This window comes from Astyanax mexicanus, chromosome 20, assembly GCF_023375975.1.
Source record: "Astyanax mexicanus isolate ESR-SI-001 chromosome 20, AstMex3_surface, whole genome shotgun sequence".
Lineage (NCBI taxonomy): Eukaryota > Metazoa > Chordata > Actinopteri > Characiformes > Acestrorhamphidae > Astyanax > Astyanax mexicanus.
In genome coordinates, this window is record NC_064427.1 from 7,902,836 (window position 1) to 7,974,924 (window position 72,089).

Genomic DNA, 72,089 nt, shown 5'->3' on the forward strand with positions numbered 1-72,089 from the left:
AATTTTAGTTCCTTTCCGGATCCACATATCTGAGTTTCGTCTCCTCGCTTTCTAATAAAATGTCCACTAATTTGTCCACTGCCACGCACCGTAATTAAGTAATTATACTTTAGGCGCACGTTTTCACTGAGATGCCTGTAAACACAACAGTGAGTGGAAATGGAGGAGCTACTGAACGCGATGTCATGTGAATGAGAAAGCCAAAAAAATAAATAAATAAATAAAATAAAATAAATTCACTGGTCCTCCTTTTTTTTTTTATTGCAGTCCGGATGAAACAGTTTTATCACTGAGTAGAAGTGTAAAATATTTTTCAGAGACGCCCCCCTGAGAGACTAATCCCGTCCGGATAGGGCTTAATACTTATAAGTTATTCTTCCCATTGCTTTAAACATTGACGACTCTATTAAAAACTCTGAAATCTGATTCATTTTCACTTTTATTATCATAGATTTAATATAAATATTCATACCATCATTCTTCAGCAGTTCAAATGTTTCATTCTTTTGACTAGTTATCACATTTATAGCACTTTGGACTACACATCTATAATATTTTCCAGCTGAATTACTTTTTATTTTCACTTTATCATTATTTTCTGGGTGAATTGTCGGTGTAATGTTTACCCTGTCATGGTAAAATATCTTGAGTTTAAGAAACTAATCCCATCTGGATAGGGCTTAATACTTATAAGTTATTCTTCCCATTGTTTTAAACATTGAAGATTCTATCTAACTCTGAAATCTGATTAATTTTCCCTTTTATTAGTATAGATATAATTCCTGCTTTAACAGACCTAAACTATATTCCACAAAGAGATAACACAGGCTTTAGAAGTTGGGCATATTTGAATGAGCCTGACTTAATTACGTTAACCAAAGCCAGGCTTTTAGAGAGCATATACAGCCATATATCAGGCAGCAGTTATTAAACCGGCTGTTATTCCAGTTTGCTTGGCTATTGATTGATTTGTGGAATACCCCTCTGATCATTCTAATAAAAGCATCAGCAGATCAACACACAGGCTTTCTTGGGTTGAAGCCCGGGGGCCTCTGGAGCTGGAGGGAGCTTTCACAAATGAAATCAATGATTAAACATTGATGCTGTGTTGCTACAAAACTTCCTACAAATCCCCATTGTCTAGACTTACACATGTTGTAGACCTGAGGTTAGTCTAATTATCACACATGTTGGCTACCGAACACACATACAAATGTGTATGGCACATGTCTGTAGTTTTTTACAGCATTGCTACTGTTGTTGTAGAAACTGTATAAAGAACTATGCACAATATTAAAGGCATGCAATCGCACAGACCACCTAAAACAACTCCTCAATTATTTCTCATTTATTATTATTATTATTATTATTATTATTATTATTATTATCATCTGGTTTAGCAATTTTCATTGAATAAAATGTAATTGGGTGATTCCACTGTCAACTTTAACCCATAAGAGCCCGGATTCTTATACAGCTCTCGAAAACAAATTTGATTTTCTTTGATTTTACCAAATTGAAAACCTTTGGAATGTAATCAAGAGGAAGATGGATGATCACAAGCCATCAAACCAAACTGAACTGCTTGATGTTTTGCGCTAGGAGTTGCACAAACTTAGCCAAAAGCAGTGTGTAAGACTGGTGGGGGAGAACATGTCAACTGTGATTATAAACCAGGGTTATTACACTAAATATTGATTTCTGAACTCTTAAAACTTTATGAATATGAACTTGTTTTCTTTGCATTATTTGAGGTCTGAAAGCTCTGTATCTTTTGAACTTGTTCAAATGATTGGAACAGATCTGTAGCATTACATGACAAATTTGATAAGAAACATCATTAAAAATCCTAATTGTAATTGAAATAGGAAATTTAAATATTCTTTTAATATTCAAATTATTATTTAATGTTCAAATTTAAGAATTTGGGTTAATTCCTTTTTATTACTGATCTGAAATGATTAGCTAAGTGGACAGTCAGTTGTCCTGTAGAAGAGTCTCTAAAGCTCTTAACATTTTCAAAATGGAAACAACTTATTTTACTGCAGAATAATATATATATATATATATATATATATATATATATATATATATATACGTATATACGTATAAATGTATATATATATATATATATACGTATATACGTATATATATATATATATATATATATATATATATATGTATATATATATATATATATATATACATATATATATATATATATATATATATATATATATATATATATATATACATATATATATATATATATATATATATATATATACACTACCGTTCAAAAGTTTGGGGTCACTCAAACAATTTTGTGTTTTCCATGAAAAGTCACACTTATTCACCACCATACGTTGTGAAATGAATAGAAAATAGAGTCAAGACATTGACAAGGTTAGAAATAATGATTTGTATTTGAAATAACATTGTTTTTACATCAAACTTTGCTTTCATCAAAGAATCCTCCATTTGCAGCAATTACAGCATTGCACACCTTTGGCATTCTAGCTGTTAATTTGTTGAGGTAAGCTGGAGAAATTGCACCCCACGCTTCTAGAAGCAGCTCCCACAAGTTGGATTGGTTGGATGGGCACTTCTGGCGTACCATACGGTCAAGCTGCTCCCACAACAGCTCAATGGGGTTCAGATCTGGTGACTGCGCTGGCCACTCCATTACCAATAGAATACCAGCTGCCTGCTTCTGCTGTAAATTCTTGCACAATTTGGAGGTATGTTTAGGGTCATTGTCCTGTTGTAGGACGAAATTGGCTCCGATCAGGCGCTGTCCACTGGGTATGGCATTGCAAAATGGAGTGATAGCCTTCCTTATTCAGAATCCCTTTTACCCTGTACGAATCTCCCACCTTACCAGCACCAAAGCAACCCCAGACCATCACATTACCTCCACCATGCTTAACAGATGGCGTGAGGCATTCTTCCAGCATCTTTTCATTTGTTCTGCGTCTCACAAACGTTCTTCTTTGTGATCCAAACACCTCAAACTAATATTTTTCTTTTATTAGCCAGTCTCAGATATGGCTTTTTCTTTGCCACTCTGCCCTGAAGCCCAAAATCCCGCAGCCGCCTCTTCACTGTAGATGTTGACACTGGTGTTTTGCGGGTACTATTTAATGAAGATGCCAGTTGGGGACCTGTGAGGCGTCTGTTTCTCAAACTAGAGACTCTAATGTACTTATCTTCTTGCTTAGTTGTGCAACGCGGCCTCCCACTTCTTTTTCTACTCTGGTTAGAGCCTGTTTGTGCTGTCCTCTGAAGGGAGTAGTACACACCGTTGTAGGAAATCTTCAATTTCTTAGCAATTTCTCGCATGGAATAGCCTTCATTTCTAAGAACAAGAATAGACTGTCGAGTTTCAGATGAAAGTTCTCTTTTTCTGGCCATTTTGAGCGTTTAATTGACCCCACAAATGTGATGCTCCAGAAACTCAATCTGCTCAAAGGAAGGTCAGTTTTGTAGCTTCTGTAATGAGCTAGACTGTTTTCAGGTGTGTGAACATGATTGCACAAGGGTTTTCTAATCATCAATTAGCCTTCTGAGCCAATGAGCAAACACATTGTACCATTAGAACACTGGAGTGATAGTTGCTGGAAATGGGCCTCTATACACCTATGTAGATATTGCACCAAAACCAGACATTTGCAGCTAGAATAGTCATTTACCACATTAACAATGTACAGAGTGTATTTGTTTAAAGTTAGAACTAGTTTAAAGTTATCTTCATTGAAAAGTACAGTGCTTTTCCTTCAAAAATAAGGCCGTTTCAATGTGACCCCAAACTTTTGAACGGTAGTGTATATATATATATATTAATCATCTACTCTTCTAGCCATATTTGGGCCAAGGCCTGAAAAGGGGTTGATCTGTAACATTTAATCTTAAAAAGACATATTAATGCATAAAATATGATTGTAAACCAGAAAACCAGAAGCGCTGTATTTCTTTTTATTTTTATTTAAAAAAAAATGATTTGTATCTTGTAGTTGGTATGGTCTGGTCATTTTTTTTTTTTCTTGCTTGAAAACAAGGTACATATTAAACACATTACATGTTAATGTTTCATGTTTTGCACCTGTGACGTGACTGGGGCCTGATCTGCTTTCAAAGAGAATTCCAGTCACAAACCACACGATGTGGGTTAGCATTTAGACAGTCATCTAAAAAATGTGACTTTACTGGTCTGCTCTGCTGTGAGGTTTTCCAGGTCTCAGGTTTGATAATGGACGATAAAATGCTATGAGTAATCATTTCAGCATGGCAACGCTTGGTCCAATTTTCAGTAAGCTCTTAATAAAGATGCATTAAAGCCTTATGAGAAAAGTCCCGCGGCGTGCTTGGCAGTGATGTCTCATGCGCCCGGTGTTTCCTGGAAGGCAGCTGTTGATGGATTTGGAAATGTATTTCTATCTGCGATCGGATGCCACGGCTCATGAGCCTGAAGCTTTCATCTCAGGCGTGGTGGTAAAAAAAACAAAAAAAAAAACACTTTATCTGGATGTGTGTAGATACATGAAGATGCATCTCCTGCAGAGTCGAATGCAAAATGAAAACCATTTACGTTGTCGACGGTTTCTTGTCGATGCCGCAGGAGCACGGGGAAGTTTAATTACCCTTTCTTGAATGAGGATATGAAGCTGTTTTGTTTTCTCCCCTATTTTACTTTCTTGTTCACAAATTGCAGCAATTAAAGCCTCAAAATGTGTTACTCAGTGTGCTACTCTTTTTTTCGGTAAACGTGAAAAGTGGCACCAAGACTCCTGTTTTATTTTTATGTTGTTTTTTTTTTTAATTGAGCTGACAAATAAAAACAGATGACGCAAACCTGAGATGGTCTGCTTGGACTTGAACAGTGGTAATTTAGATTCAGTTATTAAGTCATATAGTGTAGTTGCTTTGTGTTTATATGAGTGCTGTTAACCTTCACACATTAACGCATTCAATAAATGAGGAAACTTTACTGTGTACATTTTTTTTATTAGCGCAAAAGAATAAGTTTAGCAAGTTGGGCCTGTCTATGGGTCTTCCTCACATAATTCTCTTTTCCTACAGAACCTGGTGATGTGTAAGCTGTTCTATTAGTAATAAAAACATGGTATCATTACTGTTGAGTTCAGAAGGTAGATTTTTTAAATAGGGATTAAATCGCATAACTAACTATCAGTTAACAGTTAAGTAATCAATATTTGGTGGAATAACCCTGGTTTTTAATCACAGTTTTCATGCATCTTGGCATGTCGTCCTCCACCAGTCTTACACACTGCTTGTGGATAACTTTATCGCACAAAAACAAAAAAAAAAAATGTGCAAAAACTCAAAACACCTTCCAATTAATTTCCTCCATTGTAAATGAATAGTAAAGTCATTAAGACTAGAATCACCGAGGGAATTAAAAACACATTTGATACTAATTAATACTTACGTCATCCAGACTAAGAAAGAACACATAAGGACTCATGTAACGAATTAAAAGTGTTAAACAATCATATCAGGGGTTGTATTAACTAGCAGTTTCTCTTGGTCTTTCTTTCCTGGGGCGGAGCTGATGAGAGCCAGTTTCATCATAACTTTTTTGATAGCCTTTGCGACTCCTACTTTATTTATTGATTGATTGATTTATTTTTTTACCTTCCTCTCATACAAATACACGGAATTACAATTACTTTTTCTGATTAATTCTGCTTAATAACAGAATATTGTTGTCTTTAATGTGATTTATTTTGACAATTGACGTAAGTTGCCAGATGTCAGAGATCGCAGTTTTGTTTGCTCTGATATTGGTTTCTGGAAATGAGACAAACACACTGAGAAATGGGTGAACAGCTTCCGTGAAGCATTCTTGAGCTTTCAGAGGCGACATCTTGATGCTCAGCTGTTATCTCTCTGATGCTAATCTGACACAGAACAAAATGCTTTCACTTTCTCTTGAAAAACATGTAACATTTGGTTCTTTCTGTGGTGATTTATCATTATCCCTCTAACTGAAACTGAAAAATAAAAAAAATATATATTTAATTATGAAATTTACTATGGATAAATCTGCATCTCCATAAAAGTTGTCAGTTGCACAGTGGACCAACACCAGCAGATGACATGTCTCTCCAAACCATCACTGATTGTGGAAACTTCACACTAGACCTGAAGCAGCTTGGACTGTGTGTATCTCCACTCTTTTACTGATGATCAGTGATGGTTTGGAGATACATGTTATCTGCTGGTATTGGTCCACTGTGTTATACAGTATCAAGTCCAAAGTCAGTGCAGTTGTTGTTTTCCTGGAAAATCTTACAGCACTTCATGCTTCCCTCTGCTGACAACTTTTATAGAGATGCAGATTTCATTTTCCAGCAGGACTTGGCACACTGCCCACACTGCCAAAAGTATCAATTGGTCTTATATAATATTCTAATTTTCTGAGACACAAATTTTTGGGTTTTCATTAGCTATAAGCCATAATAATCATCAACAATAAAATAAATAAACGCTTAAATAGATCACTCTGTGTGTAATACATCTATGTAATATATAAGTTTCACATTTTTTAACTGAATGCTGCATTTGTTCGCATATAGATTGAATGACATCATTTTCTCAATCCATATGATTTAATATGATGTTGGCTCACCCTTTGGAGCTAAAGGCTTTCCACAAGGTTCAGGAGTGTGTTTTTTAAGGATCATTGACCATTCTTTCAGAAACGAGTTTGTAAAGTTATACACTAATGTTGGATATAAAGGCCTGGCTCACAGTATCCACTTTCAGTTTGCGGTCTGGACTCTGTGTAGGCCAGTCAGGTTCTTCTTTCATACCTAACTCATCCATATCCTTATTCTTATTCCATATTACGTTTAGAGAATGATATTGTCCAAAATAGGAGGTTTTACCTCCTATTAACTCCTGGAAAGCAGTTTGCATCCTATTACAAAACCACAGAGTGACTCATTCTTTTATTAATGTTTGCACGAATGAAGCCGTCTACATGTCTAGGGTCTTGGTTTTATACATCTGCGTCTATGGAAGTGTTTAGAGCCCCTGAATTCAAATATTTGAATGGAAGAGTGAATACGTTTGGCAATATACTTTCTAACACACATAATAAAACAAGCTGGAAAATGCTGCATATGAATCATATTGCAAATGAATGAATTTGGCCTTACAAACTATCCACGAAATCACTATCCATGATTGAAACTGTGTTGTTTTGCACAATCATATTGAGATTGCTTTCTAAACATTGAATGGGTAAGGCATTTAAACATGCTGGAATACTACATGACCTTCCGAGAGCTTAATTTGAGTCAGTGGAGAAAGAACTGCAGCTCGTTAATAAGCATAAAACAGTGTTCGCCTCTATAAACCTAGAGATGGCTCTAATATATTCAGCTGATACATGGCGTGTATGGTCGAGATAATTCAGTGGCCTATAGTGGAGAGCCCTGCACTGCACCTCTTTGTTTTCCTTGCTCCAACGCACATGAATAGACTCACCAGGGACCAGGTAATGAAGTCTTTCATCCTTCATGAGCTGCACCAGCTGCATTAGTGTGTTAAATGCATGAAATTTCGCTTAGAAAAGATATGTTGCGTATCTTAGCTTTGACAGAACATTTGCATTTACTAAATGTGGTGAGATGCTCATTTAAACTCATACAAGGGCCATCACAAAAAACTTCCTTTTCTCTTTTCAGACTGGATTTTGCTTATGGAAGGGATTAAGAAAGAGATTAGGTGTTCCTTAAGCAAGTATTGCTTTTTCCCAATATTGATGCATTTCTCTTCGTTTCGGTTTAAATCCGGCATTTGTTGAAAATAATAAATCTCTCATTGAAATCTTTTGTGCTGTTGAAATGCAGCCAGCTCCCTTGTCGCAATATCCAGCTACACCAACTGGCTGCAACTACCTCATACATCCATTCATCACTCAGGCCCAAATCAGTCGCAAATGTATTACTTTTTGAGTGCCCGGCTCGGAGATAATGCTATTGTGAGGTTAATAACCACCACCTAACCAACTGGTATTAGAGCTTAGACTGGTCCTGAGCCCATGCACTTTCTGCCTGTGCCCAACCCGACCCGCCAAATAAACTTTCATTATGAGCCCGAGCCCGATTTAAACCCGACAACTCTACAACAAGTAAGTAGTGTTAAAACTGAGCTTTTTAAAAACATTTTAAGGCTGTTTAAATGAGTGAAATTAATTCAGAATGATGTTAATTAACATTGCAACACTGAAGAAGCATAGACCTATTTATGAACAACGTTTATTAAGAACCGATCTCCCTGTCTACTCTAATATAATTAGCAACGTCTAAAAAAAATAAAATACTTTCAGAACAATTGATTTTTTTAAACATATGGCCTACTTTTGATTTGTTACTTTACTATATTGTGATTATCATGCTGTAGCTTTACATAAAATAAAACTAGCATTTAAAACAGAGCCCAACCCAACCTGGCCTGAGGAAAGTGGTGGGAAATCTTGTCCCGACCCTGCTTGAGTTCTGGTCGGGCCTCGGGTCTCGGGTTGGGTTTGGGTAGAAAATCTAAGCTCTAACTGGTATACTTTATTTAATAAAGCACAGCTCAAGTACAGAGTAAAAGGATTGTGTATAAGCCTCATAAAGTTTATTAGGCTTATACACAATCCTTTCACTCTGTTCTTCAATGGTCCGGACCCCACAGGACCACCACACCATAGAACACTCTCTACATTAACACTAATTAGCATGGTGGTGCTATATAAGGTATTAATGAGATGTGTTTTGATGGTGGTATGAGTGGATTAGACCCAGCAGTGCTGCTGGTGTTTTTAAACACTGTATTCACAATTCGCTGTCCTTTATACTCTATTAGTAGATACTCTTACCTACAGCTGTTGTACCTTGTAGATAAAGTACATTTAGAGACAGAAGCTCATTTATTGCTGTTGCTGCATGTGTTGGTCATTATCTAGTCCTTCATTGTTGCTCACAGAATGCTGCCTACAGGATGCTATTGGCTGGGTATTCCTGAGTTGATTTATTATTTTCAGTCCAGCAGTAGATACTGAGGTGTTAAAAAAAAAAAAAAAAAAAAAATCCTCAACAACACTGCTGTGTCTGATCCACTCATTCCAGCATGGTACAGAACCATTTACATTTAAGGCATTTATCTGACACATTTACTTAGAGTGACTTACAAGGTTTTTTTCTATTACAGAAGTGGGCCGATGTAGTGTTAGGAGTATTGTCCAAGGACTCTTATTGTTGTAGTGCAGCATTCAGTCACCCAGACTCAGGGAATTGAACCCCAGTCTTCCACATGATTTGGTAGCTCACTAGCAGGTAGTGGTTATCCACTGCGCCAAGCCAACCAACATAACAGTTCATGGTAAATGTTGATACCTGCTATGTGGTGGTCCTGATCATTGAAGGACAGGGTAAAAGAAGGATAAAAAAAATAGTTTGCAGATGTAAATGTGAGTAGAAACCAGGAGGTGGTAATAATATTCTGACTAATATTCTGATAAAAAATAAAAAAGGCAATTTCTTTTTTTTCTTTAACAAGATTTTTTGTCAAAACGAGCACTGCAAGTGTAAGACTCTGTTGCTTATTTTAGGAACGAACAACCACCAACAACCTTACAGAAAGAGCATTGTGGAACAATGGTCAGGAGGTTAAGAAAGGAGGATAAGAAAAAAAAGTATGCAAAGAAACAGATACAGGACTACAATGTGTCCTACATGCTCAGTGAAGTTCATAAGATGGACAATGAGATTAGAAACCAGGAGGTGGTTATCATATTCAACATTCTATTACATTGGACTGTGTTAATTTCATAATCAGGTAAAAAGGGGGAAAAAAAGAAAATCTTATTTTTTACAGCAATAATAAGTAGGTGTTGTGGGGAGAAAAGAGTGAAACCTACAATGTTGTCGAAACTTTTTCATACAAACAGGTGAGTATGCTAAAGTCGTGTTAAAACACAAGCTGCGATGACTCACTTGATGTGACCTGCAGCCTTAGATAACCGCTGTGGCATTTTAAGAATTCCCCCCAAGGCCCCACGTAACTATGCTACTTCCTTACCCAGTTCTTCAGCCATGATTTATTTGATCAAGTCTGTATTTTTAGGCTACATGCACCCAATCCTTATTGCTCTCCCTTTATTGCTCAAACTTGAGTGTGTTGTGACCCATATCTTTCTCTAGTGTGAACAAATGACCCAAATGCACACACCCAAAACACATCCCAAAGGAGGCTGACTGCTCTCATTAAGCATGCATGGCCATAGAATGCTTTGAGCGGATCAGATCTGTATCCACATTGCACTGGAAATAATCTGATTTGTGCCAATAACCTGGTAACATAGACATACTGTAGCTTTAGCTTCATCATTACTGGACCTTCAAAACTAATTCGCTGATATGCAATGTGATATCTGCTTATAGCCACCAGTTCAATGTTGTGTAGATTGTTTAGTCTCCACTTGTTTTACATGGGGAGTCAATGCTAATCTTTACCATACTACTTGATCAGTAATTTAAATGAATTTAAATCCTGTCTGAAAGCACTTTGTCATTCATTTTAAAGAACTGTGTACAAATAATCCATCATATCCTGTGAAAAAGAACTTTTCACAGTTTTTTGCATTAAGTATGGAGGTGTTTAAAAAAATATCGGGAAATTTAAGTCTATAGTATACCTTGTCCCAACATTACCTGGGGGCAGAGTTAAGAAGACAGCCCATAATTCCATTGAAAGACAGCTAAGTGTTTTTCTCTTCCAGTAGTGGAGACCCATCTTTACCCTCTAACCCAACATTTCACTTTTTACTAGAGGAACTGCCATAACAAAAATAAAGAAACACATATTACAGGCATTCCCCAGGAAACAACACCCCCACCCCCCTCCCTTTAAAAAAGGGAACCCCAACACATAAAAAGGTTGGTTGCTGGAAGCTTCCCTGTGAGACATTTATGCTAATATTAAGCAAAAAAAAAATGCCAATGTGGTAAAGAAATGTTTCTTAATACAGGGTTCATGACCACACGATCTTTAAAACACCAGTGCAGACATATCTTTTTCAAAACTTTCTGGGTATTTTAATTTTTCCAAAACATATCCAGGCCTGGAAATTGCTTTTTTGAAATTCCATCGTTTTTTAAAGTTTTTTTTTTTTTTTATGACTGTATGAACCCTGTTAATATTTTTGGCAAAAAAAAAAATGCATTTTTTTTCTTAAACAGGTGACTTTTTGTGCTTATTTTGATTCAAAGACTTACAATAGAATGGAAATTAGCTTGTGATCACCAATCTTCTTTTAATTATATTCTAGAGGTTTTCAATTTGGGAAAATTAAACAAACTCTTATTTTTTCAGAGCTGTATTTATTAGCAATGAAGTAGCAATGATCTTCTTGGAATTTGTCTAAATAAGGCTTATGACACACTGAAATCTATAAACGTGGGCTATCAAAGTCTAAATATATGCTAGCTTGAAGCCTTTTCTAATTATGTGAGAATGTAGTTTTGCTTGTTTACTGACAACAGTGAGTCATAGAGTGTCAGAAACTGAAAGAACTCAAACAAAAGTCTATCAGTGTTTATACTAAACATATTTCCATGGTATGAGCAAACTGTGGGTAGACACCACGCACTTCTTATTATCAAATACAAGAAAAAATAAAGAACTCTATACGTTTTCTGTTTAGTTCAAGCTTTTCTTCTTCTTTAACAATGAGCATCCTCAGCATCCTATCTCAATATAACTCTTTGTTGATGCTGAATGCAACTCAAAACATCTTCACACAGTCGCAAGTGAAGAGACATGTATTTATATTTTTATCTTTCAGCACATCCCTGTGTATGAACATCACAAGCATGTGTCTGCAAGCTGCTTCTCTGCGAGATCTCCTGCAGGGCCTTAACAGTGTGATGCTACTCACGGGTGAAACGATCAGTTTGTATCACCAGCGGGAAGATGTGCAGTCTGGAAACTTGAATGCATATTTCCTGTTTGATGTCTTCTGTTGTTTTGCAGGGTGTCCAAGACACCAAGGGTGTCAGTTGCATAAATCTGTCTCTTTTGTTGAGAACATTTTCCTCCAGGCAAGTCTCGGTCATAGTGACCTAAATCCTTCTCTGTCAAGGACGGTGCTTTCCGAACTGCGCTTTTCCTCGCTCTACACTGTTTCTCTTGTGTTGTGAAAAAGTATTTGCCCCTACAGACTTTTTTTGTTTTTGCATTTTTGTCATGGTTACAATTTTCAGATTAACAAAAAAACTTTAATCATAGATAAATATAAATATGTAAAAGGAACTTTTAAATTATAATTTCATTTAACAACCGAAAAAAAAAAAAAAACAATCTAGCCCTGTGTAAGAAAGTGTTAGCTGTGAATATTCACATTTTTCAGAAAGCTGGGTTCAATTTCACCACTAATCACAACCAGGCTTGATTTTTTTCAGACATGTAGAATAAAAAAAATCACTAAAATAGATCTGACAATCTGACTAAATGAAGCAACTAAAACAAAGTCTTGATCATGTATCAGTCTGGAAAAGGTTACAAAGCAATTTCTAAGGCTTTGGGACTCCAGAGAAGACCTAATATTTACAAATAGAGAAAACATGGAACACTGGTAAACCTTCCCAGGAGTGACAGACATTACTACAAAAGGCATGGAAAACTCATCCAGGAGGTCACAAAAGAACCCAAAACAACATCTAAAGAACTGCAGATCTCATTTGCTTCAGGGCCATTCATTTTTTTTTCACACTTTGTTTGGATAGTTTTTTTCCCCTTAATAAACAAAACTATCAATTAAAAAGTCTTATTTTGTATTAATCAGTATGAATTCTGGATTCCATAAATGTACTAGATTTAGTTGTGTAAGGTTAAATAAAAGTAGTAGAGAAATCTTATATGTCTTAAATGACTATTTCTTTTTTAAATCTTATTTTTTTTTTATTTTTGTCTATAGTTTTATGTTGTATACTGTCACTACTCATGTCTTAATTAATAAGAATTTACTAAGTTTAAAATAAGAATTTCATTGTACAAGGTAATTACCTGTTTACTGTGCATATCACAGCACATCAACTATTGAATAAAGTTGAGTAAACATTAGATTAATCTTTCTGAAAGAAAGCAGATGTTCAGGGGAGGGTTAGTGACAACTGCTTTGCATTACGGTCATGGTCCAAGAGAAAGCTAAATAAAAGCTTGCAAAACAAATAAAAAGCTGTACCCAGACTCGGGGCTTTCCAGGCAGCAGTAGATCAGCAGTTCTGAAAAATGTAGCTCAGCAGGATTTTTATTTTTGCCACAGTGGAAACAAGAAGTCTCTGGTATGTCAACAATCACAGGAATCTGACCACAGTAAATGTATCTGAGGCTATGAAACACTCTCTTTGTATACATATACTGTATACTGTAAACATACAGCTTTGGAAAAAAAATAAGAGACCACTTAATGTTTTTCCCTGATTTTACCAAATTGAGGAGAAAGATGGATGACCACAAGCCATCAAACCAAGCTAAACTGCTTGAATTTTTTGCACCAAGTGGCATGAAGTTGTCCAAAAGCAGTGTGTAAGACTGGTGGAGGAGAACATGATGACAAGATGCATAAAAACTGATTAAAAACCAAGGTTATTCCACCAAATATTGATTTCTAAACTCTTAAAACTTTATAAATATGATTTTTTTTTATTTCTTTGCATTATTTGAGGTCTGAAAGCTCTTTTTTTGTTATTTAAGCTATTCCTCATTTTCTGCAAATAAATGCTCTGAATGACAATATTTTTATTTGGAATTTGGGAGAAATGTCCGTAGTTTATAGAATAAAACAACAATGTTCATTTTACTCAAACATAAACCTATAAATAGCAAAATCAGATAAGCTGATTCAGAAACAAAATTGGTCTCTTATTTCTTTTTTAAATTCTACTGTTATTATTGGATGTCATATATTTACTAGTGTAACCTGTATAAAAATAAACACTACTAAAATGTAATTGTCATTGTTTTTATAGTTCATTGGTATTTTGCGTTTACATTAGAACTTGTTCACATTTTGATAGATAGATAGATAGATAGATAGATAGATAGATAGATAGATAGATAGATAGATAGATAGATATCTTATACTGTGATGTCACCTATCAATGCCTCATTCAGGTAGCTGAACAAACATGTAAATGAAAAACATCCAAAACTGGGACTTTAGTTACTTTCGTTCTTTATCTAGGTAACATAGCTTTGCGAGTTGCATCAACCCGGCTCTGGTTTGAATCTAAAGGTGCAGATATAATTGTTCAAGCATTTCTATTTAAAGACTGCTGCTACCATAACCAGTGCAAAAAGAAAAAAAAAAAAACTTCCATTACTACAATTGAACTGTAATTTTATTTTAATTTACAGTACTTCATTATTTACAGTAATTTGCATTTACATATGAACATCTTCACATTATAGCATAGAATTGGCTTTACACAAGGACATACATAGTGGATTCGTAACCAAAATATAGACGATAGACCGATAGACCGAACGATAAAAATATATACATAGACAGATAGATTTGGAAGGGTTCCATGTTGACAAATGCATGGGTAATACTTTTGTAAAGATATATGTATTCAAATAGTGTGGAGAATGAGAATTATACACACAATTATACACTGATTTCCTAAAACTTTCTGAAAAAGAGAGTGATTACATTTTTACAGACAAAAAATAGTTTTAGCTTCTGTGCAAATAGGCTGTAAAGTAATGCATGTGCTGCTGTTTTCCTTCTTTTAAACAAACTCCTTCAAAAGAAGTTGTTGAAAGATAACAATTCTCTGATGGAGAGCAGGGAGGAAGCTGAACTCATATGCTTCATACTCGGCCAGCTCCCTTGCCATCTTCCGCTCCTGGATTTTTTGTTCAGCTTCTTTATACATTTCTTGGGTGAAGTAACTTCCTCCATTGACTGAAACCATTGCATCAATCTTAACAAAAAGATTCCTGACTTGCTTTCGGTCTTGTGAGTTGTTGTTGTTGAAGACGACGTATCTTCCCCCACAAGACTCAATCACTTTATGGAGTTTGGAACATCCAGTGCGCACATAATCTTCTATTGATTGATCTCGCAATGCATCCCCATGTGTGAACACCACAATCATGTACTTAGAAGCTTCATCTCCAAAGAGCTCCTGCAGGCCCCTCACAGCATTTTGCTCTTCAGTGGTGAAACGGCCAATTTGCAGCACCAGCAAGAAGACGTGCGGTCCAGGAGCTGAAATCTGGATACATTTTACTATTTCTTTTTTGATGCTCTCTGTTGTTTTGCTGGTGTCCAAGATACCAGGAGTGTCAATGATGTAAATGTCCCTTGCATCATTGACTTTTTCCTTTTTGCAAGTGCTGGTCACCGAATTCGCTGTGGGACGTGATTCAAATGCATTTCTGCCAAGGATGGTGTTCCCAAGAGCACTTTTCCCAACTCCAGTTTTTCCTATCATCACTATGCGAAGTAAGGGGCCTGCAAACATAACAAAATTAGATGCTGAAGTAACATACTTTAAGTTTGTAAAAAAAAAACTATAAACTGTCTATTCACTCCACTGGACAACCTTTAAAAGGATAGATTATTTAAGGTATTTTGGGGTTTCTTTAATTTAAAAGTGTGGAGGAACCTCGCAATCTTCAGGAAACATTTTAAAAGAATAGGATGTAATAATTGTAGTAAACTGTTAAAAGTTTAAGTGTTAAACTGTACGGCAGCCCCTTAAGGTGCTTTGGAGACCATTAAAAAAAGAGTTGTCTAGAAGAAACTTATCCTTGGAGCAACTTTTGTGAAGAAAATGGGATTGCTTCAGATTTAAATTGAAAATACCCAAAAAGTTCCTAAAGGAACTTACATTTCTAACAACGTAGTACAACTATTTATGCTTTATATTATTAAAAGAAAAGTTATCAGGGAAACGTTTAGGTGTTTCACTTATGGTGCTTTAAGAAAGCTTCAAGAAAAGCTCTTTATAAGACAAAAAAAAAAAAGTGTTCCTCAACAAATTTAACTTATACTGCTAATAGTCTACAATATATATTTTGATCATTCTCACCAGCTATAAAAAAGTAATTAATGAGTTTTGTATAAAAAAGGAAAAAAAGCCAAATACCTACCATCTGGAATATCAGGTTCCAAGCATTTGCAGCAGAGACGCCTCAACATCTTGACATCAAGCGAAGGCTGTTCACAGCAAAGTAGTCTGATTTGTGAAGTGAAGTGTCAACCTGTTCCACAACCCTTATTATAGAACACTTCCACGCCCCATTCACGTCTTTTCACTCCTTTCTTATAACAAGCCTGACCATTTTCATTTTCATTTACTGAGCTCTGACTCGTCCGTAGACACCAGGGTGGAAAGGCGTCACCTAAAATATGTTTTATGCAACTAAAACTTAAAGTAATTTCCGAAGGTAAGATATTCTTATTACTCTCTTTATGCTTTTTAGGAACTAAACATGACTAAAATGACTAACTACTGTTCATACAGTACATTTAACTGCTCTACTTTTCATACTTTTCAAAGGTTTAATGCAATTTGGATGCAGATTTAGGAACTGTATTACCAACTGGAGGAAAACACACTGCTGCACATATTTTGTTGACTATGGAAGACACAAAGGTTCAAGCCTCTACAAGCATCAATATGGTCACTGCTATCCTGCTGGGCAAGAGAGGCTATGAGAAGGCACTGGTTGGGAATACCATGCTTGGCCACGTATGTTTTAAACCACAAATATCCAAATGTCATCGGGTAGTGTATCAAGAGGAAGGTCAGATATGTGATGTCATAAACACTCCAGATCTCTACCATGGACCAAATCCTGACTCTAAAGAAGAAAATCTACCACAGATAAAGTTGTCTTACTCGGGGGTACGAGTTTTCCTCCTGATCCTGCAACATGATGACATCTCTTCAGAAGAAATTACCATGTTTAGAAAGCTGAAAGAAACCTATGGAAGAACAATAGTGGACAATGTGATTGTAGTTCTGGACATCAGCAAAAGCCAAACATCACAATTGGAGATAGACAAGAACATTCAAAAGATTATTGGCGAATGTGGTGAGAGAGTTTGTTATTTTTGGCAGGAAATGAAGAAGGACAAACTGAACGAACAGCTGCTGTCAATGTTAAAAAGAATGTTGCTGAAGAATGCAAATGACAGGTAAGAGATAATCTAAAAGATACTTGTTAAACCAGTTGAACCTTTTTTTTATTCTGACCATGTTAAAAGTTTAAGTAATGAATTATAACTTAAACTTTATATTCTTGCAGGGTGGGTACAACCTCTGTTGAACCTTGTGACGAAACCTCACAACATGAATCAGCTGGTAATGCTCGGCATATTTAACTTATTTTATGAAAGCTTATGAAAAGTTACAATTTGGGGGGACAAAATCAATAAAAGGTGTTTTTTTTGATGAACGATCTGAATGAAAACATTATTAAAAACACAGTGGCGTGTTAATCTTTACATAAGTACATTGTGTACAATTTTCTTTGTTGTAAGATATGTTTTAAGTTTGTTTAAGGGATTTTATTTATTTATTATTCAATTCAAATTAATTTGGCTACTTTTTAAATAAAAAAGATCAAGCTATTTAAACCAATTCAGTACATTTCTGTCCACAACATTTGACAGGGACAACCCTTTTCATGGGACTGAAGACACTTACCACATGTTTAGCAACTTATTAAAAAGTTGAAATTTGATATTGATTTAAGTTTTATACTGGCGAAAAGGGCACTAATCTTCTAGCTGGGTAACTACACTATACTAAGCTAACCATTCAGAAGGGGTTCTAACCAACCAAGGAGAGGAATCTACACAAGACACATTCCACATGCAAGAATATACTAATTCCAGCTCTTTTTTACCAGGTGGAGAAGCAGGTGCGGCTGTTCCTGAAGCGAAAATGAAAATGGCAGATGACAGGATAAATAAGATCACTGGTGACTCGAGTATGTAGCTTAATTCCTCTTTTAAAGCATTATTTATAGGATACTTACAGCAAAGGAAACATTAACAAGTCCAACTGCTTTATTCTAGAAGTGAACCCAGATGCAGCTGTGGCAGCTGGAGGAAAACAGGTAGAAGACATGAATTACAAGGACTCCAGCAGATTTAATCCCAATATTTTGACAAAAAAGCCTGAAGATGAGAAGTTCCAGCCTAAACCAACCGGTAATTCTAATCTTAAAGAAGAAATTCAGTGTGAAATGGACTTGGGTGTAGTAAAACATGATAAGTATTTCTGTGTAGTTTCAGATCTTTTAAATATGATTTTTGAGTGTAAAAGTCACAATATTCTGATAATGACCCTCTGATTTATTCTGCATAAGTTGATGATAATGATAAGAATGATTGTCTACTTTCCACCATTACTGTGCTGTACATTAACAACTGATTTGTTACAGGAGAAAATCATGCTGCTGTTCTGCCTGAAGAGCAAAAGACGCCACCTGTAACTAAAGAGAGAAAAACACATCTTAGTGTCCATGAGAGGCTTGAAAGGTCTAACAAACTTTCTGAAAAAAGGAATCAAGACAAAAAGGCACAACCTAACCTACCTGGTAATTCTCAGCTTGCTTTCACTTTTCAGGCATGGTTAAAATGCCATTTTGGATAGGGCTTCAGTCACATTACTTTTTTTTTGTCAGTGGTAAAAGAAATTGCTAAAATTAGCCATAATACTTTAGAAAAAAAAAAAACACTGCAACCTCAAAAAGAAAAGATCTGATCTGATTTACATAGCCAGCTTAGCTTAGCTTAGTTTAGCCTAGCTGGGGTACTCTGTCGAGTTCTACTGATCGATTTGTGCTGCTTTTCGACTCCTGTGATAATTCTGTTTTGCTCTTGTACATCATTTTATCTGATCTTAGTGACAAGGCAACACATTGTCATATAAGTACTTCATTAGCTTAGATACCCAGCTAACAAGCAAGTCTACATTTAACCAGTAGAGAACTCAAATAGAATTTATTTGCTCCCAAAACAGAAGGGAATTTCAGATTTAAAACTGTCTTGGTGAAAGCTACGCAAAGCTAACCATCTAGAAGGCATTCTAGCCAACCAAGGAGAGCACTATGCACACATATTCCTCTAAACAAGAGGGGGCTGGATGTTGAAATGGATAAGCTTTCTACTGGTGGAATGGGTGCTTTTTTTGTTGGCTAAGTAGCTAAGCTATACTAAATTAAGCTCATTGTCTACAAAGAATTGTAGCCTAAAGGGTGCACATAAGCTGTGTTAGTGCTAGTTAGTAGGCTAGCTAGCTACACAGTCCCTGATTCATTTTTTTTTTTTCAAAACTATATGTGAAATGCAAGAATATACTAATTACAGGCACATTGTTTTCCAGGTGAAGAAGCAGGTGTGTCTGTGCCTGAAGTAAAACTACAGGAAAACAAGATTAGCAAGACCAGCAATGAATCTAGTAAGCAGCTTAATTACCCTTTCAAAGCATTTATGAAAGGATACTTTCAGAAAAAGAAACAATAACAATTCAAATGCTTTATTCTAGAAGTAAAACCAAATGAAGCTGTGCATGGAGGAAAACAGGAAGCATACATGGAAAACAAGCACATGAGCAGATATAAGGGTAATACTTCGGCAAAAGGGGTCCAGTGTAAACCAACAGGTAATTCTCAGCTTAAAGGAAAAATCCGTTGTGAAGTGGACGGGGGGGGGGGGGGGGGGGGGGTAGGTGGGGGGGTTAGTAAAATATGACAAAGAGTACAAACCTGCCCACCTGCGTTCACCCCCAACATTCAGAGCTTTTAGCCGATGCTTGCAACATGCTTACAATGCTATTGATAAGGGCATAGTGTTACCCATGCAAAGAAATCAGTATTTTTACACCATTAGCAAGCACAAAGTAACTTTTATGGAGATGCAGATTTCATTTTCCAGCAGGACTTGGCACACTGCACACACTGCCAAAAGTACCAATTGGTCTTACATATTATTTATTTTCCGAGACAGTGACTTTTGGGCATTCATTGGCTGTAAGCTCATTTCCAACTGAATTACTAAAATAAAGTAACTTTTCAATTATATTCTTTTTTAATTTTTCAAGATGCACTAGTGTATCCAGAGGATGCATGTATGTGGTAATAATATATCCCCTCATAGGTAACATATATGGAAACATCTTTCTTCATATAGGGTCATATTTGTCTGTAGACATGTTGCATGTCTATATGGATGTAGCCAAACAAGCTACACCTTCCATTCCATTTAAAACAGTGCACACAGGTAGTCCCTGATTTGGTTCTCTGATTTGGTGATGGTTATATGTATATCATAACGTCATATTAAATTGAAGAATATGCTAATTTCAACCACTTTTTTTTCAGATGAAATTGCAGGTGCAGCTGCGCCTGACGTGGAGATGACAAGCAACAGTTTATATGAGAGCATAGATAATCCTAGTAAGCAGCTTGATTTGTCTTTCAAAGTATTATCCATAGGATACTTTAAACAAAGGACACAATAACAATTCTGATTGTTTTATTCTAGAAAACAGCAGTCAAGAGACCACAGGCGTTAGTCATTACACTGCGAAGACACCCCCGGCTGTACCAATTGGTAATTCTCAGCTTTAAATCCTAGCTTTGAATTTTCTTCTGTAGTAGCCCCTGCTGAAAAAAATATACTTAATTGTGCTTAAAATATATTGATAAATGTATAAGTATGCTGTAAATATACTAACAGATTTATATATTTAATTAATAATATTCAGTTTTTTTATATGTACCTTTTATAAAGTACAATATAGTGTATTTAAAAAAATAGACTACTATGAAGTACACTTTTAGTTTAATGTAATTCAATATACTTCTAAAATACTTATTTTTAAATATACTTTTGTACCTTTTTAGCAAAGTGTTAAAAAATTGTTACAGTAGTTCACTTAAAATACAATGTATCATGCACCTTTTTAGAAAGTAAATTAAATTACTTTTTTTTTATTTAATACATGCTAAACACTGTAGTACGGTATATTAAAATATTTTTTTTACCCAACAAAGTATACAAGAAGTGTGCTACTTACAAAAGACAGGAACAAGAAGCATATTTGCATTCTAATGTAAATACAGTATATTAAAAATCAATTCTTAGTACATTTCTAATATATCTGGTGTATAATAAATAGTGATACAGTTGAAATACTCATTAAATGTATTATAATTTTACTGTAAGCATATTTAAAATATGTTATGGGGTTACATATATGAAGTACTATGTTTAAATGTTACTTAAGTATATTTAAAATAGTTCCATTTTAGTACAGTTTAGTGCACTTAGCACAATTTAAGTAAGACTTTTGTACTATTTTTATATGATTAAAGTATAAGAAGTACAAAAAAAAGTTGTTCCATTTTTCCACTCTTTAAATATGCTGATTAATAATGTGACTACAAGTACACTTTAGTGCACTATAGCATAATGATGCTTAGTATATTTTAATCTACTTTTTTTCACTAGAGAGCAGCTTCTTTCCAAATATTACACATGTTCTTACATACTTGCAACTGTGAACTCATGTTGTATCTTTGTTTTTTTAGCCAACCCACCAACTATCAAAGTCCAGCCTCAATTTATGACAAACGTTCTGACCATTGTGCTGTTGGGACAGACAGGTAGTGGGAAAAGTGCAACTGGGAACACCATCCTAGCCAGGAGCCACTTTGAATCGCGTGCCAGTTCCGCACCCGTAACCCAGCGGTGTGAGGTAGGGGAGGGAGCAGTGTGCGGGATAAAGGTCAGGGTCATCGACACCCCAGATTTCTTTGACGAGGAGCTGAAGGATCCAGAGATTCATTTGCAGAAATGCAAAGATCTCTCTCAGGTTCAGCCTGTTGTGTATCTGCTGGTTATGCACATGGGTCGTTTCACAGAGGGCGAGAGGGAGGCCGTATCCAACATGCAGAAAACATTCGGCGAGAGAGTGGTCGCACAGACGGTCGTTCTGTTTACAGGCAAGGAGAAGCTGAGGGAGATGAATTTATACGATTACATCAAAAATGCCGACCCTGAGCTTCTTCAGATGGTTCAAACATTCGGCTTAAGGATTCATGCCTTTAACAACAACGAAAAAAAACATCAACAAGTAAAAGAGCTGGTGAAGATTTGGATGAAAATGCCAATCGGAGACAGAGTCAAAGAGCAATACAACAGACACAAGGCTGAACCTAAAGAGTGCAGAGTTCTGTAAACTAATGGAGGATGTATGTATTGTGTATTGTTAATGGCATTGTTGTAATAGTACTTTTGTATTAATATACTTCCTAAATGAGTTTTTAAATAAATACTTGGAGAGTTATTTAAATGTCACCCCTGTGTTTACTAAGGTGTTCATATATTCAATCAATCAATCAATCAATCAATCAATCAATCAATCAATAAAATACTTTCTATGAATGGAATGTCTATTAGACTCGATAAACATACTTATAACATTATAATATGTTCATAAAGCATTATAATACATGCACATATTTATATATGGTTATACTTGTTAACTTATAGCCAGGTTTATTATGCATTATAAATTGTGATTATAATGCATCATAAGCTGTGCTTGTAGTATGTTACACATCTGGATTAAAATAGCATATATCTGTCAGGATGGACATACTGTATATCACTTAACTTGAAGGTTACTTGGAATTTATAGTTTAATAAATGGTTAAATGTGATAAAAAAAAAAAGCTGCTTTAATAGAGCATGCTATACAGTTCTGGGTATTGACTTACAGTATAATATCTTATACACACAGCTGATGATGCATTATAATCACAATTGTAATGGCAATTGTAAAATATATTAAATCCAATATTATATTTAATAAAACCCCACAGTTCACAGTTTTTTAGAAAACGAACACCAAATGCACAAACCAAATTGATAAACCTTAAATAAAATACTCCTCAGTAGGAAAATAAACTATTGACAAATGAAATAAAAAAAACATATTATTTAGTTTAAATATAATATGCCAGGCCTAAACCACACTACACTATTATTGCTGTCTCCCTCTCAAAATATATAGAGAAATTTCAGCATTAAAACTAATAATAATAATAATCATTATCTTAATTATGACTAATCACAGAACTTAATAAAAGAAAAAAAAAAAAGCTTATTTAAATGGAAATCATTTATATGACGGTTTGGAACTTGTTTATTTGTTTGCAAAAATTTGGTTGTTTCAATAATAAATAAAAATTGATTAATAATAATAATAATAAGAAGAAGAAGAAGAAGAAGAAAACATAACAGACATCTTAATGGCTGTGTTATTTTTTTTTACTGCATTGCCAAATTACTGGATTGGGACTCAACATTAAATGACTGGATTTGGGAGCAAAGAAATGTGATCGGGATATCCCTAATAGTGTATACTGATCAGTGATTCAATCTGTACATGCTTCATCAATAGCCAATAATACCCAGAGCATAAAAAAAGTTTTTTTGTTTTTTTTTTATCTACTTCTCCTTTGTAGTTTTCAAACTACTATCATTCCTACATAGCTTAAATCAGCTTTTTATTAGGCAGCTTCTTATTTAGATGTTACGTTCCACCATTCCTCCATCCATTGATGCTGCAGCTACACACTGGCCTTATTGCATTATTTCTTAAATTCAATATTATATTTTATAAAACCCCCACAGTTCACAGCTTTTTAGAAAACAAACACTACATGCACAAACCAAAGTGCTAAACTTTAAAATAAAATACTCCTTAGTAGAAAAAATAAACTATTGACAAATGAAATAAAAAACAGAGCTCTGACCTTTCACAGTACCAAATATTTCAGCTTATTTTAGCCTATTAAGACCCCTTAAATATAGAATGTAGACTCTCCACACACACTTAAAAATAAATAACGGTGCTGGCCTGTATGATGCTTGTGTGCGGTGTGGCTACTTGGTTAGCCCCTTCTAAAACTTGGGAGATGTTTAGCCTACAGTTCAGTGTCTGTAGGAGAACAGGCAAAAGAACCAGGCAGAAATCTTCATTAGAGGACCCACACTACTTTAACTTACCTGGTCACATCTATCTGACCTTGGCTACGGCGTCTTCTTCCCGCCAGAACCACGCAGAGTGAATCAGTCCTGAGCGTTAGCTAGCTCCGTCACACTCAGCTAGCTTAATTAGCCAGTTAGCTTGCAGTTAGCTTGCTAAGCTAACTACAGTGCTTTAGTATATAAACACTGTGCATAAACACAGTAATAACTCACGTAACCCTGCTTAACCAAGACAATATATCTTGGTCTTACTCCTATTACTGAAATAAAGGGTTGTTACACTCAAAATACAACTTTTTACTTCAGTTTTAGGTACTTCTCCCACTGGTTTCCTCTCCCTTAACTCTCTCCGCTCTCCCGTCTCTCGCGCTCTTTTTCATCTCCCTCCTGCCCACTAACTCCGCTGCTCCCTCAAGTCCCTCCCCCACCAATCAGAACAGAGAACTCTTGAAAGACACGGTTTTCAGCCAATAGTTAACTCCCCACTGCTCCCCCAAAACATTAGGAACAAGTTGCAGGCTAACTGACTTGGGCTGCGTCCAGAAACTTTTGCTACTCCTCCTCTCCTACTCCTCCTTTCCTACTCCTCCTCTCCTACCCCGGAAGAAGGTGGAGGAATCGAGGAGAGGAGAGGAGGAGGAGGAATGGAGGGAAGGAGCTGTAATTGGGGAAATGGGACAGCTGATCCCTTTTAGATAGGATGTTGACTACCGATGAACTGAGCCAATCACAACGCTCACTTTTAGCACATGCCGGATCCTGCCCAGCCAATCACAGCTTCTGAATAAAGCTCCACATACAAAAATAAAAACGAGAGATCAATAAACACAATTCCAAATTCTAGAGATCAAGCTTCAAAGTGCAGCCTGATTAGCCATTGATGAAGGTTGCATATGTAAATATTAAATTATTTTAATAGTAAAATATGATTTCATTGAATGTAATAAAACAAATAACAAATCTTAATAAATAATAAATATAATAATACATATTATATTTTGCATACATGTTGAAGTGAAAAAATATTAGATGAAACAGCATCAATGGAACATTACTGTCACACAGCTAAATATTCAGATATTCCAATAAAATCCTGCTTACTCCCAGGCATTTTGGCCGCATCTCTGGCCAGTGAGATATATATATATATATATAGGTATATGTATATATATAGGTATATATATATATATATATATATATATAGGTATATATATATATATATATATATATATATATATATATATATATATATCATGTTACAAATATGGGAACATTAATAAAGTTTTACTGAGCATACAGCTTATCTAAACAAAAACATATATTAGTGCTTTACTGGCTGTATAATTAGATAAGGAACGTATATTATGTTTATGACGTATATTAGGGCGTTGCCTGCTCCTCGCACTGCTTTTCGCGTGCTCTGTGGGCGTGGATGCAGTGATGTCATTGGAAAATCCTTAAAAGTCTTCCGGAGTAGGATACACTGATGTAACCTCCGTTGGAAGCCTACTACAGGAGAATTTTAAGCGGCTTCTTTCGTCTCCTACGGTATTCGGACAGGCGGCAAGATGGCGTCACGAAATCAGTTTCCGGGTCACGGAGGAGAGGAGGAGGATCGGTAGGAAAAAGGAGACACTTTTGGGGTTTCTGGACGCAGCCTTGCTCACTGATCCTTAAAGTGACAGTGTCTCATTTACCTGATTTACACAGTAAAAACATTAAAGAGTAATATTTATGGCCAGGGCTACAATACCATTCATAAAAAGTGTTAAGCAATCAATTAACCCTTATTTTTAATGCATTCAAGCTTTTACAAATTAAAGGGATTGACACAAAAAACAATATAACACTTTATAACAGTTTATTTAAGCAAAAGTAAAAGTAAATTTCAAAATACTTAAAAACAAACAAGCAAATCAAAAACAATTCAAATTTAAACTAGAAAAGGAACATTAAAAATAAAAAGTTGTCAAGTTAAAACTTAAATCAGTCAAACTACAAAATTAGAAATAATTTCTTGATTATTCTGATAACAATCAAAAGTTAAAATTTTGACCCGATCACTCATCTTAATCTGATAGTGTATAGCCATATCCCCGATCTGATCATGTGATCAGAAATCGTGTCAGATCACATAACTTTTTTAAAGGATCAGAAACGGGTGGAAAAAATCTGAATCACTGATGCATCGAAAATGTAATGCTATGTTATTACTGTGATATATGCAGCAACAGCTCCGGAAAAAATAAGAGACCACCAAATGTTTCTTTCATTTTACCAAATTAAAAACTTCTGGAATATAATAAATGGATGATGACAATGATCAGAAACCATCAAAACAAGCTGAACTGCTTGAATGTTTGCACCAGGTGTGGCATAAGGTTATCCAAAAGCAGTGTGTAAGACTGGTGGAGGAGAATATGCCAAGATGAAAATTTATTAAAAAACAGGGTTATTCCACCAACTATTGATTTCTGAACTCTTAAACCTTTATGAATATGAAACTGTTTTCTTCGCATTATTTGAGGTCTGAAAATGAAAAAATATATACTCTCTAAATGACAATATTTTTATTAAAAAATATATAATTTTTTTGTTTAAATATAATCTACCAGAGAAATGTCAGCATTAAAAATAATAATAATCATGATCTTAATTATGACTAATCACAGAATTTAAGAAAAGAAAAGATGCTTATTTAAATGGAAATCATTTTTATGATGGTTTGGAACTTGTTTATTTTTTTTGCAAAAATGTGGTTGTTTCAATAATAAATAAAAAATGATTAATAAAAACATAACAGACATCTTAATGGATGTGTTCTTTTTTACTGCATTGCCAAATTACTGGATTGGGACTCAAACTCAAATGACTGGATTTGGGAGCAAAAAAATGTGATCGGGATATCCGGGATATAATAGTTTATACTGATCAGTGATTCAATCTGTACATGCTTCACCAATAGCCAATAATACCCAGAGCATAAAAAGTCATCACAAAAAGTGTTTTTGTTTTTATCTACTTGTCGTTTGTAGTTTTAATGCCAAACTACTATCATACATACATAGCTTAAATCAGCTTTTTATTAGGCAGCTTCTTATTTAGTTTTTACGTTCCACCCTTCTTCCATTTATTGATGCAGCAGCTACACTCTGGCCCTATTACTTGTTCTAGAACTCATTAGCAATTAAGGTGGAACTGAAGTTTGAATAAGATCTTCTAACATCTTCCTATTACATATTGTACAGTATAATAGCCTAAAGCATGTTCTGTTCTGCGCTGTGCTAGTAAGTTTTATCTCACTCACAACCTCACCTAGCCAAGTACTTTTTTCTTGTTTATTTTTTATTCTTTTGCTTCCGGTCAGCCATTAACAGGTGAGTGTATCAGCCTGTAGTCTGCATGTTTACCGTGTTAAAACAAGCTACATGGGACGAACTGTAGCTAATATTGCCCTGGCTTACAGGAACACTCAGGGTTCCTCAGTGTAGTGTTGTCGGGCAGTATTCACTAGCGCTAACCATGGCTAGCGCTAGCAGTTAACTGCTAATGCTTATGCTGCTGCATCTGCCTTAGTGAAAATCTGGAAATCTAAGCTTACTGTAAATAAACTGAAGCGTTTTACTCACCCAAATAAACAGTTTTCAGGAGAGAAATCTGTGTAGGGTTACAGTTTTGATAACTTAGCTTAGCTTTACTTAACTTAGTTTAGAATGAAAGCATGGTAACACCCTTGTTCCTTACTATGTGTCGCAAAATGCGCTTTATAATCTGGTGCGCCTTTTGTATGAAAATAGACCAGAAAATAGAGGTTCATTGATAGTGTGCCATATAATACAGTGCACCTCATAGTGTGAAAAATACAGTAACTTACAATGGAGTATAGACTTAAGTAGATATTGTATGTTTCCTCATTCGCTATGTAAAATTAACCCCGTCAACCAAGCATTTAGAGCTGCATGTACAAACCCTTTAAAAATGTTTTGAGTGTGTTATTTGTGTGTGAATATTAAGACTGGAATAATGATTGTGGGTGTGGACTAAACTATGCTGCTGTAGCTCTTTCCTGTAAAGGGAGTGGAGCCACTGTTGACATATTTGCTTTGCTTGTTGTGTTTGCTTCAGCTTGATGTACCACTGGTATTCTTGGTTTTATGCACAGTTGATTTGAAAGAATTTACCTTTCATTTCATTCAAATTCTCCTGAAATTCAGGAAATAACTCTATAATAATTAATGTACCATCCAAATTGATCTTTTATTGTGTGTGTGTGTGTTTTCTTTGTTTCTGTTGCTTTTCTCCATTTGTTTAATACAGAGTGTCAGCATTGATTCTTTAATGGTCTGAAAGTTGAATTCATTATAAACATACATACATATCCATGCCTCTCCTTTAAGAATTAGAGCATTACTCAAGTAGGGCTATTCACTGGATACCAACTCCACCACTTCACAACTTTACAACTGATGCTCTCAAACACATAAAGTAATGTGTTTAAGTTAAATAAAGTATATTAGATATTCAGGAGAACAGTCTGGTTACCACGGCTTCATTGTACAGTTACAGTCCAACACAGAAAAGCAGTGATCTGATTTGTGGGTCATGAGCTACTTTTTAGAGATAAAAGAAAAGAATAGCACATAATAACACAGAGTGCAACCTGTCCCTGGGTCAATAGGGGAGATGCCTGAATTACATTTGTTTAACCAATCCTGAACCTGCAATCATGACATCACAGCATTTGTCCCCAGGCTTTTTTTGCCTTAATTTTCAGCCTCAATGCATTTTGCATAATATTAATGGGTGCGTAATTTTCCCCATGACTCAAAGTATACATCCCTGTTTTTAAGTCATATTCTACAGGATCTCTCCCACAGAAATAATTTATTATTAAATTCTAAATAAATAGAAAATAACAATGTAATTGAAAATCCTTGTAGATAAGGCTATTGTCCCATCTCATCCACATATTTTGACACTGAGGCTACAATATTAAATGTTAAGGGGATATGTAGGAATACGTTTATATAGCTTTTTATAAAGATTGGAAATTGTCAATTTTCAAAGTAGCCTAATAAAAATAAAGAAAATAAGTCTTGCCTTAAAAAATTGTAATACACCAGTTTACTGTAAAACTACTCATCTGAGTAACTAATTCCTCACTATGTCTACTGCAGCGTATGAAGCTTTTAGTTTCTTGTTCACATTTCCCTTCCGCCTTTAAAAACATCGCCATTCTACCTTAATAGTTTCCCTGCGTTAAAACACGTCCCTTTTTAGCGTGTAGTAGATGATAAAGTGTTTTAAGAGTTTTACACATTTCTGCTTAGGGTGTGTATCTGAAATCACATACAGTCCATATAAAACAGAACGTGGATTCCCATTTGAATGTTCTGTTTCACCTTAAAAGTTTAACTCTGTTTAACTTTAAGAGTTATTTCTGCAAGGAAAAGTATATTTAAAGTGCATATTTAAGAAAGCTAAGTAGATAGCGCTACTTACACGTAATGCTGTAGCTTAAGCAGCTTGCACACTTTAACTTAGACACAGGCCACCTGACCAATAATGAGGCAGCAGGCAGGTAAACAAGAGGAATAATTATTAACATGGAATGGGATGATCCACTTTAGGGGTGCTTGGAATCGTTTCACATTATTCTTCCAGGCATACATACTGAATTGTTTTTGTAGTATTTAACATGTATGTAAGAAGTATATTCAAAAGTTTTGACCCCAAACTATTGATTTTACCCCTTTAGGGGAGGTTGAAGTCTTAATTGGGGGGGTCTGACCCCTATTGACTTGGTACTTAAGAACCAGAAATGCAACTATTGAGTGCAACCATTTACGTAACCTAAACTGGCCATATTTGTAAATAAAACTGTAAATGTCTCACCTAAGGACATTTTTTAAAAATCATAAGATTTTATGACATTTTGAAAAATGTCCTCATGATTTCTTAAGCTGATTACATCTTTACATCCACTAAAGTAATGTGAGGGCTTAATAGCTTTGCACAAACATCTCATCAGTACATTACTCATTATTGTTCTATTTGATTGTATGTTATAATGATTTAGCAGCTGATGTTTTTTTTGTGATTTTTATATTTTGCACTGGAGAACAGATACAGTATATACGTTCACAGTAACCATGCTCGAAGTTCAATATATGAGCCACTTATCAACATTAGCTCTTACCAAAAAAACATGGGGTAGAGCTACGATTTCCTCTTCCTGTGTGGTCCAAAACAAATGGAAATTTACCTGGAAAAAAAAAAAAAAAAAAAAAAAACTTGCCATAAAATAATTAATTTAATTAAATTGGAATAAATGCACAAATTTTACCTCACCTGTATGTCAAATACTAAGCTCGTTGATTAATCACTATTAAAATAATGTCTAAATCAAAAGTACTATATGATGTCCCCAAAATAATATGTGTCAGAAACCCTTTAATATGTGTGGAAATTATGTTAAAACACTCTGTCCTTCACTTTAACCCATGAAGTTCCTATGTGATATATACTGAACATCCTGAGAGTATCACAAGACATTATGTGAATGTATGGTCATCAGACCTTATTTACAGAATGTAGGTGTGATACTGCTTGAGATAAACCTAGTGCATTTTAAAAGTATATGTGTTGCTTCTACTGGTCTGTTTAAACAGCTAAGATCATTTTCAGTACTAATTAGATCATTACTTACATCATTAGACTTAGATCATTGTTTAATCACTAAAATAATCCCTATATAATAAGACAAAAACAGTATGATGTCCCCGGGTTAGAACTGGATGATGTTCATGGGACTATATAGTATACTAATACTGTAGGAACAGAGCTAACAGATCATTTTCAGTATTAATGCTATTATTAAGCATACTGTACTACTGTATTTTATACTAAGATCATTGTTTAATCACTAAAATAATCCCTGATTCAACCATAGTGTATGATGCCCCCAGGCCAGGACTGGAAGATGTATAATATGATATAATATGACTATAAAATATGAGTAACTAAGCTAATAGACTTAGAAATTTGCTACTGATGTAGCTAATTGAACTGTCCCTTGGTTAACACAACCAAGCATGACGCATTTTTGTGAACAATATTCATAATAATTCTGAATAACCCAAGTCAAAATATGCTAGGCTAGCTAGGCAACTGGTAACGTTAAGTATGCTAAAAAGTGCTAATTAATTAGCCAGGCTAACTAATGCTAGCCAGTTAATGCTAACTACATTCTTAATTATATGAAAAATATTGTGAATTAATTGCCAAGTTTTAACAGTGTGAGACTATATTAAACATTTACTGACCCTCAGCATTATTCTATATACAGCCTATGTCGCTATAGCACTAGGCTAGTTAAGCAGCTAGCAGTAAGTACGCAACACTTTTAACCCAAACTATATAAAATTCCAGCTGACAGTTTCAATGTAAGAAGCTAATATTTAAAATTAGCTATTAGCTAAATAAAAAAAGAAGGAAAAATGGTGCTGGGGATAAATGCTTTGATGTCATAATTGCAGGCTCGGGATTGGTTAAACAAATTTTATTTAAGCACCTCCCCTATTGACTCTGGGACAGATTTCACTCTGTGAAAGGATCAGGATGTGGGAGTTTCGTGGTGGTGTTGTGTAAAGTGTAATAAACACAGCTAATTTTACATTACGATCACAATTCATAATACATAATAAACATGGATATAATGGGTTATACATTTTTAGAAATATTTATAGCCATGTTCATAATGCCTTAAAAATGCATTGCAATGTGTTATGAGTATGTTTATATAGCCTAATAGAGATGAGATTCATAGAAAGTGAATGTTTCCACTTTAATTTTGTCTGTAGTCTTACTTTGTAAAGTGTCACTACTCATGTGGTAATTAGTAAGAATTACATGTACAATGTAATTGTCTGTTTACTGTGCACATCACAATATAACTATTGAATAAAGTTAAATATAGTAAATGTTGGATGGAAGATTATGAAAGAAAGCAGATGTTCAGGGGAGGGTTAGTGAAAACTACTTTGCTTTATGGTCACGGTCCAAGAAAGAGAAAGCTATAAAAAGCTTGGGAAAACAAGGAAAGCTGAAACAGGACTCGGAAGTTCTCATTCATGCGTTGTATTTAAGTAAGCAGCCATGTTTAATTTACCATAAATGTTTGGGTGATTTCCAGGCAGCAGTAGATCAGCAGTTCTCATAAAATGTGGCTCAGCAGGATTTTTATTTTTGCCACAGTGGAAACAAGTAGTCTCTGCTATGTCAACAATGTCTCTGAGGCTGTGAAACTTACTATACACTCTTTGTATACATATACTGTATACTGTAAACATACAGCTCTGGAAAAAAAATAAGAGACCACTTAATCATGTTGTTTTTCCTTGAGACCACTTAATAATGTTGTTTATTCTTGATTTTACTAAACTGAAAACCTCTGGAATACAATCAAGAGAAAAAAAATGATCACAGCCATCAAACCAAGCTAAACTGCTTGATTTTTTTTGCACCAGAAGTGGCATAAAGTTATTTAAAAGCAGTGTGCAAAACTGGTGCAGGAGAACATACCAAGAAAACACTAATTTGATTTCTTAGTCTCATTATTAATGATATTTGGGGAAAACTGCAACTTTACAGAAATAACGTTGAATAGAGGTTAATGTAAAATAATTATTTAAGCATTTCTATTTGATAAGTACTGCTAGCATTAACAGTACAAAAATCTACCACTACTACAGCTAAGTTGTCATTTTTTTAATTTGCAGTACTTCAGTATTTACAGTAATTTGCATTTACATATGAACGTGTTTACATTATAGTATATAATTTCCTTTACCCAAGGACATACATTGTGGATTCATAACCAAAATATGCATGATAGGCCTAGGTAGATAAATAGATAATTTAAAAAAGCTCTAGCTCATTCAAAAGTAGTTGTTGAAAGATAACAATTCTCTGATGGAGAGCAGGGGTGAAGCTAAACTCATATGTCTGACACTCTGCCAGCTCCCTTGCCATCCTCTGCTGCTGGATTTTTTGTTCTGCTTCTTCATACATTTCCTGGCTGAAGTAACTTCCTCCATTGACTGAAACCATTTCATCAATCTTAACAAAAAGATTCCTGACTTGCTTTCGGTCTTGTGAGTTGTTGTTGTTGATGACGACGTATCTTCCCCCACAAGACTGGACCACTTTTTGGAGTTTTGCATGTCTAGTGCACACATACTCTTCTATGGATTGATCTTGCAATTGATCCCCATGTGTGAACACCACAATCATGTATTTAGAAGCTTCATCTCCAAAGAGCTCCTGCAGGGCCCTCACAGCATTTTGCTCTTCACGGGTGAAACAGCCAATCTGCATCACCAGTAGGAAGGCGTGAGGTCCAGGGGCTGAAACCTGGATACATTTTACTATTTGCTTTTTGATGCTCTCTGTTGTTTTGCTGGTGTCCAAGATACCAGGAGTGTCAATGATGTAAATGTCCCTTGCATCATCGACTTTTTCCTTTTTGCAAGTGCTGGTCACCGAATTCGCTGTGGGACGTGATTCAAATGCATTTCTGCCAAGGATGGTGTTCCCAAGAGCACTTTTCCCAACTCCAGTTTTCCCTATCATCACTATGCGAAGTACAGGGCCTACAAACAGAACAAAATTAGATGCTGAAGTAACATACTTTAAGTTTGTAAAAAACTTAAACTGTCTTTCACTCCACTGGACAACCTTTAAAAGGATAGATTATTTAAGGTATTTTGGGGTTTCTTTAATTTAAAAGTGTGGAGGAACCTCGCAATCTTCAGGAAACATTTTAAAAGAATAGGATGTAATAATTGTAGTAAACTGTTAAAAGTTTAAGTGTTAAACTGTACGGCAGCCCCTTAAGGTGCTTTTGGAGACCATTAAAAAAAAAAAGAGTTGTCTAGAAGAAACTTATCCTTGGAGCAACTTTTGTGAAGAAAATGGGATTGCTTCAGATTTAAATTGAAAATACCCAAAAAGTTATTCAAGGAACTTACATTTTTAACAATGTAGTACTACTATTTATGCTTTATATTATTAAAAGAAAAGTTATCAGGGAAACGTTTAGGTCTTTCACTTATGGTGCTTTAAGAAAGCTTCAAGAAAAGCTCTTTATAAGACAAAAAAAAAAGTGTTCCTCAACAAATTTAACGTATACTGCTAACAGTCTACAATATATATTTTGATCCTTCTCACCAGCTATAAAAAAGTAATTAATGAGTTTTGTATAAAAAAGGAAAAAAAGCCAAATACCTACCTTCTGGAATATCAGGTTCTCGTTTCAAGCGTTTGCAGCAGAGACCCCTCAACATCTTGACATCAAGCGAAGGCTGTTCACAGCAAAGTAGTCTGATTTGTGAAGTGAAGTGTCAACCTGTTCCACAACCCTTATTATAGAACACTTCCACGCCCCGTTCACACCTTACAGACACAGCTTACAGTTCAGTGTCTGTAGGAGAACAGGACCAGAGAACCAGGCAGAAATCTTCATTAGAGGACCCACACTACTTTAACTTACCTGGTCACATCTATCTGACCTTGGCTACGGCGTCTTCTTCCCGCCAGAACCACGCAGAGTGAATCAGTCCTGAGCGTTAGCTAGCTCCGTCACACTCAGCTAGCTTAATTAGCCAGTTAGCTTGCAGTTAGCTTGCTAAGCTAACTACAGTGCTTTAGTATATAAACACTGTGCATAAACACAGTAATAACTCACGTAACCCTGCTTAACCAAGACAATATATCTTGGTCTTACTGCTATTGCTGAAATAAAGGGTTGTTACCCTCAAAATACAATTTTTTACTTCACTTTTACGTACTTTTCCCACTGGTTTCCTCTCCCTTAACTCTCTCCGCTCTCCCGTCTCTCGCGCTCTTTTTCATCTCCCTCCTGCCCACTAACTCCGCTGCTCCCTCAAGTCCCTCCCCCACCAATCAGAACAGAGAACTCTTGAAAGACACGGTTTTCAGCCAATAGTTAACTCCCCACTGCTGCCCCAAAACATTAGGAACCAGAGCCATAGGCTGCGTCCAGAAACTTTTGTTACTCCTCCTCTCCTACTCCTCCTTTCCTACTCCTCCTCTCCTACCCCGGAAGAAGGTGGAGGAATCGAGGAGAGGAGAGGAGGAGGAGGAATGGAGGGAAGGAGCTGTAATTGGGGAAATGGGACAGCTGATCCCTTTTAGATAGGATGTTGACTACCGATGAACTGAGCCAATCACAACGCTCACTTTTAGCACATGCCGGATACTGCCCAGCCAATCACAGCTTCTGAATAAAGCTCCACATACAAAAATAAAAACGATAGATCAATAAACACAATTCCAAATTCTAGAGATCAAGCTTCAAAGTGCAGCCTGATTAGCCATTGATGAAGGTTGCATATGTAAATATTAAATTATTTTAATAGTAAAATATGATTTAATTGAATGTAATAAAACAAATAACAAATCTTAATAAATAATAAATATAATAATACATATATTTTGCATACATGTTGAAGTGAAAAAATATTAGATGAAACAGCATCAATGGAACATTACTGTCACACAGCTAAATATTCAGATATTCCAATAAAATCCTGCTTACTCCCAGGCATTTTGGCCGCATCTCTGGCCAGTGAGATATATATATATCATGTTACAAATATGGGAACATTAATAAAGTTTTACTGAGCATACAGCTTATCTAAACAAAAACATATATTAGTGCTTTACTGGCTATATAATTAGATAAGGAACCTAGTTAATTAATATGTTTATGACGTATATTTGGGCGTTGCCTGCTCCTCGCACTGCTTTTCGCGTGCTCTGTGGGCGTGGATGCAGTGATGTCATTGGAAAATCCTTAAAAGTCTTCCGGAGTAGGATACACTGATGTATCCTCCAATGGAAGCCTACTACAGGTGGATTTTAAGCGGCTTCTTTCGTCTCCTACGGTATTCGGACAGGCGGCAAGATGGCGTCACGAAATCAGTTTCCGGGTCACGGAGGAGAGGAGGAGGATCGGTAGGAAAAAGGAGACACTTTTGGGGTTTCTGGACGCAGCCATAGAGAGAGAGAGTCGCGACAACGGAAGTTCAAAATCCTTGATGGTCACGTGATTCATGGAGATTTCAGATAGTTCCAGGAAGTTCTTGGTGGGCAATTTGAGCCCATAAACACAGAGACAGAATTTCGATTTTGGGGCACTAATAATAATATATAAATAATACTCAATTAATTATCTATGTATAATGAAATTATATATATATATATATATATATATATATATATATATATATATATATATTTTTTTTTTTTTTTTTTTTTTCATTATACATAGATAATTCATTGAGGATTATTGTGACCATATATTGACTTATTTAAGGCTTATGTTATTCTGTGTGAATCCAATATTGTAATCCATAAGAGAGTTTTTATAGGCTAAATTTGTATGTTAATTAATATTAATTTCATGACACTGTGCAAATGCAGTCGCTACAAGTAAATTTTTAGGTTCAAAAGAAGATGGAGAAGTTTTGGCTTGCATATATTTAGAGTTTACTGCAAAAATAATTTAATCAAAGGATACAAAGATCTGCAAATATTCTTAAGTCACCACCTGAATATTTCATGCAGAATTATTTGCATTAAGAAAGAGGAACCACATTATTTGCAACAGCTTTATTATTTTTACAACAAACATGAGATGATATATAACTTTAAAGGCTGATATCAGAATATAGAGAGGCTACATACAGAAAAACAAAGTACAGAACACATGTAAATCAACTAAAGGAAAATAGTACATTGCACATGTAAATAAAACAAAGAATCAGCACAGATTACATAAAATGGGGTTTACTTGTGTAGTTCGGAAGAATGAACCCTGGGGAATACAAAAGCAGGAAGAGAATAAGAAAATTGAGACATGATTGCATTTAATACATGAATACAATTAAACATTTTGGAAACATTATCTACATTTTATTATTATTATTATTTAATATAAAATGAAGACAAGAAAGATGATTGTATTAAAGTTGTTATATTTTGTATTCATTATTTACTTATTTTATATTTATATAAAACAAACAATAACACACACTTATATTTATTGGGTTTGTTTTTGGCACACTATTACTAGTGCATCTCAGAAAACCTGAATATAATGATTTTTTTTCTATCATAGTTTAATAAAAAAAAAATCTGTCAAATTTTATAATCACTACATATAAAGAGACATATCCCAAAACTGTTTTTGTTTTACTTTTCTAAAAGCTCATGAAAAAAACAGAAATAATAAATCCCTAAAATATTTAATTTAAAACTTAAAATATAAATTGTTAGATGTGTCACTGTAAGCATAATTAATACAAAAGATGACTGTTAATTAAACAATATTAAACATTTCTTTTGAGATGCACTACTATTAAACATAACTAATTATGCTATCTTAAATTACACATGCATTGGAAAGTGTTTTTCCCTACTGTTGACAATATAGCCTATATCAGGGGTCACCAATCCAGTCCAGAAAGGGCCGCTGTGGTTGCGGGTTTTCATTCCAACCAGGCACGGGCACACCCTCTATGGGTGGCCACCTGTTTGGGGACTGAGACTGAGGCTGATTGAACAGGTGGAATCAGGTGTGCCACAGCTTTGTTGTAATGAAAGCCTGCACCCACACCGGCCCAATGTGGACAAGATTGGTGACCCCTGGCCTATATCCTTAATCAAACATATATAATAAAATAAATATTGGTCATATCACCTTAAATCATATCTCTGTTAAATTAGTAGTTACTAAGACAAACAGTAAGATAGCTAGTTAGCGTTAGCTACCTGAGCAATAGGTAGCTATCATTTAGCTAAATTCTGCAGTACTACTTAGTACTTAGTTTCCACAGTAGTCTGTATTTATTAAGCATTTATCTCTTGTTAGTGTTTAAAGTTCTTTCTGAAATGAATAGAGTTAAGCTTTATTTACCTAGCTAGTTAGGTTAGCATGGTCTACCTGGATATATAAGATATTTATTTAGTTAGCTTAGCATGGTCTATTTGGACATACAAGATATTTACAATATTTAGTTAGCTTAGCATGGTCTACCTGGATATATAAGATATTAAGATATTTAATTAGTTAAGCATGGTATATCTGGATGTATAGGATATTGATATATTAGATATTAAGATATGTACTTAGTTAGGTTAGCATGGTCTATCTGAATATATAATATATTGATATATTAGATATGTACTTAGTTAGGTCAGCATTGTCTATCTGGATATATAAGAAATTAAGATATTTAGGAATTTACAACTAATAGACTCTCAGTCATTAATGTTAAATGCCAGTAACTGTATTCGCGTTGTCCTGGCATAGATTTACTCCCCTAAATCTGCTTTTTAAGAGGGGGTTAATTCACTAAAATGCTTCAGTGCACATGTTAGTTTGATTCTGATGTCCTGATAAAACACAATCAGATTATTTAAGCGTACTAACCTGTAAAAGTGGACCACACATGGTGTATCCTGCTCCAGCTTCACTGTGCTGATAGTATTTGCTGCTAACTTCCGGGAACTATTGACAGGCTCCACGGTCCGCCATTGCTGTAAAAAACTGGTCCATTGGAGTGAACTGAGTTGACGCAACTCTCTCTCTCTATGGCTCTGGGAACAAGTTGCAGTCTAACTGACTTGCTCACTGATCCTTAAAGTGACAGTGTCTCATTTACCTGATTTACACAGTAAAAACATTAAAGAGTAATATTTATGCCCAGGGCTACAATAACATTCATAGAATGTGTTAGGCAATCAATTAACCCTTATTTTTAATGCATTCAAGCATTTACAAATTAAAGGGATTGACAAAGAAAACAATATAACACTTTACAACAGTTTATTTAAGCAAAAGTAAAAGTAAATTTCAAAATACTTAAAAACAAACAAGCAAATCAAAAACAATTAAAATTTAAACTAGAAAAGGAACATTAAAAATTAAAAGTTGTCAAGTTAAAACTTAAATCAGTCAAACTACAAAATTAGAAATAATTTCTTGATTATTCTGATAACAATCAAAAGTTAAAATTTTGACCCGATCACTCATCTTAATCTGATAGTGTATAGCCATATCCCCGATCCGATCATGTGATCAGAAATCGGGTCAGATCACATACCTTTTTTAAAGGATCAGAAACAGGTGGAAAAAATCCAAGCTGAACTGCTTGCATTTTTGCACCAGGAGTAACATAAAGTTATCCAAAATCAGTGTGTAAGACTGGTGGAGGAGAAGATGATGCCAAGACACATGAAAACTGTGATTAAAAAACAGAGTTATTCCACCTGATTTCTGAACTCTTAAAACTTTATGAATATGAACTTGTTTTCTTTGCATTATTTGAGGTCTTAAAGCTCTACATCTTTTTTGTTATTTCAGCCATTTCTCTTTTTTTTTTCAAATAAATGCTCTAAATGACAATATTTTTATTTGGAATTTATGAGAAATGTTGTCTGTAGTTTATAGAATAAAGAACAATAATAATTTTACCCAAACATATACCTATAAATAGCAAAATCTGAGAAACTGATTCAGAAACTGAAGTGGTCTCTTAATTTTTTCAAGAGCTGTATATTAGTTTCTATGTCCTTCATTAAAGTTCTCATTTAAACTGAGAAATTTGTTAAAATATAAACATTTTAAAAGCAACAAAACTACTTTGAGGTATTGTAATACAGTACAAAAAGTCTAGTTTTAATATAATCTGCCAGGCCTAAACCACAATACACTATTAGTGCTGTCTCCTTCCCAAAACATACAGGAAAAATTTAGCATTAAAAAAATAATAATAATCATGATATTAATTATTATTAATCACATAATCCAAGAAAAGAAAATATGCTTATTGAAATGGAAATCATTTATATGACGATTTGGAACTTGTTTATTTTTTTGCTAAAAAAATTACAATTACATAATACATTATAAATTCATAATAATAAAATAAAATAAAAAAAACATAACAAACAGCTTGGATGTATTATTATTTTTTTTTTTACTGCATTGTCAAATTATTGGATTGGGACCCAAAATCAAATGACTCGGATTTGATTTTGGGAGTAAAAAAATATGATCGGGATATCCGATCTGTAGTAGTGTATATCAGAGATTCAATCTGTACATTTTCATCAATAGCCAATAATATTCAGAGCCTAAAAAGAAATCACGAAAAGTAGTTTTGTTTTTATCTACTTCTCGTTTTTAGTTTTCATTCAGTTATCGGCCTGTAGCCTGCTGCAAACCCTGGCTAGCACTGCTGAAGCAGCATTAGCATTAGCAGCTAACCGTTCTAAGCACTAGCTCTTTCTCCGTTTAAAGGTAAAAATTATCGGCCTGTAGCCTACTGCTTACCCCAGCTATCACTGCAGGAGCAGCATTAGCATTAGCCGGTAACTGGACTAAGCACTAGCGCTTTTGCCGTTAACAGGTGAGTATATCGGTCTGTAGTTTGCATGTTTACCATGTTAAAACAAGCTACGTGGGACGAACCACTAGCTAATATCACCCTGGCTTACAGGAACACTCAGGGTTCCTCAGTGTAGTGCTGTCGGGCACCATTTACTAGCACTAACCAAGGCTAGCGCTAGCAGTTAACTGCTAATGCTGCTGCATCTGCCTTAGTAAAAATCTGGAAATCTAAGCTTACTGTAAATACACTGAAGCATTTTGCTCTCCCAAATAAACAGTTTTCAGGAGAGAAATCTGTGTAGATTAACATCCAGCCTTCGTTTGACTTTAAAATATATATTTTTTTAAGTTATGAATTGCAGATTTGTTTACTAAAATTAGCTTTACTTAACTAAGTTGCCCTCCACCATCACCACCCAATGGTGAGACCTGCTTAATTAGAAGAAAAACGTGGTAATACCCTTGGTCCTTACTAGTGTCCCGAAATGCACTTTATTATCTGATGTGCCTTATGCATGAAAATAGAAAAGAAAATAGAGGTTCACCGATAGTGAGCCTTATAATCCAGTGTGCCTTATAGTGCAAAAAATACGGTAGCTACGGTAGTTATTGTATGTTTCCTTATTCACTATGTGAAATTAACCCTGTCAACCAGCATTCAGACCTGTATGTAGATGTTTTAAGTGTGTTTAATATTCACACTGTTATTAAAACCCTGGAATGATAATTGTGGGTGTGGACTAAACTATGCTGCTGTAGTTCTTTCCTGGAAAGGGAGTGGAGCCACTGTTGACATATTTGCTTTGCTTGTTGTTTTTGCTTTGGCTTGATGTGCCATTGGTATTTTGGTTTGATTTCTTGAGTTGATTTGAAAGAACTGACCTTTAATTTCATTCCAATTCTCCCGGAAATCAGGAAATAAAGCTATATTAATTAATGTACAATAAAAAAAGTTCTTCGTTTATTTGCTATTTTGCATTTGTTTAATACAGAGTAATACAGAGTATCAGCATTGATTATTTAATGGTCTTAAAGTTGAAAAATCTATTGTAAACATACAAACATATTCATGCCTCTTATTCAATAACTCTCAATAACTCTGGGCTGTAAATGGGTTTGTACATGTGCTTTTATTGGGGCCCACATATTCATATATGGACCCCATCATTCCAGACCACCTTAAACTCACATGGTTCCATTTAACCCCATGTGCAGTGTACAACCCAGATCCAGCCCATATTTAACCCCTCCTGGTCCCATCACTGATATCCATATGTGGGCCAGTATAGAATCATATACAAATATTTTAGTTTTCCAATTATATTAATTGTGATTAATATAATGGATGCATGTGTGTATGCCTAGTTTTAATTCATTGTTATGGAAATAAAATAAAATGCCTATTTTTTTTAAATATATGTAAGGGATTTGGTTATTTTACAGTAACAGCCCACACGTTTATCTAATATATGACATGCTCTTATGTCAAGAAAGTTTTTTTTTTTCCATTTATGTTACACATCAGGTGATATATTATTATGATATGCATACAATCTGTTGTCAAAAGTTTGGACATAATGTATTTTTCCTACATTGTAAATTAACATCCGGACTATGAAGGAACACATAAAGACGTAACTCTTGGTCTTTCTTTCTTGGGGTGACCCTGATGAGAGCCAGTTTCATCATACAATTTCAGACCTAAAAGTGTTTGTGACTGCACTTGAGGATACTTTTAAAGTTCTTTTTTTTTTCTTTTTTTTAAAGTTCTTTTTTGAAGCATTTTGATCTTTACTTAGTTCTTAGTAGTTCTTACTATAAAATGGATTAGAACATTACTCAAATAGAGCTATTCACTGTATACCTGTAACTCTACCTCTTCACAACTTTACAACTGATGCTCTCAAACACTTTATTAAGAGAAAAGGAATTCAAGTTTAATTAACTCTTGACAAGTTCAGCACAGCTGTTAACTTAAAGCCTGAATTCCAGGTGACTCTACCTCAGAAAACAGCCTGACTGAGAAAAATCCAGACAATTACAAATCTGTCATCTAAGCAAGAGGTGCTACTTTGATAAACATAAAATATAAAATTATAAACATATTCTGGATTGTTTAACACTTTTTCCTTTGCTAAATAATTCCATATGTTTTTCTTCATAGTTTGAAGGACTTTAGTATTGATCTACAATGCAATTTTTTTTTTTTTTTTAAATAATGAAAGTACTTAATTTGTTTGGTGTTTGGTGTGGATATAACATATGACCTTGCTCACATTCCACCCAAATGAATCTACACATCAGCTTCAGTGCTTCGACTACTTAACATCTAGCTCAGTTTCTGACTTGCTACACCAGATTTATTCAACTAAATGAGAGAGTTAACAACATGTTAAATGTAGGTAAGTTAAACAAAGTCTATTAGGTGTTTGGGACAATAGGCTGCTGACCACTGCTTTACAGCACAGTTACAGTCCAACAGAAAAGCAGTAATCTGATTTGTGGGTCATGAGCTACTTTTTAGAGATAAAAGTAAAGAATACATATCTTGTTCATACAGGCATAACTTATTGTAAATGGACTGAGGATTTACAGGCAACTGTAGATGAACAGCTCGGATAAAAACAGGCTTGACAGGATTTTTGTTACAAAGAAGAAAAAAACTAAGTCTCAACTATGCAGACAGTCAATCTGGCGATCTGTTGTCAGTTGTTGCAGATCTTATGATCATGGGGATGGCAGACACTGCTTTCACAATATTTTTTACTTGTTTACACAGTATTAGAATCTGTACTAAAAATACCTGTAGCCAAATATATTCACTTGATTACAATATTAAATTTAAAATTGTTTAGAGTAGAGAGTTTTTTTTTTTTTTCATTTCCAAATCTCAGGTTACTTCCACTACTCCTTACCAGCTTCTTCTTCTTCTTCTTCTTCTTCTTCTTCTTCTTCTTCTTCTTCTTCTTCTTCTTCTTCTTCTTCTTCTTCTTCTTCTTCTTCTTCTTCTTAGTATTATTACACTAGTTAAATTACTTTTTTCAGTTTTTAGATAATCTGTTTTCTTAACCCTTGTGTGGTGTTCAGGTCTGTGGGACCCGTTTTCATTTTTCATCAAATGATACTAAAAAAGATTTTTTCTAACTCAAACTCATTGGCATTGGCTCATTTTTTGTGAAAAATATATATCAAATACTTTTCGATAAACACACACTGTACACCCCCCCCCCCCCCCCCCTACACATTTATATTACATACAGTATGTTTGGCCAAGGGCTAATAAACATTGCTTCATTTGTAAATTTGAAACTAAACAAACTTTCTACTCATATCTTGAGTTTAATTCATTTTCTTTTACATTTTATTAAAAAACTTATAAAAAAAGAGTAGCACTTTTTGAAAGAAATGTAACATAAGAAAGGTAAAGGGCAAATATTAACCATGTAAGCTGTTTATATTGCTCGCAATTTAGGTGAAGCGAGCATGTGTAAAGCATTTTAATGTAAAATTGCTTAATTTTGCTGAATTAAATACAAGTAACAAAGTAAACGAGTAACAAAAATATGAACACCACACAAGGGTTCAATGCAATGACAGTTTACTAAAAAAAGAATCACACTGGATTTTGTACCATTTCCAGTTATTTACATGACCTAAAGAGCTAAAATGGCAAAAATAAAGGGAAAATATGCGGGTGTTCTAAAACTTTTGAGCAGTAGTCTATATACAGCTCTGTAAAAAATTAAGAGACCACTTCAGTTACTAAATCAGTTTCTCTGATCTTGCTATTTATAGGTATATGTTTGAGTAAAATGAACTTTATTGTTTTATTCTATAAACTACAGACAACAATTCTCACAAATTCCAAATAAAAATATTGTCTGTATAAGCACTGGCCTTCTTAGAACATCAGGAAATATACCCTTTAGTTACACTCTGTCTTATCTAGCTTATCATCACTGTAACACAAAAACACAGTATCTCCAAAATGGGCACTTAAGTCCAAAGCCATTTTAGAGCATTTAAATTGTTCATTTTTTTGTACATGTAAAAATATAAAAAAATGGAAACAAAATGATCAAATTAACAAAATAACACTACTATTAAAAAATAGCCACCAATAACTATTAGAACAAAAGAGTTATATTTTATTGACATACAACGCAGCATATAAACATTTAAACATGTTTCTATTTTAGCACATATTGGCCTTTCCACAATTACCAATACACACAGACTAAAAACAATTGTACACTCAAAGAGAATTTAAGGCATATATAGTACCAGTCAAAAAACATGGACACACTTTGTCTCATTCAATGTGTCATTCATCTTTCTTTTTTAAGTTTTTTTTTCTTACATTGCAGAATTGTTTTGCAAACAATACGTAGTCTCATTTAGCTTTAAGCACAGATCTGCAATGAAGAAAATAAATTCAATAAAGAAATAAAAAGAACATTTGTGACGCCACAGACAGGAGTGAGATGCTTGCAGTAAAAGTTAGGAGTAGCTTTCATAATTAGAGCTAAACCAACAAACCTGATCTGAATACAAGCAAGAGGTCAAGCCAGAAACAAGACTGGCCAAAACATTAGGCCAGAAGGGATAAACAACAAATGAGAAATAAGGGTCAAAATCAGACCAAAAAGATACAAAAAACTAAAAGGGCAAGAAAAAATCAGGGACAAAAGCCAAAAAATAAGTTGAACACAGAAATAGACAAACAGACTGGTATATATACATGAAAAAAACACAAGAAATTAATCAGAACGCTGGTGAGGCTGATCTAACAATCAGGTGTTGATTGACTGGCTGAGACACATGACTAAGAATGGCATTCTGGGAGTTGGAGTTTGTAAAGGTCAGACAAGTCTGTAGAGGCATTGGAAGGTGTGACAACATTGAATAAAATAGTGTGTCCGAACTTTTGACTGGTAAATGATGCTCTACATAGAAATGATTACAAAACATGTGTATTATTGTAAAAGATCAAGTTCTAAATATATCCATGTATAGAAGGTGATTACAACAATAGAAGAAAAAAACAAGAACGGGAATAAATTTTTAAATGAATAGGAATATATACTGTACTACATTCCACATCCAGGCATCACATACAGAAGAGCAGGATTAAACCAAGCTTGAAGAATTGTCTTTGTCTTTTGCTGCTGTTAAAGCAGAGAGAAGAAGTCTGCCGTGAGGAAGCTGGAGCTGCAGCTCCAGAACAATTTTGGAGAAGGTTGGGGAAACAGGAAGGTCTAAATCTGTTAGTACAGAAGCTTTTAAATAATGGACATTCCCAGAACATACAGCTCTGGAAAAAATTAGGAGACCACTTCAGTTTCTGAATCAGTTTCTCTGATTTTGCTATTTATAGGGATATGAACAAAATGAACATTGATGAAAAAAAGGAACGTTTATATGTTTTCATGCATTTTGGCATGTTCTCCTCCACCAGTCTTACACACTGCTTTTGGATAACTTTATGCCTTTACTCCTGGTGCAAAAAATCAAGCAGTTCAGCTTGGTTTGATGGCTTGTGATCATCCATCTTCCTCTTGATTATATTCCAGAGGGTTTCATTTTGGTAAAAGCAAAGAAACTCATCATTTGTAGTGGTCTCTTATTTGTTTTCCAGAGCTGTACAGTCATTGCATTACTGTGCCAATTTGTTTATTATCATAGAGATGACAGTAAGGAACTTGGTTTTATACACCTGTGACCATGCAAGTGATTGGAACTAGCTGAGTTCTATAATTTGGATAGGTGAGTGAATACTTTTTGCCCATATAGTGTATGTCATCGCTGTCCAGTAAAAAAACAAGTATCTTCATTTTTGTTGATTGACATTTAACAGACAAGTTGTCTCTTACATTGTGCCAAATTTGTTGATGAATGGTCCAATAGAAATACTTAAAAATTATCTCAAATAAATTATTTTTACATTGACTTCCAGTGAAAGTTTAGATATTTTTTTCAATATCCTGTAAAGTTGTTGTTTTACAGATACTTGTTTTTCATTGGATAGTGACGATATAAAGTTACAACAATTGTTTAAACAATAATTTCAGGTTCTATGCAAATAGGAAGCTGTAAATAAATGAATATGTTGCTTCTTTGCTTTATTGACAGCCTTTACTGAGTTGGATCTAGGTCATCCTGATTTTGATCAAGCTCTTCCTGAGGTTTACTGAGCTCATTCTGAGTTTGATAAGGCACATCCTGAGGTAGCTCTAGTTCGTTTAAAAGTAATTGTTGAAAGGCAATAATTCTCTGACACTTCCTTGTCATTCTTTGTTCTGCTTCTTCATACGTTTCCTGGCTGAAGTAACTTCCTCCATTCGCTGAGACCATTTCATCAATCTTAACAATGAGGTTCCTGACTTGATTTCGGTCTTTCTTGTTGTTGTTGATGACGACGTATCTTCCCCCACAAGACTCAATCACTTTATGAAGTTTAGAATGTCCAGTGCGTACATACTCTTCTATGGACGTCTCTCGCAATGCATCCCCATGTGTGAACACCACAATCATGTACTTAGAAGCTTCATCTCCAAAGATCTCCTGCAGACCCCTCACAGCATTGTGCTCTTCAGGGGTGAAACGGCCAATCCGCAGCACCAGCAGGAAGACGTGAGGTCCAGGGGCTGAAACCTGGATACATTTCACTAATTCTTTTTTGATGCTCTCTATTGTTTTGCTGGTGTCCAAGAAACCAGGAGTGTCAATGATGTAAATGTCCCTTGTGCCATGGACTTTTTCTATTTGACAAGTGCTGGTAACCGAATTCGCTGTGTTTGATGATTCAAATGCATTTCTTCCAAGGATGGTGTTCCCAAGAGCACTTTTCCCAACTCCAGTTTTCCCTACTATCACTATGCGAAGTAATGGGCCTGCAAACAGAACAAAATTTGACACTAAAATTACTTTTTTTCAGTTTTTAGATAATTTGTTTTCTTAAATGCAATGACAGTTTACTAAAAAAAAGAATCACACTGGATTTTGCAAACAGAACAAAAATTCGACACTTTGGAAACAAAACTAGTTATTGACAACATCAATGTTATTGAAAAGAAAGATAAAGGTTACTTTTGTACAAATAATACATGATTAAAGGTCTCCTTTTGCTAAAATCCACTTTTACTTGTTCTTTTCTTGTTCTTTGTGAAATACTATATGTTTCTCTGAGTTTTATATGCATGCTGTTAAAAAAAAAAAATTAGAAAAATGAGTTGTACAAAGAGACGTTAGGGTGTCTACATCAACCAGTGAGTTTATGGCCTCGCCCACCTTGGCTCAGGACTGCCCACAGACAGAGCTGAAGCCGATCTGCAGTAGAGCTTACACTGTCTTGTTAGCTAAGGAGGAGTTTACAGCTTCTGTTTATTCTGTTTACAGCTTTTATTTACAGAGATTTAGCATTAGCTATCTTGTTAAAATCGGATCTCCGGTTGCGTCTGTGTTTTACAAAGACCCTAAATATACACTAGGGAAACACGGTTTGACAAGGTAGCACAACTCTACAGAACACTGGTCAAAGCATTTTATGATCTAGGGCTTCAGCGTGGTGAAACTGCTCAAGCACCAAATCACCTAGTCTAAGGTAAGGGTTTAGTAGCGTTAGTTTAGCTAAAAGGAACGTTATCCACACAAAGGAAATGTCCTTTGAGTTTTAGAGCTGTAAATTGACTGTGGTTGCAGGGCGATTGGGTGCGGTTGCAGGAAGGTTGTGTTCTCTGCTGCGGTGCTGTTAACCAATCTGAGGTGATATATTTGCATGTATAAATATTCATGAGCAAGAGCCCAAATATTGTCTTTCTTTAGAGACCTCTAATTCAGTGATCTAAAAGCAGGGCTAAATAGAAACACCTGAGCACGTTTTTCACAACATGGCATTCATTCGTACTATAAACCATAACTAGACATTTTAAAATGAATTTAAAAATGGTGGAATGAGACCTTTAAGGACTGAGACTAATATAGGCAACATTTATTGAGCTACACAAACAGAAATAGTGTGTAACATATCATGCCAAATGTCTTGGCGTGGAGTTGCAGATTTTTCAATACTGTTCTATAATAATCCATTCTGTGTAGCCTAAATATTTAAGTATGGTAAAATAGCATTTAAATATATTGATGCAGTTAGCCATGACATAGCATCTGTGTCTTTAAGGCACAATGCCAGTTCTTTTTCAATCTTCATTACACTTTACAGTACATTACATTACATTAATGAGCCCCTGCAATCAGTGACCCTACATTTTCTAAAACCACATTTTGAAGCAGTTTGATGCTCGTCCACATACTCTCGCTTTCTCCAGAGCTTGATACATAGCTTGAAGACAATGCTATGTCTAATTGCATTGCCAGACTTAGCTCTGGTTGAAATGTGTCTACCACAAGACCTGCAGGAACTTTAAGAATATTTAAACTTTATGTGATGGATTATCATGACATTTGGCATGTTGCAGTGTTACACATGCATTACACACTACTTCAAGTTGTCACTGGTAACCTTTTCCTTTCTAATGAATAGCATTATGATTAAACACTTCTGGAAGTAAATCTTTTTTTTTTTTATAATGAATTTATAAAAGAAATTAAAAGACCAGGACTCACCTTTTGGAATGGTAGTTTGCTGGAGCCGCTTAAACATTGTTAAGTTAAATTAATGCTGTGCGTAAGAAAGTTGTCCGTAGTTTAAAGGCAGCTGAACTGGCGGCTTCTTGTATAACCTGTTGCTCACAAATACCAACCACACTATTTTCATTTTAATTTACTGAGCTCTGTTTCCTCTTTAACTACACAGTTTTACAGCTGAGCAGAGTGGAGCAGGCCATTGTTATTTATTTGTAATATTGTGATGTTAGTGTTAGTATAACAACACTAGCATTGTTACATAAATAAATAAATACTTGTACTGATAAATACATCTTTTTTTTTTTACTAAACTTAGTATTATTAATATTTGCACAATAACTCAAACTTGTCACACAGATTCTGATTGGGATTAGATCTGAACTTCTAAAAGGTCTGGGCCATTCTAAAACATCCTTAATCTAAAACCATTCCATTGTTGGTCTGGCTGTATGTTTAGGGTCATTGTCTTGCTGGAAGGTAAAGTCCCACCCCATTCTCAAATCTTTCGCAGTCTCTGTAATTAGCACTTACTTGACCAGAACACCTTCTTCCACATGTTTGCTGTGTCTAGGATTATCAAGTTCAACTTAGATTAAATATAATTATAATTATGTGTAATGAGTTTTGATGTTTTGGGTTTTTCTAGATTTTCTTTTGAAAGAGGTACAAGAGTGTTTGAAGCTCACTGTGTGTTACTATTGAACTCTTTATTATGGAATGGTACACTATGTCAGTATGAATACAGTATGTCCCAATCCCATCTTATCCCCTATGCCCCCACCCTAGTTTTACTTCTCAGTACATACAGCAGGTGGCTGGCCAGCTGAATGTCCTATTCCACCTTAAATGGTGCAGCAGAAGTTACTAAAGTTGCTGAATTTAAATTTAAGGTGGAATGTACAATTTCAAACAAAAAGATTTAGAATAGCTAATTTTAGCTCCCTACCTGAAGAACCAGGGGTAGAGAATACTAAATAATTATAGCATTACACAAAACATGCCTTTGATAAGATATGAAGACATACAAATGCAATAATTACAACCAATCGTAAGCAGCAGTAAGGTTGCTGAACTTTAATGTTCTTCCGTATCACAACAGACTGGTCCCCTACAGGTCAGTGCTAAAGCTGCTAATAAAGCAGTGTTCTTTTTAATTTATTAATTTGATTGACTTATCAGGTTCTTGAACACACTAACATTGTATCTCCACAGTGGGAAACTTTTCTACCTTTTGATAAAAATAATGTAAAAAAGTTCAATCCAAAGCCATTTCAGAGCATTTATATTGTTCAATTTTACTGACGTTTATACAACTACCAGATTTCCGAGTGTTAAACATACGTTAACAATGTTAAAAATTTTATATGGTAAAAAAGCACAGCTATTAAAAATAACCACTCCTCACCAATAACTTTTAGAACTATACACAGTTGTACACCCAAAGAGATTTTAAGGTACACCAGGTAGGCTAAGTTCATTAGCCAACACTGTGATCAAAATATTCAAGTGTATAGTTTTATTACCTATATCCTCATTGTTTTGTAACACTCTGAAAGAAATATCTATTGACTTGTTATCTTGTAAAGATGCACTATTCTATATTAATAGCACTAGCATTGCCCTTAATGACAGTCTGTGTTTTTACTCTGATTTAATGTCATATGAACTTTCCATAGCATCATATAAGATCAAATGCTCAAGTCATAGCATTAGATTTGTGTGGTTGAAGCATTGAGCAGAAACAACTAGCTAAAGTAATGGATTTGGAAATTGATAGGGACAGAACATATTTTTTGACCTACTGGACACAAAACATCTGCTGCCACATAGTTAGTTAGTTGGATGCTGTCAGTACTTGGATCCCCAATGTATGTTGATAGTTTTAAGGGACCTACTACATCTTTTAGATAACTTTATATCAGGGTTTTAAACATATGTATTGCTCAACCCTCCACACAACAACCTTTTGGCGTATTTGTAATGTTACTTTAAGAACAAATTTGAGAAGCTTCCAATGCAAGTCAATGGTAAGTCAAGGGCCTATCTGAGCTCTGTCTCTCTTATACAGAAACACTTATTTACTGCAGATTTAAGAGTTGTAACTGGAATTTCTAAAGCTATAAACAATAGTTTCAGGTTCTATGCAAATATGAAGCTGTACATAAATTAACATGTACAGGGGTTGGACAATGAAACTGAAACACCTGGTTTTAGGTCACAATAATATACTGTCCTGACGGACAGTTCTGGTGGAAACAGAAGAGTTGAGGTGCACATTGAATTCTGCCGTGGTTTTATGTGTTTTGGATACAATCTGGGTTAGCACCCGAACATCCCTTTCAGACAGCTTCCTCAGCCAGCTTACCCTGCTAATTGAACCTTCACACTCTGCTCTTACTGGTGCAATGTGCAATTAATGAAGATTGCCCAACAGGCTGGTCCAAGTTAGCCATGAAACCTCCCACACTAAACTGAAAGGTGTTTCAGTTTCACTGTCCAACCCCTGTAGCTTCCTTCCTTCATTGACAGTCTTTACTGAGTTGGATCTAGGTCATTCTGGTTTTGATCAAGCTAGTCTTTACTGAGTTGGATCTAGGTCATTCTGGTTTTGATCAAGCTCATCCTGAGTTTGATCTTGCTTCTGCTGCTGGATTTTTTGTTCTGCTTCTTCATACATTTCTTGGGTGAAGTAACTTCCTCCATTGGCTGAAACCATTTTATCAATATTAACAATGAGATTCCTGACTTGCTCTCTGTCTTTCATGTTCTTGTTGTTGAAGACAACGTATCTTCCCCCACAAGACTCGATCACTTTACGTTGTTTGGAATGTCCAGTGTGTATATACTCTTCTATTGATTGATCTCGCAATCTATCCCCATGTGTGAACACCATGATCATGTATTTAGAAGCTTCATCTCCAAAGATCTCCTGCAGGGCCCTCACAGCATTGTGCTCGTCAGGGGTGAAACGGCCAATTTGCAGCACCAGCAGGAAGACGTGAGGTCCAGGGGCTGAAACCTGAATGCATTTTACTATTTCTTTTTTGATAATCTCTGTTGGTTTGATAGTATGCAAGATTCCAGGAGTGTCAGTGATGTAAATCTCTCTTGTGTCATAGACTTTTTCCCTTTGGCAAGTGATGGTCACTGAATTCGCTGTAGGACGTGATTCAAATGCATTTCTTCCAAGGATGGTGTTCCCAAGAGCACTTTTCCCAACTCCACTTTTCCCTATCATCACTATGCGAAGTGATGGGCCTGCAAACATAACAAAGTTAGACATGTAGCATCCAGAAGGACATCTCAGATTGCAATGCTATTCAGAAGGAAAATAAAGGTTGCTACTACTCTACAAATAATACATAATTAAGAATTTAGACCGATATGGGCAACATTGTTTAAGGTACACAAACAGATTTCCAATACAGTCCTACAATAATTCATCCAGTGTAGACAATTTTAAAAAATCTGTATCTTTAGGGCATTATTAAAGATACACTACACTGCATTACATTACATCAATGAGGCCCTGCAATCAGTGACCCTACTTTTTGATGCTTGTCCACATACTACCATCATCTCAAGCGCTTGATACATAGCACGAAAAATCTAATACTATGCTATGACCATCCACTTTATCTGATTTGTGTGATGCATTATCACAGAACACCATTAGGAACCTCTACAACTTGATGACATCTGGCATGTTGCAGCGTTACACATGCGTTACACACTCCTTCATTTCTTGTCTCCTGTTTACCCTTTCCTTTCTTCCACATAGCATTGTGATATAACAAATAATTCTGGGAGTATTTCTTTGATAACGAATATATAAAAGAAATTAAAAGACCAGGACTCACCTTTTGGAATGGAAGTTTGCTGGTGCCGCTTAAACATTTTTAAGTCAAATTAATGCTGTGCGTAAGAAAGTTGTCCGTAGGTTAAAGGCAGCCGAAAGGCAGCCGAACTGGCGGCTTCTTGTATAACCTGTTGCTCACAAATACCAACCACACTATTTTCATTTTAATTTACTGAGCTCTGTTTCCTCTTTAACTACACAGTTCTACAGCTGAGCAGAGTGGAGCAGACCATTGTTATTTATTTGTAATATTGTGATCTTAACGTTAGTAGAACAACACTAGCATTGTTACTGTAAATAAATACTAAACTTTGTATTATCAATCTTTGCTCAATAGCTCAAACTTGTCACACAGATTCTGATTGATATTAGGTCTGAACTTCTAAAAGGTCTGGGCCATTCTAAAACATGTTAAACAATGCTTTAATCTAAACCATTCCATTGATGCGCTGGATGTATGTTTAGGTTCATTGTCTTGCTGGAAGGTAAAGTCCCACCCCATTCTCAAGTCTTTTGCAGCTTCTTACAAGTTTCCTCAAGGATTGCCCTGTAATTAACACTCATTTGACCTGAACACCTTCTTCCACATGTTTGTGGTTTCCCCCTTCTTAACTTGCTTTCAAAAATGGCTTTCTTCTTGCCACTGTTCCACAAAGGCATGATTTGTGCAGTACATGCCTAATAGCTGTTCTGTGGACAGATTCTTCCACCTGAGCTTTGGATCTTTGCAGCTCCTTCAGAGTGACCATGGACCTCTTGCCTGCTTCTCTAAGCAGTGGTCTCCTTGTCTGAGCTGTCATTTTACGTGGACGACCACGTATGCCTGGGTAGGTTTACAGTTGTGCCAGCTTTCACAGGAGTGGAACTTAAACCTGACACACAATAAAGCAAACCAGGTAGGAGGTAATAAACTATTTCCCATTATAAGCAACACCACCTGAATCTTTAGTAGGACATTGCGGTAAATTCAGTTGGTGGCTAGCCAGCTAAATGTCATATTCCACCTTAAATGGTGCAGCGGAAGTTACTAAGATAGCTGCATTGAAGGTGGAATGTGAAAATCTGAACAATAAGCTTTTAAATAGCTAACTTTAGCTCTCTTCTTGAAGAACTAGGGATGGACAACAATAAATAAATCATATTAAAATTGCATTTTTGAAAAGATATGAAGACACATGTTACAAATGCCATGAAAGTAACTAAATATAAACAGCAGTATGGTTGCTGGACTTCACCATTCTTCTGTATCACCACAGATTGATAGAGTCACCTACAGAGCACCACTAGTAAATTCCTTTATTTTGATGACATTTCGGGTTCCTGATGGTTTGTCCCATTTTTAGGGGGAAGATTACAATCACTAGTTCTTGTAACTCAAAAGGAAAGGGGTTGAAACAGTGTAATTGTACAAATGTAATTGTACAAATGAGAACTGGGATTGGGCCTATGACTTTTTAGATTTCTGTACAATCGCATATCATCTACTACCGTCTACTGGAACGACCACAGGTCATTGTTGCTCAGTGAACTGCTGTGGATGGCATTTGATCCAGGACCTGATCTGAACTGACCAATAAGCCTGGGGTTTGTGACTCGTTCCTGGCTTGACTGAGCCCCTGCCAGGCTCTGTCTCATGGCTTCCTGAAAGCTGGAGGCAGGAGCGCTGCCATTTGAGTGAACACCGGAGAGCAGGGGTCAGGGAGATGGCCTCACACTCGGGGAGTGATGACAGAACAAATGGGTGAGAAATGTCAGTGAGCACTATGCCTCACCACTGAGACTACAGCCACTGTCACCGAGCTGAGCCCTGTGCTAAATATACACGATTTGGAAGATCTGAGATTATTTCATTTAGATTTGATTTAGAAGTCTGATAACATTTCCTGTGCAACAGAGGTAACTGTTGCTCTTCCACTCCTGGGGCTTTCCTGATGAGAGCCAGTTTCATCAATATAACATTTTTAATGGTCTTCATGACTGCATCTGAGAATACGTCCTTTCAAGGACCTTCATTTCTTATTCTAAAAGTTTTTTTTACTTAGTTGAGTAGTTCTTCCCATAATATGGATTAGAACTTTACTCAAATAGAGCTATTCACTGTATACCACCAACTCTACCTCTTCACAACTTTACAACTGATGCTCTCAAACACATTAGGTTTAAGTAATTATGGTAACTCTTGACCAATTCAGCACAGCTGTTAACTCAAACCCATTCTAGGTCATAAAGCTGACTGAGAACATGTGCAAAGCTATTATGTAAGCAAGAGGTTCCTTCTTTTTAAAGAATCTGAAATATAAACCATATTCTGGTTTGTTCAACATTTGATTTTATTTTTTAAGAATAACAATATTTTACAGGCTCACAAATCAGTCCCAGGAATGGGTGGACCAAGGACCAAGTTCCCAGCAGCATTATTTATTTATTTAATTATTTTATATGTTAGGACATTACTTGTTAAGGATTATCTGATTTTCCAATCATTTTTTCCAGCTTTTTTTAATAGAGTCATCCATGGTACCTTTTTCTTTTTTAATTTTATGTGATGTATGTTGTAAAATTAAAAAAAGGGTTCCAAACCTTGTCATACAGTGTACGCCCAATGTTAGTGATGGTGTTACTAATTTTAATGTTAGTGTTTTAGGGTTAGGGACGATTGTGCATTGAATTGAATAGGTTCATTGTTTAGTTTAGCTACCCCTCAGAAGACTGAGAAGACCCCTCAGAAGACTCGCCGCACATTTTATATATATTTTTTTGCATTTGGCGAGTATTGTAATGAGGATTCGATGCGAAAAGAGCCCCAGCGGGTCAGCCGGCGCGGCCTGTCCGTTCTCAGAGCGCGCCAGTGTTTTGGTCTCCATGTACGAGTTGCCAGCTGCTGCCTAAAGTACCTGACCTTTCCCCCGCTCCCCCCTCCCCCCCCTCGCCTACGCTCCCCCGCCTTGCTCCAATCTCCCCTCCAGGGGCCGCAGCCATCCTGACATTTCCACTGTTCGTGCGTGAGGAGGCACGCTCGCCGTCTTATACCAACACCGCGCCTTTGTGATATTTAGGCTAGAAATGAGAACGCGGCGATCTCTGACAGATGGATATGAAAGCGGGGAGCATTGATTGTTGTCTTAACGCACACAGTCGTGACTCTTCTAATTACGCTCCATATGTGGTGCCCTTTGTTGGTGGCTGTTATTAGTGTAGGCAAGGCTTATCTCCGGAAATCAAAGACAAATTTAATTGTATGCACGGGTGCTTTTATATTTTAAAAGCAGTATTATGCTTATGGTTTGGGATGGGACAAAATATTAAAGTAAAATAAATAAATAAATAATTTAGTGCTTTTTCACTTGGAGAAAGCAAGGCCAATTGTGCTCTCTCGGGACTCCGGCAACTGATGACAAGCTGCATGACAAGGATTCGAACCAGCGATCTCCTGAACATAGTAGCAGCACCTTAGTGTGTTTGACCACCCGGAGCCTTGAGATTGATTTTTTTATTGTCTGGACAGATGAAAATAGGATTTCTAATATTTTCAAACATTTGGAGGTGGTTTAAAATGCAATTACAGTCAGATTTGTACAGTTGAATCTCAGTCTAAAAAAATTTTGGACATTTGCATCATTTTTGAATATGGATTTTTGACTACTTTCAGTCTGACAAACAACAATCTCGTCAAATCAGAGTAACAGACATCCCAGGGCCTGTGAACAGCGTCAAAGGTTAGTCACTGATGCCGACCTTGTTACCATGGCAACCCATGCAGATACATTTGTGACGTTGTAATGTTTCCATAATGTCAGTATTCGTCTGGCTGAGAAAATGATGTGAGAAATAATGTTATAATGTAAACCAGTATTATTGTAACACATTTTCACAGCATTGCTGAAACATTATTTCTGTAATATTGCATGCTAACCTTCCAAAAAAAAAAAAAAAATCCAGAACAACTTTGCTCAACATGCTTAGAACATTCTCTGTTAGGATGTGACAACACGGACAAACACAATCCTTAACCCACCAAAGTTTTTCCAAAAGGGCATGGACAACTCATCCAGGAGGTCACAAAAGAACCCAGAACCACAACTACAGTACTAAAGAACTGCAGGTTTCACTTGCCTTAGTTAAGGTCAGTGTTAATGATTCAACAATAAGAATAATAATAAAGAGTCTGGGTGAAAATGGTCTCCATGGGAGAGTTCCAAGGCAAAAAACACCAAAAACGCTGCTGACCAAAAAGAACACAATGATCCGTCTAACATTTAGTAAAAAAAACATCTTGATGATCCCCTATCCAGGACTTTGGGTAAATATTCTTTGGACCAATGTGACACAAGTGGAGCTTTTTGGAAGGTGTGTGTCCTGTTACATCTAGTGTAAACTAACACATAATTTCAGAAATAGAAATAGAACATCATACTGAACGTAAAACATGGTGGTGGTAGTGTGATGGTTGGGGCTGGGGCTGCTTTGTTGCTTCAGGGTCTGGACAACTTGCTGTAATAGAAGGAACCAGGAATTCTGCTTTTTACCAGACAATCTTGAAGGACAATGTCTGGCCATCTGTTTGTAACCTCAAGCTGAGGTGTACTCAGCTCAGGGCTCTGCAGCAGGACAATGACTGAAAGCACATAAACAAGCCCACCTGAATGGCTTTAAAAAAATAAATAAATAAAGGTTTTGGGATCGCCTAGTCAAAATCTGATTGATTGAGATGCTGTGGATGATCTTAAACAGGATGTTTATGCTCGAAAATCCTCTGATGTGCCTAAATTAAAACAATTCGGTACCACTTTAAAATAAGACTACCTTTATAAAGGGTTTATAAATGGTTTACAACTAGTTTATTAATGGTTATCATTAATAATCAGTTATAACACTTACATAGAAAGGACGACAATATAGATATAGGCTGGGGGTCACTATTTAGCAAACAACAGGTCATTGTTGCCCTTTCTACATATGTGTTATAACTGATTATTAATTATTTTTAAGGCATTCACAACGTAATAAGTAACCATTAATAAACTAATTGTAAACCATTAATAAGCCCTTTATAAAGGTAGTCTTGTTTTAAAGTATTACCAATAATTCTGTAAAGAAGAGCTCTGTAACAATCGGTAAAGCTTTATTGAAGTTGTTGCCGCCAAGGGAGCCACAACCAAGTAATATTAGGTTTGGGGGGCAAACATTTCCATTTTCACACAGGGCTAGATTGGTTTGGATAGCTTTTTTTTTTCCTTTAATAAATAAAATTATCATTTAAAAATGGCTTTTTATGTTTATTCAGGTTATCTTTGTCTGATATTAAAGTTTGTTTGGTAATCTGAAAAATGTAAGTATTACAAAAAAAAAGCAAAAACAAATAAAATCTGTAGAGGGGAAATACAAATACTTTTTCGCACCACTGTACACTACAAATTATTTTTTTTTAAAGCAACATGCAACACTTGCTGCAGGAACCACCATGATCCACTTGATGGCAGTATAGCCAGGCCTTATCAGGAAGGGCTCCAGTCCTCCTCCTTCAGTCTGCTGGGAAGACTTACAGTGTTTATGCTCTCGCAATGATGAACTCCCAACTTTTTGTCATGTGACTCTCCTGAGATCCGAGAAACAATTTTCTTACAGGAGAGAAAATGATGTTGTTTATTATTTTTTATTATAATACAGATGGAAATGAATCAAAGCAGAGCTTAAAATCACTTTATAACACAAACTAATACATCATACCATTTACATCATACCATCTACATCAGTGAACTCAAATGGGCTTATGAGACAGTATACAGGAGCTTACTGTAGTCTCACACTTTGTTAATACACTCCCGAGTGATTGATGGTTCCCTGTTCTTGAACCCATGAAGGGTGAAATGCCCCTCATCAATAGCTCCATATTGTGATTACCGCGATCAATAAATCTATTGATGGAGCCAAGGACGAATATCTACACAGTAAAACAAAGGGTCTCCAGACTTCAGAGTGCAGTTAAAGCTATGCTCTACAGCGCTGGGGGTAATTATAGCAAGAATTGCCCCGCCTCTTGGGGGTATAATTAGAGTGCACACCAATATTTAACCCCTTCTCAGCTCATTCGTGTGCAATTATTCATTTCCCTACTGTCTCAATGAGATTATATTGATTTTAGTTGACGTATGAAGCTGCTATTACATGCTACCATTGATAGTTACATGCCAACCAATAGCATTCCTATGCTGAAACTTTGAGCTTTTGCTTAGTGGTTAATGTCTTAACACTACTATTGTGTTCCATTTAATTTAATTTTTTATTTATTCTTTCTAACATTGCAGTGTTCAGATTATTAAACAAACTCTAAAATCAGACAAATATAACCTGAATAAATAAAAAGGGACTTTTTAAATGAAGATTTTATTTATTAAGGTACAAAAACTATCCAAACCAATCTAGCCATTTGTAAAAAAAAAATAAAAATAAAAATATATATATAATAATAATAATAATAATAAATTGTGATTAATCACACTTTTTGGAAAGCTAAGTTCAATTTCACTACTAATCACAAACAGGCCTGATTACTGCCAGACCTGTAGAATCAATAAATCACTCAAATAGAACCTGTCTGACAACATGAAGCAGATAAAAGATCTTACAAAAAAAATAAACACATTCTGCACTGATCAAAATAGAAAAGAAAAACAAAGTCATTGATCATCTATCAGTCTTGAAAAGATTACAAAATCATTTCTAAATCTTTGGGACTCGAAACACAGTAAGAGCTACTATTCACAAAATAATAAAACAGAAAACACTGGTGAACCTTCCCAGGAGTGGCTGGCCAACAATAATTACTCCAAAAGGGCATGGACAACGCATCCAGGAGGTGACAAAAAACATTTAAAGAACTGCCGGTCTCACTTGTCTCACTTTAAACAACTCTGCAAAGAAGAGTGGAATAAAATTTCTCCACATGATGAGATGTGAAAGACTCAACGTCAGTTATCGGTAAAGCTTGATTGTAATTACAACCTATAAGTAGACAGAGCAACAGTGACAGTGACTTGTTTTAAATAATAAATAAAAGGTAACACTTTAAAATAAGACTGCCTTTATAAAGGGTTTATGAATGGGTTATAAAGGAGTTTATTAATGGTTATTAATAAGGTTGCAAATACTTTAAAGCACATTAATAAGCAGTTAATTAAAATATAACATAAATAGAAATGGAAACAGTGAGCTGAAAATGAGCAAAGTAGTGATTTCACACACGTTTATATCGTCAAACCTCAGATCTTTCTAGATACTGATTTACTTTGTGTCTTCCATTGATCAGCATTAAACTGGCATATTAATATATTTCTAAGTATGTTTAACTATTTACCATAAATTAAATGACTAAGTTGCCACTGTAGCTTTTTTAATTAATGTGTTGTAACTGCTTATCAATGTTTTTTTTTTATATTTTATTATAGTTAAATGAATAAAGTTATTTATATAAATATAAATGCTGGAAAAAAAAGACAAAGTAAGATAAGCATCTAGTAAGATCTGAGGTTTAATAGTATAAATTAATGTGGAATCACTATTTGGTACATGCCAGGCCACTGTTGCCCTTTCTATTTATGTGTTTATGTGTTCTAAGTGCTTATTAATGGTTTATAACCTAACTATTAACTAATAATAAACTCCCTTTTTTGAACTATTTATAAACCCTTCATAATTGAGCCTTATTTTAAAGTATTTTAAACCGGTTTCTGGTTTTGTCCCATGTGTTTAATTCCTGTTTGCAGTTTTTCTTCTTCATTTATTCATGTTTTAAGGATTCTCAAATAATTTTTTTTCTCCCCTCTAAACATTTTTTTGCAGGTTTTCATTCATTTTTCCCACTGAATAAATTAAATAGCCTAAACGTGTTTTGTTTTGCTTTTCAAAGACTAACAGATAAACAAGTAAACAAGCCAACAAAGCCAACAATACAGTGCATAAATCATTCTGCTTAACACCACAAGTGCTTTCTTGATATTTTGGTTGCCAAATATTCAGTGCATCCCTATAATTCTCCTGGCTTCTGTGTGTCTGCTTGCAGTATACCTTCTTCAGCTGTTAAGCCAGATTTTAATAAAGACCACTCATATTTGCATCCTTCTCCATGCCTTATTTGTTATGCATAGTGAGGGCAGTAGTGAAATAGTCTCAAACTAAAATCTTTTTTTGAGATTTCACTATTCATCTTTTTTAAATTTCTCCATTAAAACTGCAGCTCAGACCAAGAGAAGACTTAAAAACTAACCCTTGTGAAAAAAAAAAATAGGGTATATGTTTGATTAGACAAATTTGAGATTCATTAATCAACTACTTACCAAATTATATAAATAGCTTAATAATATTTCTAGAGAAGTGATCAAACCATCTTCTTGAAGATCCACCCAAATCCCAAATCTAACACATCTCAGTTAGATCTCTCTCTGGCGTATGTCCTTAGACCCTCAGTTCTGTTGCTGCAAGCCATTGCAGTGTTTCGTTGTCCAGGTCTATTAGACCGTGAGTGCCATTTGGTGGCCGGAATTTGGGGCAGGTAGTCATCACGTGTTCCAGAGTTTGTGATGGGTCCCCACATTCGCAGTGGGCACTGTCTGTAAGACCCCACCTCTGCATCACTGCACCAAAGCGCCCTACTCCTGTTCTCAGGCGGTTTAGGGTTGTCCACTCCCTACGGGTGAGATGCTGGCCAGGTACATCCGTCGGATCTTTGATAAACTGATGAAGTGTAGATGGTCCTGCTGCCTTCCACTGGTCCTTCCATCTTGCCTTCACCCAGGAGGCCGTGGAGATGTCAACTGGTGTTGTGCAGAGCAGTTCCTTGGCATGTGTGGCAAAGGGGCGTCGGGACTTGAGGCGCATGCGCTGTGAAGACTTTGTGACGGTCTTGTGGAGGAGGTGGGATTCACTCATCTGTGCCTTCCGAGCGAGAACCAACATGGCTGCTTCTCTTCTGAGCTCTGCTGGGGCAATACCAGCGAGGACAGGCAGTTGATAGGTTGGAGTGGCTCGTAGGCATCCAGAGATGGTCCGCAGGGCAGTGTTAAGGGCTGCATCAAGCTTCTTTACATGGGGGCTACGGCACCAGACTGGGGCACAGTACTCAGCGGTGGGGAAAACCAGGGCCTCAGTGGAGATGCGCAATTATCAGTTAGATAATGAATGACTCCTGAAGGCAGTAATTAGATGGATCAGGTGGGGACAGTTCAGGTCAGAGGGAGGTCGATTTCTGGAAGCAGGTTTGGCCAGCACTCCCCTACACTACACTGAGCAGAACAATATAATACTGGCAAGGTTTATTTGGCCATTTTAAGAAGTACAGTATTTTTTCTGGATTCACTATAAGGTGCACTTAAAATCCTTTCATTTTCCCAAAAATCACCAATGCGCCTGACAATCGGTGCACCTTATGTGTAAATTCTACCAGTCAGGTATTAAGAAACATTAAAACCACTCCATTGAAGTACAGCTTTATACAGGAGTTTCAGTATAGTTCTCCAGCTAGCACGGCTAGCACTGCTGGAGCAGCATTAGCATTACCTGCCTACAGCGCTAGCTCTTTTGCTGTTCAGAGGTGAGTATTATCGGCCTCTAGCCTGCTTCTAACCCAGGCTAGCATTGATGGTGCAGCATTAGCATTAACCGCTAACCACGCTAGCTATTTCACTTCTCAGAGGTATTTTCGGCCTGTAACCTGCTGCTAACCCCAGCTTGCACTGCTGGAGTAGCATTACCTTTACATGCTTACCACGCTCGCTCTTTTTCTGTTCAGAGGTGAGTATTATCAGCCTCTAGCCTGCTTCTAACCCAGGCTAGCACTGCTAGAGCAGCATTACCATTGCCTGCTAACCATGCTAGCTCTTTCATCATTCAGGGGTGAGTATATCGGGCTGTAGCCTGGATGTTTACCGTGTTTAAACAAGCTACACAGGACTATCCGCTAGCTAATGGTGCTCTGGCTAAAACTAGTTCCTCAGTTTGGCCCTGTTGGGCGATAGCGGTTAGCCGCTAATGCTAATGCTTTAGCCTTAATGCTGGAGAAATTGGGGAATCTAAGCTTACTACAAATAAACGGAAGTGCATTAGTCACCCAAATAAACAGTTTTCAGGGGAGAAATTTCTCTTTATTACAATCTTGTTTCCTTAGCTTAGCCTTACTTAACGGAGTTAGCTGCATAGGATGGGTTATCACAGGACACCATAAGGAACCTCTACAGCTTGATGCTGACATGTCTGGCGCGCTTCTTGTATAGCTGCGCAAATTTCTTGTATTGCTCAACAAATATGACCAAAATATTGTGAGTCAAATTCTGAATTATTGCATTGCTATCCATCACCTGCCTTAGGGTGCAAATCTTTTTGCAACTATTTCTTTGAAAATAAGTGCATTTGCCACATGCAGGACTTCTTAAAGCTCTGTAACTGCTAAACACTCCTCTGCTCAGCCACTGCTTGTCTTAATCCCTTGTTAGACCTTGATCATAATAAGCAGGGACGGCATCCCCACTCATAACAACGCCTTCCGTAATAACCCAGCCCACCTTTCAATACTGTAGTGATTAACATAAGCAGTAGTGTGTTAAATGAAGTTATGAGCACACAGTGCTGTTGATAAAGGAATAGTTTGGGACGTTTATTTCTTCACTGTCAATGTTCCCAGTCATCAAAAATACATTAGGAACAGTGCACGAAGCCACAAGGCCAATGACAGTAGTGGAAGGTAATCTAAACACACTGTATAGTACCAGTCAAAAGCTTGGACACACATTCGCATTAATATTTGTTGTATATTTGTTTTATTTACTACACTGTAGGTTAATATTAATCAATAAAACTGTGAAGGAACACAGATGTAATTAGGTGGTGTTTGGCCTTGACAAATGCCTGACATAAAAACCCATCCCAGGTGGTTTGGGATGAGTTTGAGCGAAAGACAAAGGAATTAATAAGTGCTCAACACATGTAGAAATTCCTTTAAGACAAATGGAGAACCATTCCAGGTTCTACCTCATGAAGCCGAATGAGAGAATCAACCAATCAAGAGAGGACAAAGAGTTTAAAGCATGAAACATATATTGGCTGGCTTTAAGTCCTCTTTGCTTACTTCAAGATTGTATAAACTACTTATTCATACTAGGCTACATACGTCTGCTATGTTCTGACGTGGGTGATGTGACGTGTGCAGGTGCTGATGAATAACATACAAACCAATAGGGTGTCAGGATGGTATATGTTTATACTTCTATACATCCAATCCCAATCAGTTTTACTCTATCTGGATGGAGAAATTTATATAGATAGGAGTTTTATTGAATGATGAGAAGACGGAATAAAAACAAGCTGAAATTAAATAGGAGTATCAAGGCTTTTTTTTAAATGTAAAGAGTAGAAAGTTCAGATAATTGCGTGAGACGTAAATGTTGTCTGTAAAAAAAAAGTATTTACTCCAGTAAAGTATAGAAAACCAACATTTCTATTTAAGTAAGGTAACTAAGTATTTGTACTCAGGGATCAGGCAAGAGGGGATTGGTCATTTTTGACAGTTTTTTTTTTTCTATAAAAATAATAGATAAAACAGGATTGGCTTTTAAAATGTCTATAAATGAGATCTTGTTATTGGGGTGAACTTGAACCGGTATGCGTTTCTCTCTGCCATTTTAAATATATGAATACTGTAGCTTGAAGGACAATTTGAATGCATTTGTTAATTGGAGAAAGAAGGGAATTGTAGCTGATTTAAATACTGTAATGCTTCTAATGGCTTCAGGAATAAGTGATATTAAACTTGTATCTAACTTGTGCAATAGAACTTGTGCAATAGAGAAATATCTTTTTGAGTATTAAGTATTTTGTTTGTTTATAGTGTTTATGAAACTATTTATTAAATAATTTTTTTTTTTTTTTTAAAGGGAGTCCTGTTAAATTTGTTAGCGTATCTATTTTAAAGGTCTGTTGTTTACATTTTTTTTGCAATTTTTCTGATAATAAAGTCTGATTTCTTCATACATTGTCTATATATTTTGTGGGACACAGTGAACCCAATACTAATCAAGGCCTTAATTTAAAGCCTTAGTGTTTTATATTATATGTACTCCTAACAGTACAGTAACTCACAAATATATTAATATATTAAAGCCCAGTCATGCGTTATAAAAATAAATAAATAAATAAATAAATATAAAAATACTGTGAAATAACGTAAAACCATCAGAATCTTAAAAAAAAAATAATAATACTGTGATATGCATTTTTGGCCGTACTGGCCAGCACTAGATGGGTGCTAAAAGATGTGCTAAAAAAAATGAAAATTCTGTAAAAAAAAGAAAAAAAAAAAAAAAAGCATAAATAAGAATTGGTATGGTGTGACAGGTCTGGTTCATTGGTAGCAGTATGGAAATTGGGAGACAGGGTTGGTTTATGGTGGGGAATAGAGATGGGGAGACAGGACTGCTGAGCTCAGAGTTGTATTTCCTGGCTCCATGCAGGGTGAGCTGATTTACTATGACCAGCTTGCTAAAAGTTTCTGGTGAAACATTGGCCAATGCACTTTATTTTCACCCTCCTCTCTTTCTTGTCTTTCTTTTCCTTTTTGGAAGTTGGATATTATTTAAAGCAGATGTGACTCCTCACTTGCAATTCATGAAGTTGGGGCTCTGAGTGGTCCAGCATGCTAAGGTACTGTTAGTATGATCTGATGATCCCCGGTTTGAACCACGGATCATGCATCAGGCCTTTAGAGGCCAGAGTTCGACAGAGCGCATCTGGCCATGCTCTTTAACCTCCTGAGAATAGGACTTTTGCTTATTGTGCATTTTTAATTTCTCTTAGCTACAGTATTTAGAAATTGCAGGACCTAGCGTGTATAAAAAATAAAAGCTTTTTCTTTGTACAAAAAGTATTTTTTTTTTTTTTGCTAAAAAATAACATCGCTATTATATGGCAAAAATAGTTTATTTGGTAACACTTTCTATGAATGTTATCTCTATTAGACTATTTAACCACAATCATAACATATTAAAATGCATTCATAAGGCATTATAAACATAGCTATAAATATTTATAAAAATGCATAACCCATTATAGCCATGTTTATTAAGCATCATAACTCGTGATCATAATACATTATAAGCTGTGCTTATAATATATATATATATATATATATATATATATATATATATATATATATATATATATATATATATATATATATATATATATATGTTAAAATAATATATAGCTATCGTTAATAATATAGTCCCAAAATGAAAGTCTGGCACTTTACTTTACTCGCACAAAGACCTGTTATAATACCTTATAATTGACAATAACTAATATTATATTTAAGACAAGAATACTTTGTAGTGAAAAATATATGGTTAAAAATATATTCATAGCATTATTTAGGGTGTGTTCATAAGTTGGAAGCTTTTTTAGTCACGATACAAGTCTGCAAACCGGGACTGGGTTTCTTGGTATTGACGTATAACATGTTATAAACACAGCTATTAATGCATTATAATCACAGTTCATGATGCATAATAAATATGGCTATGATTAATTATACATTTTTATAAATATGTATACCCATGTTTATAATGCCTTATGAATGCATTAGAATGTGTTATGAGTATGTTTATAGAGTCTTATAGAGATGACATTCTCTTAGCATAGAAAGTGTTAGCGTTTATTTTAATATTTAAAAAAAAATCTACATATATAATATCCTTGTCATTTGGAATCAGAAAGACCCAATTAGTTTAGAAACTAAATTATTGTTTTCTACAGTGAGTAATATTCTAGTTTTAAACATAAAATTAGATGAGAAATGTTACCTGGTCCATGTTTCTGTTCAGATTAGCTGTAGAAACCTTTGACTGAGATTCTTACTAAGATCTTATTTTCAATCAATTGAGGTTAGGTAGATGATGCTCTCTTCCTACATCATTCTTACTTTGATGTTGGCTATTACAGGTGTCTGTTAACTGATGCATCAAAGCTGGGTCGCTGCGCTTTCCTCCGAATGCACTGGCTAACTACCGATTCTGCTAGTGATCAGTAGCAGTTTAAAAAGAGAGACAGTGGCTAGTGATGGTGTGCTAGATTTAACCGTTTTAGTGATGGGGCAGTTCAAAAGAAGAGGGATTGGGTCCTTGTAGGCATGTCAGTTCACTTGGCGGCCAATATTTGCAACCAGATCAGTTATTTAAAGTCGTGCAGGACTAGTCCTCCATCTGTCCTAATGCGGAGATACTGGAAACACTGGAAACCAAAGGCCGGATTACTGTTTTCAGAAGCATATTTTAAATCACTGATATAATATGATGAAATCCTCATGAACAGTTTGTAGCTTTCGACTGAATAAAGCCAAAAAAAATTGATTCTTGATTTTTCAGCTTGTTACGGCTGCTGCGATTGCACAGATTTCCCACAGCTAACCCTCCTCTGCAAGCTTCTTGTTGAAGGGTGGAACTATATCCTTGAATGGACACCATGATTAGCTTTACGCAACTCCCATTCATATTGAAGTCATATGAAAGTCTCTTAATTGGCCTTTCAGTGAATCCCTTGTTGGACAGCACAGAGGTCAGACATTTCCTGTAGTTTGCGCACATTTCAGGAGGGACTTATTACAGGAAATCTACAAATTCTAAAAAAGTTTTTAGGGATGTTGCTTGGCAACTCAAAGTTTGAGTCCTCTTTACTGATCTTCTATGGGATTAAGGTCTGGAGACTGACTAGGCCATTCCAGGATCTTAATCTGCATCTTCTTAAGACACTCATTTGTTGCTTTTGTTGTTTGCTTTGGGTCATTGTCATGCCGGAAGATCTATCCATAGTGTTCTTGCTGAGGGAGTCAGACATTTTTTGCTGGTTGGTAGGAGATCAAATACTTATTTCACTTTATCGTATACAAATTAATAATTAGCCTTTATTTAAGCAATAATACATTTGAGGTTTGTGTTATAATGTGTAATATTGGCACTGCTGCAGTGCAGTGCCAATATGACACGTTACAGCACGAACCTCAAGCGTATTATTGTGATTATACCACAGTTCCATTATCGCTGCTTATTAAAAGATTTTGAGTTAAAGAGGACGAAAATACGAACTGTTTGGTCACAAAAAACTCTGCAAGTTAAAATAGTTTCATTGCTGCTCTGTTTGTAGCTGCACTGTAAGTTCTGCATTATCAGCCATTTCAGTAAAAACTGTAAATAAACCTAAGAGCTTAACTCACCTAAATAAACAGTTTTTTGGAGAGAAATTTGTGTGGATTAAAGTTCAGCTTTTTTTATTAAGAATTAAAGTTGTGTGTACTTCGGCACCCCCCAGCGGCAAGAATTGCACCTTACATTCAGCTTAAAATACCCCATATTAACTGAAAAAAGAAAAATACAAATGAAATATGAAATATTAAATGAAAAAATAAACTTAAGCTTTTATTTTAATAATAACAACTTTTAACCTGATATTGGTGGCTAATAATAATGTGTGTAATAATGCATATTTTCCACATTGCTGGGCTTATTTATTTATTTGTGGGACCGCGTCTTTGCCTGCGCCGCCTATTGGAGACATGGCATGGCTGTGCCTCTATCGAATGACATCGCATTCATTTGTATTTGGTTTGTAAGCGCTGCATCGTTGCAAGATTACCTGTATGTGGAGGAGTAATACATGGAGAGCTTCGGTTAAAGTGCATTACCGGCTGATAATGGCACTAATAAAATGCCTCTCAGCCAATCACATTGCAGGGTTGGATTTTCGATGATATTCTCTCAAAACTCTCTGTTAAAATAAGCCTGCCATGAACATTTTAGTCTGTTTCTGTCTTGTTCGGAAAATTTGGACTTTCAAGATGTGTTATTTCTGACAAATCAAGAAAGCAAAATCACCAATAAATATTTATTTAGGACATTTTATTTATACAGTGCAAATAAAACTGCAATTATATGAAGGCTGATGAGTTATTTATTTGAATTTTAAAAAAGTGCCTGTCTCATTCCTGTGTCACCACCTTCTAGTAGTAAGGACTGTTTATCCTGCAGCCGGCTGTCTTAGGTTAACTCCTCGAGTGCCACTGCCAGTCCAGAGTGAGTTTAATCAGTGAACTCCCGAGCAACGCGAACAAGAGGTCGATAAAAATGCACGAGAAAGTGTGGGCAAGTGTGGGCTGAGAGAGTGAGACCAGAGCCAATCGCGTGAGTCTTACAGCTAACGTGTGAGAGTTGGCAGCTTTGGATTTTTAGTCACATGGACATGATGAGGGCTAACTGGTGCATTACTTGGTGCATACATTACATTTTACTGATGTAAAACATCAAATTGGGGATTAGGCTTCATTACAGCATGAAATGTGCTAAAATGTTTGTAAGACAGTTGAATAAATTAATTATTTAACTGGAATTCACACAAAACTGATATTTAAACATGTTAATTAATTGTATTGTGCTCTAAAGTTGCACAATAGAAGCTGGCTGGGCACATGGGCACATGGGATCGTGCCGTTATTATCAGCAGCTTTGAGACTACATGGATAGACGGGGAGTACAAGTAAGATACAAATACAAGACAAGGTTGTTCATGTGGAAGAAGGAACTCTCGACATGGTGTAATTGGTCAGCCATGGAATTGAACCTGAGTCTGTTGAAAGGAAAGCACTGATACCATCTGCTAGAACAAGTAGAACAATGTGCAAAAAGCTGTGGCCAGGAAAAAAAGAAATTAAGCTACACTCAGGGTTGCAGTTGCTCTGATCCAAAAAGCGCTCATCATGTAGCTACAGCAACTCTAACTCTGCCATATATTAACATTGCATTTTGCCACATGCATAAATAAATATTGAAATTGGACATTGAAACAATCTTCATGATTTGGGCTCTGCATGCCTCCACACTGTATTTTAAAAGGAAACAAATGCAATACAGTTGAAGTGTAGACTTCCATGTTGAATTTAAAGGAGAACTCTGGTGTAAAATGGACTTTTGGTGTAGTAAACATAATAAAAAGTACTTACCTTTGATGAATAGCATACCTCCGTTCTCCCACAGTGTTCCGAGATCCAGAAATTTTAATAAGTTGTCCCAACACCAATGAGACTTGGTGACACAGGGCATAATTCCCCCCGATAAATCGCTTTTTCCACTGTTATCCAGTAGCTCAAAGTAGCTCCACACCTCCTTACTAGAATCCGGAGAGCCCTGACATTTAAAATGAGACATTAATAACTTTTAAAGGGCACAAGAAGCTTATTAAAAACACTGTTTACATCATATAGGGATAAAAGCTTACCCTTAGTATAGAAAAGTCGGTACCACTTTAAAATAAGAGTATCTTTATAAAGGGTTTATAAATAGTTTACAATTAGTTTATTAATGGTTAATAATTAGGTTGTAAATGCCTTAAAAATCATTAATAATCAGGCTGTGGGTTCCTTTCTATGCATGTGTTACAACTGATTATTATTTTTAAGCCATTTACAACTTAGTTAATAACCATTAATAAACTAATTGTAAACCATTTATAAACCCTTTATAAAGCTAGTCTTATGTTAAAGTGGTGTCGAAAAGTCTTTAGCTCCCACTTTAGAAACTGGGTGCATTCAGAGGAGCTTCCTCTTCCTCCTTGTTCCAGAAATAGATATTTGTTAGATGTTTGTGAGGCTTCATGAAGAAAGTAAGTGATTCCTTTTGAGAAGTGAAATGTCAATAAATAATTAACCTCTTCGAAGTGGGAGCATTGCTATGTTCAGATTTAGGTTAAATTGTTAGATTCGGGGTTCCAAGTGGTCCATCAGTCTAAAGCACTGCTACTATGATTGGGTGATCATTGGTTTGAATCCCGGTCATGCAGCTTGCCATCAGCTGCCAGAGCCATGAGAGAGCACAATTGACCTTGCTCTCTCTGGGTGGGTAGATTGCGATCTTTCCCCTCATCACTCCCTGGGTGATGTCGATCAGCACAAGGCGTCTGTGAGCTGATGTATCAGAACCAAGTCGCTGCGTTTCGTCCGAGCATTAGTGCTGTGATGCTCCTCGGCAATGCTGCAAATATCATCAGCAGCAGTTTGAAAAGAGGCGTGAGTCGCAACTGAATGGGTGGGACAATTGGTCCAGCTAAAATTGGGAGAGAATTATAAATGATAGATTATGTTTAGATTGTGTATTTTTGTGGATGTTTAGTCTAACTAGCGCAGAAACCTTGAAGAGCTGTGGGCGGACAGTAATAACTAATACTGTTTTAGTTTAGATGCATGCATAAGTGATTTCTAGTTAAACTGATCTAAACTGACTGTCAGAAGCTGAGAAAAACAAATGCTTTTTTCTGTATATTTGTTTACAGAACCACACACACAAACACCCACACACATGCATATTAAGTTATGCTGTGAACTGTCATTCCAATAAAGCCTACTGAAGAGACTCATCACTACATAAAGTGAGGGATAGGCTGGAATCATCACTACATAAAGTGAGGGATAGGCTGGAATCATCACTACATAAAGTGAGGGATAGGCTGGACTGTATTTTTTTTGTCATACTTATATTTATTGGATTATCAAAAAACTTAAATATCAGATGAAGATAACCTGAGTAAGTACAAAGGAGCAATTTTTAAATGATAATTTAATTTATTGAGGAAAAAAAAAAACAATCCAAACCAACCTGGCCCTATGTGAAAAAAGCAACTGTGATTAACCGTGTTTTTTATTTGTGGAAAGCTAAATTCAATTTAAATAATCACAACGAAGCCTAATTACTACCAGACCTGTAGAATCAAGAAATACCTTAAATAGAACCTGTCTGACAACAGGAAGCAAAAACAGGACAAAAACAGTGTGTGTCTCATTACATCTGCCGTAAAACTAACATATAAGTTTAGAAAAAAGAACTGAATGTAAAACATGGTGGTGGTAGTGTGATGGTCTGGGGCTGCTTTGCTGCTTTAGGGTCTGGACAACTTGTTGTAATAAATGGAACCAGGAATTCTGC

At 35.6% G+C, this 72,089-nt stretch overlaps 4 protein-coding genes across 6 annotated transcripts; 1 reads left to right on the top strand and 3 right to left on the bottom strand.

The window, feature by feature from the left end:
- Positions 1-14,399: 14,399 nt before the first annotated feature.
- On the bottom strand, positions 14,400-35,101 carry LOC103031911 (GTPase IMAP family member 9). 3 transcript variants are annotated; one of them, XM_049469029.1, is made up of 2 exons: positions 34,395-35,098; positions 14,400-15,538 (listed from the first exon to the last, which is right to left on the bottom strand). In XM_049469029.1, exons 1-2 carry the CDS (start codon positions 34,447-34,449, stop codon positions 14,811-14,813), a joined length of 783 nt encoding a protein of 260 aa, XP_049324986.1. In that variant the 5' UTR covers positions 34,450-35,098; the 3' UTR covers positions 14,400-14,810. The 3 variants fall into 3 exon arrangements, with proteins under 3 accessions (XP_049324986.1, XP_007244769.3, XP_049324985.1); XM_007244707.4 differs by lacking the exon at positions 34,395-35,098 and adding an exon at positions 16,180-16,385; XM_049469028.1 differs by lacking the exon at positions 14,400-15,538 and adding an exon at positions 32,695-33,756 and having other exon boundaries at positions 34,395-35,101.
- Positions 16,671-22,462, top strand: LOC103033609 (uncharacterized). Its single transcript, XM_022681036.2, has 10 exons — positions 16,671-17,230; positions 17,341-17,396; positions 17,947-18,027; positions 18,116-18,250; positions 18,484-18,639; positions 19,428-19,502; positions 19,590-19,706; positions 20,425-20,499; positions 20,588-20,656; positions 21,637-22,462. Exons 1-10 carry the CDS (start codon positions 16,671-16,673, stop codon positions 22,284-22,286), a joined length of 1,974 nt encoding a protein of 657 aa, XP_022536757.2. The 3' UTR covers positions 22,287-22,462.
- An 11,565-nt stretch (positions 35,102-46,666) lies between the features above and the next one.
- On the bottom strand, positions 46,667-49,782 carry LOC125784896 (GTPase IMAP family member 9-like). The gene is made up of 2 exons (XM_049469061.1): positions 49,758-49,782; positions 46,667-47,476 (listed from the first exon to the last, which is right to left on the bottom strand). The coding sequence occupies exons 1-2, from the start codon at positions 49,780-49,782 to the stop codon at positions 46,719-46,721; spliced, it is 783 nt and encodes a 260-aa protein (XP_049325018.1). The 3' UTR covers positions 46,667-46,718.
- Positions 49,783-51,776: 1,994 nt separating this feature from the next.
- Positions 51,777-52,509, bottom strand: LOC103033288 (GTPase IMAP family member 4-like). The gene has a single exon (XM_022681039.2). It carries the CDS (start codon positions 52,507-52,509, stop codon positions 51,805-51,807), a length of 705 nt encoding a protein of 234 aa, XP_022536760.2. The 3' UTR covers positions 51,777-51,804.
- Between the last annotated feature and the right edge of the window lie 19,580 nt (positions 52,510-72,089).

Bases quoted from the DNA above. Each gene is read 5' to 3' on its own strand.
- LOC125784896 (XM_049469061.1), bottom strand. From the start codon at position 49,782: ATGTGGAAGAAGGTGTTCTGGTCAA. The intron at 47,477-49,757 runs GTAAGTGCTAAT...TTCTGTTTGCAG, and splicing joins GAAGAAGGTGTTCTGGTCAA to GCCCATTACTTCGCATAGTG.
- LOC103031911 (XM_049469028.1), bottom strand. From the start codon at position 34,449: ATGTTGAGGGGTCTCTGCTGCAAACGCTTGAAACGAGAACCTGATATT. The intron at 33,757-34,394 runs GTAGGTATTTGG...TTCTGTTTGTAG, and splicing joins AGAACCTGATATTCCAGAAG to GCCCTGTACTTCGCATAGTG.
- LOC103033609 (XM_022681036.2), top strand. From the start codon at position 16,671: ATGGAAGACACAAAGGTTCAAGCCTCTACAAGCATCAATATGGTCACT. The intron at 17,397-17,946 runs GTAATGCTCGGC...CTTTTTTACCAG, and splicing joins CTCACAACATGAATCAGCTG to GTGGAGAAGCAGGTGCGGCT. The intron at 19,707-20,424 runs GTAATTCTCAGC...CTTTTTTTTCAG, and splicing joins GGTCCAGTGTAAACCAACAG to ATGAAATTGCAGGTGCAGCT.
- LOC103033288 (XM_022681039.2), bottom strand. From the start codon at position 52,509: ATGTCTAACTTTGTTATGTTTGCAGGCCCATCACTTCGCATAGTGATG.